This window comes from Myotis nattereri, assembly GCF_964212035.1.
Source record: "Myotis nattereri genome assembly, chromosome: 19".
NCBI lineage: Eukaryota > Metazoa > Chordata > Mammalia > Chiroptera > Vespertilionidae > Myotis > Myotis nattereri.
This window is the reverse complement of record NC_138095.1, coordinates 21,330,630-21,399,939: the sequence shown is the minus strand read 5'-3', so window position 1 is coordinate 21,399,939 and position 69,310 is coordinate 21,330,630. Positions and strand designations below refer to the sequence as shown.

General features: G+C 56.8%; 2 protein-coding genes across 5 annotated transcripts; one reads left to right on the top strand and one right to left on the bottom strand.

The window, feature by feature from the left end:
* The first annotated feature begins 21,139 nt into the window (after positions 1–21,139).
* B3GAT1 (beta-1,3-glucuronyltransferase 1) lies at positions 21,140–43,046 on the top strand. 4 transcript variants are annotated; one of them, XM_081113697.1, is made up of 7 exons: positions 21,140–21,524; positions 34,776–34,870; positions 35,041–35,187; positions 37,282–37,790; positions 38,365–38,661; positions 39,444–39,544; positions 40,674–43,046. In XM_081113697.1, the coding sequence occupies exons 2-6, from the start codon at positions 34,867–34,869 to the stop codon at positions 39,528–39,530; spliced, it is 1,044 nt and encodes a 347-aa protein (XP_080969823.1). In that variant the 5' UTR covers positions 21,140–21,524; positions 34,776–34,866; the 3' UTR covers positions 39,531–39,544; positions 40,674–43,046. The 4 variants fall into 4 exon arrangements, with proteins under 4 accessions (XP_080969823.1, XP_080969825.1, XP_080969824.1 ...); XM_081113699.1 differs by having other exon boundaries at positions 34,776–34,887; XM_081113698.1 differs by lacking the exon at positions 21,140–21,524 and adding an exon at positions 21,621–21,769.
* Positions 43,047–44,612: 1,566 nt separating this feature from the next.
* Positions 44,613–68,794, bottom strand: GLB1L2 (galactosidase beta 1 like 2). The gene is made up of 19 exons (XM_081113696.1): positions 68,659–68,794; positions 62,322–62,519; positions 61,365–61,433; positions 60,694–60,789; positions 58,594–58,702; positions 55,814–55,906; positions 54,050–54,131; positions 53,341–53,411; positions 51,623–51,707; positions 49,773–49,910; positions 49,162–49,242; positions 48,368–48,474; positions 47,724–47,864; positions 47,453–47,524; positions 47,138–47,216; positions 46,339–46,426; positions 45,935–46,046; positions 45,428–45,544; positions 44,613–45,145 (listed from the first exon to the last, which is right to left on the bottom strand). The coding sequence occupies exons 1-19, from the start codon at positions 68,742–68,744 to the stop codon at positions 45,059–45,061; spliced, it is 1,911 nt and encodes a 636-aa protein (XP_080969822.1). The 5' UTR covers positions 68,745–68,794; the 3' UTR covers positions 44,613–45,058.
* Between the last annotated feature and the right edge of the window lie 516 nt (positions 68,795–69,310).

The following is a 69,310-nucleotide window of genomic DNA, read 5'->3' as shown; positions in this document are numbered from 1 at the left end:
AAGGGGAGGGCCCAGCAAACCTCCCAGTGCCCTGCTGATTCCGGAGCTCCTCCAGGGCTTGGGAAGAAGCTAAGAGAACCAGTATCCTCAGCTCTGGCACCACCTGACCGCTGGGGTGGGGGGAGAGGTGGCTAACAAGGGGGTGGGTTCTCAACCACCAAGCAGCCTCCATGCCATGATGATCTATCTATCATCTATCATCTATCTATCTATCTATCATCTATCTATCTATCTATCATCTATCTATCTATCTATCTATCTATCTACCTACCTATCATCTATCTATCTATCTCTCCCCAGTGGTGAGGAGCCCTCTCAGACTCCCTCCAGAGAGCCGGCTGCGCTCTTCCTGTGAACTCCCAGCTCCACGAACTGCACCGATAGCTCACAGTCAGCCATCACGGGAGGATGGACACCCTGAACACAGCAGCACACATTGTGCCCGAGGCTGCCTTCCTGCTGGTTGCCTGACCAGCACCACCCCTCTCCTCAGTCTAAGTGCCAGAATGAAATGGACTCTGGTTGTCTCTAACCTGTTCTTCAATTTATTCTGACACCCACGGTCAGCAAAGGGGTGTGTGAAGTAATAAGGGGTCTAGAAACATGTCCATCCCACCACCTCCCAAGGCATGAGGGTAGGTTCCATTTCTACAAAGGATGCAGCTTCCTGCCTGTGTGGGGGGGACCAAGGATAAATGGGGCCCGGCCGGTGTGGCTCAGTGGTTGAGTGTCAAACCAAGAGGTCACAGTATGATTCCTGGTCAGGGCACATTCCCAGGTTGGGGGATAGGTCCCCAGTGTGGGGCATTCAAGAGGCAGCCGATCAATGATTCTCCCTCATCATTGATGTATCCATCCCTCTCTCCCTCTCTCCTCCCTTTCTCTCTCTGAAATCAATAAAAACATATTTAAGAAAAAATGAATAAATCTGAGTTATCACAGAAATGAACTCTCTCTCTCTCTTGCACACAGAGCACCTATGTATTGAGCACTTACATGGCGGGCCTGGGATGCGGGTGCACACAGAAAACCTGGGCGTACCCCCAGACAAGATCCCAGTGTGGCTGCCTTGGGCACTGGCGGGATCCCTTCTGCCCCTCCTGGAACTCCTGGATTAACTCCACCCCCTTTCCTGGGATTAAGCGCCCCCCCCCACGCCCCCGAAACCATGTGGCTGGCTTATTGGCCACTGGTGCTAAGGAGGCTTGGGGAGCTGCACCGTTGAGATATCCGGGTGACTGGAGACAACAGGCTGTCCGATCCGCTGTTCAGCAACGGATTGTAATTCTAAACACGATGTTCGTTATTCTGCCTGGTGGATTCTAATTAACTGTCAGAAAGGCATCGTTGAGGGGATGATGGATTATGCCGGGAAACTATTAATATCGCTCACTCCCTTCTGCCCATGTGCAGCCCAGGACCAGAGCCATGGACTCGAGGTGGACGGGGGCTGCTGGCTGGTGCAGCCGGGGGCCCAGGGCCCTCAAAAGTCTCTGAACTGGCCGACCTCACGGTGCACGCACAGTCGTTTTTATTTCAAAATACTGGATATGAAAAAGGCCAATGAGAAATCCATTCCAATTATTGTAAGAAATGCCAACATTACTTTTGCCAGTGATAGAAAAAGAGAACTATTTGAGCCTTTAGATATAATTTCAACTGTTGTAAATTTTGAATGGTTATAAAAAAAAAGAGAGAGAGAGAGGTTTTAAAACTTTTATCACCTACTTGGGTGAACAAAGTTTCTGGTCAATGGTGCCTGCGAAGAATTTGAACAAATCGTCACGAAGTCTCAGGCACCAATTGCGTCCTGGTTATTATAAGCATCAAAACTGACACATAAAAAAGTTATGCTCATGGAAGCATGGGGAGTGCTCTGGACCGCTCAACTTTCTCATTAGAACATTTTGTGGATTTCTATAACTGTCACACGAAGTTATTATTTAATATCTTTCTTAAAACTGTGCATTTTAGTCCTAGCCGGTTTTGCTCAGTGGATAGTGTCGGCCTGCGGCCTGAAGCGTCCCGGGTTTGATTCCGATCAAGGGCACAGGCCCGGGTTGTGGGCTCGATCCCCAGTGTGGGGCGTGCAGGAGGCAGCCGGTCAAAGACTCTCTCTTATCACTGATGTTTCTCTCTCTCTCCCTCTCCCTTTCTCTCTGAACTCAATAAAAATATATTTTGTAAAAAAAGATAGAAATGTCACTCCAGGTGCCACCCTGGCTCCCTTAGAACCAGAGGAGTCCGTGCCCACTAGCTGGGCAGCAGGGATGCGGGTGGCCAGCCAGCAGCCTCGGGGCTCTGGGTGGACAGTGTGCACCCCCTGGGGCCGGACGACCCATCAAGGAAAGAGGCTGAGAGCGCTTCACCCAACCCCTGACTGGACCCTCAAACTCTGCTCGCCTTTGAAAGGGAAGGAAACAGAGAGGTTGAGTGAATTAGCCAGGAAATAAGGGGCGAGCCCACGTTCTCCCCGGATCCGTGTGTCCCTGAAGGGTAAGTGGAAGGGGATGGTCCAGAAATAGAGAAAGGGGGAGCCCCTAGCCAAAGGGATCGGGGCATAAGCTTTGCCACAGAACCATGGCGGAGGCTGCAGGCCTGTCCTCCCAGGAACAGCCCTTCCCAGCCAGGCCCCCTTGGGGGTGAGGGGAGGGGGGCACCCCCTTACCATATACCTGGCTCAGGAATCAGCCCGGTACGCCCAGCATTCCTGGGAGCCACTTTCCATCAGATTTCCCAGAATCCTACCTGACCCAGATGCACGTGTGTGATTTATGTCTCTCTCCACCGTGGTGCGTTTGATAGAAGGGAGAAGTGTGTGGGTTGAGAAAGTCAATTCCATTTCCCTCACTCCCACCCGGTGTGCTCCCTGATGTCACCAGCGGCATCTCCATCCATCTCTCTCCTGCATCCTCCCCTCACCCGGCGACGCAGTTTCCTGCTTTCTCCTCGGCCCTGCAGCCCTGACCCCCTTTTCTGAGCGGCCCCGGACCTCCCCCGGGTCCTTTAGAACCCAGCCACCCAACAAAGCTGCCCGCCAGAACAGCACGATCCTAACCCGCACCTGAGGGCCTTCCCCAGACCCAGGACTGGCTCGGGGCTGGGACCACCCTGGGGGCACCTAAACCACCTCACCTTTGCCCATGACCAGGCACACAGCTAAGGGCCTGCATCGGGGCAGGGGGGTGGAGGGGGAGCCTGGGAGACCCCTCCCTGCAGTCTGCCTGATGCCTCAGCAACTTTAAAAGAGAATTATCTCTATGCCACCTTCCCTCTGAGAGTTGTTGGGATCAAAAGAACCGCTTTCCTAAGGGGGAAAAACAAGGGACAGAACTCGTCAGGGTAAACACAGCCAGTCGGACAGCCTGGCCCCGCTGAGCTGGAGTTTGGGGGTTTGGCTTTGTTTTTCCTTTCTCTTTATTAAGATGCTTAGTACAACCGCCGTGGGGCACAGACAGCTCCTCTGGCTAAGATGCCGGGCAGGAGAAGGGAGGGAAGAGCCACTGGCTTGTAAAGGGTCTGGATAAACCGTCCAGGCTGGTCCCAGGCCCACAGCTCAGGCCCTGTCTTAGGAGGCAAGTCAGAGCAGCAAAGACGGATTCCCAACTGGCGCCCCGTCCTACGCCCCCTCGAATTGGCCAGGCGTTCCGACCCCTCTTCTCGTCCTGTCCCCACCGTGCACAGATGAACGTGTCAGACAGGCAGGTGGGCAGCTGGCAGCAGACCAGGCATCCGCTCCTGCCACCCAGGGCCCGCGCAGGGCATGATGGCCCGGGTGGGGGGAGGTCCTGTTTCCTGCCACATTTCCAGGGGGGAACTTGGTAAGAGCACGTTGCCTGTGGACGGCCGCTGAACACGAGTCAGAGGACCCTCTCCCGGAGGCACAGGGGTTGGGCTTAAATCTGGCCCCTTACTTACTGATCTCTACGAATAGGGTCACCTCCGGAAGGACGTTTTCCTGCCACGGGAAGAGAGAGAAATGCATGCAGCACTTGCCTCTCTGACAGATTCTCTCTGGGCTGGCAGTATGGACCAATGAGGCTAACAATAAAGTTATCGATACACGTGCAACCGCGTGCGGCACAGCGACATTTCGGTCAACAGCAAACCACCCATACGACAGTAGTCCCGAGAGACGATGGAGCGGCGTTTCCAGTGAGACATGGGAGGACATGTGGAGCAGGAGGAATTTTTTCCTCGGGTGGGATGGGAGCACATCTGTGGAGCTGGGTGATAGGGTCCCTCTCGCTCAGCACCTTCTTGGTGCCCTGGCTTAGGCGCCTTTCTTCAGTGAAGATTTCTCTGACCACTCACCTCTCACAGTCCTTCTACCAGAGTCCTTATCAACAATTTCTGGGTAATATGAGGGTTATGAGGACAAGAAAAGTTACCTGTTTTGACAATTTTGTTTCCTTGATGCCTAGCATAGTTCCTGGTGCACAGTAGGTATTCAATAAATAGTTTTTTGGATGGATGGATAGATGTCCCTACGGTTAGACGTCACATTTAATGATACATAATATTTTATGGTAAGGATATACCATCATTATCCCAAATGGTTGAACAATTCTTTCTTCTTCTCCCAGTTTTATTGAGATAACTGACATATAACATTGTATTAGTCTTAGCTGTATAGTAGTATAGTGATGCGATATAAGTATATACTGTGAAATCATGACCAAATAAGTTTCGTCAACATCCATCACTTCAGTGTTTTTCCTTGTCATGATGCCCATTCTTAAATGTTAGCTCATCTGTTTCTTGCCTCCCCTGCCAAATTATAAGTTTCACGAAGTGCCTAAATCAAGTACTTCCTATTCATCAATGCGTCCCCCACATCTAATACAGTGTTCAGGAGATAACAGATCTTGGTATTTATTGACTCAATGATTTTTAAATGAATGGACTTCGGGGTTGCCATTCTAATAAACAGCACTCTGATGAACATCCGTGGGCGTGGACTCAAACACAGAGGAGAATTATTTAACCAAAATGTTCGGACGTCTAGAAAGACTCCTAATGCACGTGTCCACACTGTTTTAGGTAAAGGTAGTGCCAATTTTTCTCCCATCAGTGGTCAGCGTGTAAGAAGGCTGCTAGTATGTCCTCCCCCTCTCTGAAGCTTATCAAAAGTATGTCTTTTAAATCTTTGTTAATTTGGTAGATGAAAATAGTACCTCATTCCTATTCATTTGCATTTATTTGATTTTTAGGAAAAAGCTAGCATTTTTCTATGTTTTAGTTATTGGTATTTCAACCTGTCCCTTTATGATCCTTCTTTCCCTATAAGGGTTTTTAGTATTTTTCTTACAAAATTATCTGCATGAGCTCTGCAGATAATTTATTCCTTGTTTTCGATAGCCATGACTTTTCCCACTACATTTGCCTTTTTATTTTAGAATACTTCTGATGTACAAAATGTTTAATAGCATCAAATTCCTTGTTACTTAACTGATTACTTTTTGTGCCTAGAATACCTTTTTTTTCATTTAGAGGTAAGCACAGGCTTAAATTTTCTTCTAATTTCAATATGGCTTGATTTTCCCCTTTCAAATATATTCCTTTTCATATATGGCGTGAAGTGGGGTTCTAAGCAGGTTATTTTTCCTAAACAGCAAGCCCTTTTCTTTCACCACCCACCCTTTCTGCACCGAGCGGTCATGCCTCCTGTCTGATATGAAGGGCCCTTCTCGGGGTTAACCCATATTGTAAATTTCTCCTTAACTACTGTACTGTCTTGGTTAGTAATGGTTTATATACCCAAATATATGGTAAAACATGCCCCCCCCCCCTCCCCTGGACCGCCCTCTTAGCTATTTTCACTTGCATATTTTTTCAAACGAACTTAAAAATTATCTTGTCATGTCTTCTCCTCTCCCTGGGGGTGGGGGTGGGGGTGGGGGGGGAATCAGAGTTTGCCTGAGGAAACAATGGGCCGATGAGTGAATGCGGGAATAATTGATGGCTTTATAATATCGCCTTTTCTCATTATGTGCTGTGTTTTGTTCGGTGGGGCATGAGGGCTGGCGGGTGGGTGTGCCACGCTCGGCTGAGCACTCAGCCCCTGGCAGGACTCGCTGCCCCAGAGACAGGGGCGCAGGACAGAGCTCTGCCCGCAAAGCTGGCGTCCAGGGCTCGCTGTAGCCACGGGGCTTTCCGAATGACATCCACCCAGCAATTATTCAGCTAATTTTCAGCCCAAATGAACATTTTGATCTGAAATAATTTGGTAATTGGGCTAAAATGAAGATGAGGAATAGGATGAAAGTGGCAACATCATGGCATAATTTGGGGGGGGGAGAAAAACACACACCAGTAAATGTGAATCCAGTCTCAGCTCTGCTGCTCACCAGCTGCGTAACGAGAGACATTCATCACCCCCCAGCTCCCCCAAGCCTTGGCTTCTGCATCTGCGGAGTAAATAGGTTGGACTCCACAGTCCTGACATTCCTTTTGTTCTCTGAGATGCTTCTCGCCAATTTGCAAGTGACAGTGCCGCCTTTGCTGACCGATCAGCGAATTTGGAAATATCCCATTCACTGGCCCCCAGTCTATCTGCGATACAACTTAGCCCCGCACGGCTGTCTGCGACCCAGAGGGTCAAACCTAAGGCATCCACAGGGCACTGGGTCCTCCTCCCCGCAGGAGTAGGAGCCCCTGCCCTGACCGGTTTGGCTTGATGGATAGAGTGGCGGTCTGCGGACTGAAGCGTCCCAGGTTTGATTCTGGTCAAGGGCATGTACCTTGGTTGTGGGCACATCCCCAGTAGGGAGTGTGCAGGAGGCAGCTGAATTGATCTTTCTCTCTCATCAATGTTTCTAACTCTCTATCCCTCTCCCTTCCTCTCTGTAAAAAAGAATCAATAAAATATATTTTAAAAGATAAGTAAAAATAATAAAAAAAAGAAGTAGGAGCCCCTAAAGGGCGGACTGTGTCTGTCACATCTGCGTTTCCAGTGCCTGGCTCATCTCAGCCTCCTCCCCCCACCCCCCGCCCCCATGAAACGAAGTTCACACAGACCTCAACCCCACCGCAGGCCCAGGTGCTGCGGAGACTGGCTTTAGGGTGCAGAGCAGAGGGGAGTGCGGGAGCAAAGCTTGGGTTCACTGAGGAGAAGAGGGAGCAGGCACTGCAGAGAGGTGGGCGCCTGGGCCCTGAAACGCTCCCCTGACCCTGGACCGCCCTCCCATGGCGGGGGCAGGGGGTGGGGGGAGCCAGAGGCCCCTCTTTGGCTAAATTTCGACTTCTTCTACCTACAGCAACCATGTTTTCTAGAACAAAATCTGGAAAATGGGGTTAAAATGTTGAACAGTATGAAATATGATGGTCTACTAAAGAAATCTCTTTTATGAAGGTGAATACAATCAGGAGGAATCAACAGTTTTAAAAGCCAGCCCTCGCTTCCCTCAGGACGGGACCCCCGCTGTCTTCCCTGATCCCTTCCACAGACTCGGAGAGGGCGGCTCCGCCAGACCTTCCTGGCTCCTGCCGGCCAGCCTGACCCTCTGGGCCCCTCTGGGCCACGCTCCCCCCTCTGCCTGCCAAGCATCCATCCTGCCTCCATTCCTGTGGCCTCTGTGACCCAGGTGGCTGGCTTCCTGCTGCTAACACCTGCTCTGCTGGCTGCCCTCAGCTGCCCTGCTCCGCCCAGTCTCCTAACCCCAGCCTCCCCAGGTATACTTGCTGCCAAGTAGCTCTCCAGTCTAAGAGACCTCAGGTCCGGAGTCTGCCTCGTTCCCTGGGAATGTCACCAAGTCCATCACCTTTTCCTAATGTATCGGAGGACCAAGGTTCTTTATCACTATCTTGCTAAACTGAAAATGCTAAGTTAATCCACTGCAGCATTACTAAGAAGTAAAGTTTAGACATAGCCACACGTGCAAATCAAAGCCACTTAGCATTAACGAAACCATCTTAGACCTCCCTCATCTAGCCCAATCACCCCATTCTTTCATTTTTTTCCCCTTCCACAAGGCAGGGGTGTGGTCTGACACGTCTGGAACCTAGAATGGATGAGTTGGGGTCCTCACTCCCAACTCCCAGAGGAAAGAATCTGATTGGCTCAGCCTAGGCCCTGGTCCACCTGTTCAGACAGGAAGGTGGGGGGGTCACACTGTGAATGAGGCAGAGGGTGCTGTGTTCGTGGGGTGGAGGGTCAGGGCAATTCTCAGGAAAAGTCCATGGGCCGGGCAGACACCCCACATGGCCAACCACCCCCATTTAAGGGTTAAAAAGACTCAAGCTCAGAGAGGGGGAGTGGTTACTAGTGGTCGCACAGCAAAGCAACCACTTATAAAGGTGCTAACGGTTCCTCTGGACACAGCAGGGCGATGGGGACGGTCTAGGTGTGGCCGTGCTTGGAGACAGGAGCAGGCAGGAAAATGGAAAGGACACCTGGGCAATGGTGACCTTCCCTGACCCCTGCCAAGTCGGCGCTGACAGAAGGAAGGATCTGAAAACGTTTTTCCATGTCACTGTCTCCAGCTGCCTCTGTGTGCTCACAGTCCCCCTTGCAAACGTGTTTTCCTTCCCTTTCCCTTGCACTCAAGTCAGCGCATGGGGCCAACGGGCCCATCGACAAAGGCACCCAGATCCGGTTCCCGCCTTCCCGCCCCCTCACAGCATGTGGGCATCAGGACACGTGGGAGAGAGAACTGCTCCTCCCAGCCACCCCGGCTTCCTAGCTGCTCCTGGTCCTGAGCTGCACCCCCAGGGAGGGAAGGGGGTGGGGAACGTCAGGCATGGCCAAAGGAACGCCTGTGCTCTGGGCCTTTCCTGGCCGCGCTGGTGGCCGCGCTGGGATGAGTGGCTTGTGGAGCAGGAACGGGAAGGCCCACGTGAGGGACGGATCCCGCTCACGCTGCAGCTTGCGCTGAGAGCTAAATGACACGTAATTCAGTTAAAGGAGAAGGAGGCAAACCTCATCACAACAGTTGAAAACACGAGGACAACAAATAAACATCTGCTTAGAGCTGGCAACAAGGAGGCCAATTTCCTCTTTGCAGAAAGGAAAGCACCATCTTTCGTGCTGTGTGTGGGGGCCGCTCTCCGGGGAGCGGGGCTGAGGAAGGTTCAGAGCACAGCGCTAACCGAGTTCCTGGGCCAGCACCCAGGAGGGTCCCCGGACAGTAAGAACCAGCTGCACCCATGAGCATGCCCCCCCCCCCCCACACACACACACCCCCTGTCGAAGCTGGGCTGTAGGGGGAAAGTTTTGGACTCAGAGCCAAACATCCTGGACTTGAAAATGCGCTCTAACGCTCCCAGCCATCAGCCGCTGGGGACCTGAGGCAGGGCATGGCTTTCCCACCCCACATGTAATAGGCAAACCACCTGAACCACGAAGCACAGACTTAAAATGAAGGTTCCTGCCCCCCCCCCTCCCCCCCGAATTAGCAGCTCAGAATCTCCTGGGGCCCTTTATTAGGCGGTCCAGTTTTAGAGTTTGACTTCCTACTTTTAGTTATTTCTTCATGCATTTATGCATTCAAAAAAGTATCTCTCTCTATATAAAAGCCTAATATGCAAATTGTCCCCTCCAGAGTTCAATCACTCACTATGATGTGCACTGACCACCAGGGGGTAGCACGGAATGAAGGAAAACCCTGGCCGACAGCCGGGGAAGGGAGGCCCCAGCCTGCCAGCAGCTGGAAGGCCCCCATCGGCCCTGATCGCCGGCCAGGCCTAGGGACCCTATCTGTGCACAAATTTCATGCACTGGGCCTCTAGTATTAAATACTTACCTACTCGATGCCAGGCCCTGGGTTAGGTTTGAAAAGCAATGGTGAACAATTCGTGGTTCTGACCTTCAAGATGCTTGCTGTATACAGGTGAGGATATGAATACGCAAACAGGAAATGTTGCACAGAGGGCTGGGAGAAGAGATGAGTATTGTGGGAATGGGAAGGGAGGGTGCCCATGATCTCTGACACATGTTAAGGGATTCTATCCTTTCTTCCCTCCACCTGCAGCACCTCCTCCTATTCCACAGGAGTCCTCAGTAGCCTCAGATTCTTCCAGTCTTGTCTCTCCATGGGTACCTCCCCTCTCTCTTGACTATTGCCTGCTTCCTTGCACACATCTCTCCTCCCATTTTCCCCAGCAGGAGCAACCAACCCCCTACTCTTTGGAACCCTGTGGGCTATCACTCAGAGGACCACCTCTTCTGGGCTTCTGCTTCCCTTGAAGCTGGGGACCACATTTTATCGCCTTCTCTAATCTGTCCCTCCCACTTCCCATAGCTGAAGGCAGCAGAGTTTAAGAGAAAAGGATGCTGGCTCAGCAAACCTTCACTCTACTGCTCTCGGCTCTGCCAGCCTATGACGTTAGACAAATCTCCAGACCTGCTTGGGTCTCGGGTTCCTCATTTGTAAAATGAAGAAGAAAATGGGCACGATCTCTTTAGAAGGAGAAGGTCTCTTCTAGATTTGACGTCCTATGAATTTATAAAACATGTTTACTGTTAATTGCATGGAATGTGGCAGTTTCATCTCGGTGAAGAGAAACCAAAAGATGTATCTTACTGCTGCCTTCAAACCTTTATCCTGCTTTGTACCCATGAATCTTCACTACTCAAGGTGAGCTTAGCAGGCCCAGGGCATCCGCGTCACCTTAGAATAACTGGTTTTGAACTGCAGGATCTAGGGCCTCCTGAATCAGAATCTACATTTTTATCAGATTCTAATCGGAATCAGGAGGTCCCCAAGCACTTTTACAGTGTAAGAGGCTCTGCTCAAAGTTTGTGAGAACATAGCCCAAAGAATGAAAGGGAAGCCGTTTTCAGTGTCAACAGAAGGAACTTACTGGTTTAGGGAACAAACCGAAGATGGAATGGAATGTTTACAAGGCAAAGGGACTTCTGGCACTAGGTTAAAACAGAAATAGGATAGGCACCTCTCAGGATGTGCCAGGAGTGTCCTGTCGGGGTGGGGGGTTTGGATGGATGGCTTGTGTTCCAACTCTGAGCTGTGAGGTCATTAAAGTCTACTTCGGTCTATTTATTGCCTTGGTGCTATCCAGAGGGGCCCGTGGAGCCATAACACAAGCCCACTACTCAGCTGGTTCTGAGGGACCGTTACCAAATGTAGATGTGGTGGCGGGAGGGCACACAGGTGGGCAGCGGACAGTGACATGCCCACCTGAATGAGCATGACCTGTGCTCCTCACCTAGAGGACTTTTCTGGGAGAGCCTCTGAGCCTCCTGCAAGCCTACAGCCCTCCTTCCCTCCTCACTACACAAAGATTCTCTTCTCCCTTCCTGGTCCAGGGCTTGGCATCTCAATTTAGAAGCTAATTCTGGATCAAATTAGTCCATCTCACAGATAGAATTAGAAGCTGGGCGACGATTTGGAAAATACAATCAATTTAGTTCAATTGTTCTTGCATGTGGGCTCCATCCAATAATGGAGAATTTGCTCCGCGGGCTCTCGCGCTGACAGGGAGCTGTTATCCACGGGAGTGAGGTTAGTCTGGTAGAACACAAGAGCCCAATGGGTTAAGGGCTGTGTTCAGCCCCAAGCAAAGGCACCAGCCAGGGCCCAAAGTGGGGCAGGAGCAGGGAGGCTAGTGATCATATTCCAGCCAGGGAAGAAAACCTGACAAGCACAAGGCAGTCAGCTCTCTGACGTCTGAAAGGATTGAGTCCCACAAGACAGGACTAGGTCAAGACAAGGCACCCATCTGTGATTGTTTTCTTGTATATAATTGGGGGGTTGTGAGACCTACCCCACTCAGCCCATGGGGTTATAGCTCAGAACTACATAATGTATGTATATCCCATCTATTCATTCATTCGCTCATTCAGTTGTAATAAACATTGATACCATCTGCTATTTGTTAGGCATCTAGCATGTACCAAATGTTGTGGTAGGTGAGAGAGCTGATTTAATGACTAAGCCTGAACTCCCATGGAACTCATGTGACCAAAGATGGTGGTGATGATGATGATGATGTGGGATAATGGTGATGGTGATGGTGACGATGATGATGACGACAACGACAACGATGGTGATGGGTCTTCACCCCCAAAGACATCGCTGGCCAGTGCCTGATTTTAATGTGCAGTGAAAGATTGTTCCTCTTGTTGCTCATATTGGCGATGAGCTAAGAGAGATTAAAGTGCTTTGGTATGAAGCATGATACATATTTTATGAAATACCTTTCTCTGCCTGTTTAATTGTGGGATCTTCAAGAGAGGCAGTGAGTTTCGCTGTTTAACCCTGGGATAAATGGATAGAGTTTCAGCCTTCAGCTTCAGGAGGTCCCTGACCACTGCATGCCCTGGTTCTCCAGGCCTGCTGAGGAACAGAGCTTGCAGGAAGACCAGTGGCCATACCATGTGGCCTGCGCAGCTTTCTTTACTTTGTGGGCCTCAGTGGGCACAGCTATGGAGCTAAAATACCCACTTTTCCATTGCTAATGGTTCCTGAAGTCTTGGTTGTCACAAATATTCTGAGATTCCAAAGATGATGGTGATTTACCAAAGAACAAGGAAAGATCATTAGAATGGCCTATCTTAGCAACTCTGGTGGTCCCCCCAAGTCCTCCTCTCATTGCCAAGACACTTCCATCCTTCCTCTTCATCCTGAGTTCAGAATGTGGGCATTCTAGTATCTCCCGTCAAAAAAAATATATAGGTGCTTTACACATTGTCTCAAATTGGGACTATGCTGGGCCTTCCTTGTACAGCAACCGTGGAGTTCTACCAGAGGGTCTGTGTGTGACTATAGCCAGACCAGGCCTAGCACAGGGCTTAGTGGTCGCCCTCGCTACATCAATAGGCAAATGGCGCTTCACAAGGTGGCTTTACCAGCAAAGGGGTGATGCAGACTTTGGGACCTCTCTTTTGGACCTCAGATCTAAGTCTTGGAAAACCCACTTTCAAGTTCTTCTAGTGCCATCCGTGTGTCAGGACGTTGTAGTTTGAGTTGAGTGATCCATTTTGCCAAGACTTCATCAGACCTTCACTACACCAAGAACATGCCATCGGTCCCACAGAACACTGTCTTTATCCCACTACCTTGGGTCCTGTCATTGTCCCTGTTCTTCATTAGACTGTGCGTTCATTGAGGCAGAGTAGAATGTACTGCCCAGGACCAAGCACCTAGCAAGCACTCAATCAATGTCAGATGGCTGAGTAAACAAATACATTTATATATTTTTAAATAAAGAACTGAAAGAAGAGAACACGTGAAACCACTAATTTTTAAAGGCATAGAATCCTAAAAGTTAAAAGGATCTTGGGCTATCACCTAGTTAGCAGAAATGGGCATCACTATACCACCACCCACTCCAGGCAAACATCACTAACGGGTCATGGCTCTCTGTCCTCCTCACCACAGATGTGGCTCCAGAACACTTCACCCATCCAAAACCAATTTACTGAAATTGGCATGCAAAATAAAAATTGGTCTGCCACCCCTGACCTAGCTCAGTCCCCGCATTTTAAAACATGGGCCCTATTAACCTTCTTCAATTATCCCGTGACTATCTGCTTCTGTTCATATGCTTATTCTAGCTGTCACTTTACAAAGACACGGAGCTACAGGGCCTGGAAACAGAGCTCTATGTGGATGTCAGCCTGGCTCCCACAATAGGATGCCCTCCTGCCAAGCCCAAGCTGGGCTCCCAGAGTTCTGGATTGCTTATGCCCAGATGCGAGAACATATGCTGCTCATGAGTGGCGCTGGCCTTGGTGCTGAAACATAGATCTGCATGTATGAAACTAAAACCTACCTTATGGAGGACTTAGGGTGTGTGCTTTGCTGATGCGGGATGGAAGACCAGAGAGCCCCTAAATGGCCATCCATTTGCAGAAAACAGATCTGGAGATTTAAAATGTTCAGATGTGTGCTCTATCCCCTAGTAGAGCTCTCCTTCATGCCTTACCAGTGGTCGGCAAACTGCGGCTCGCAAGCCACATGCGGCTCTTTGGCCCCTTGAGTGTGGCTCTTCCACAAAATACCGACTTCTGCACATGGGCCATGAAGTTTCAATCGCACTGTACGTGTGCACCCGCACGTGGCATTTTGTGGAAGAGCCACACTCAAGGGGCCAAAGAGACGCATGTGGCTCGCGAGCTGCAGTTTGCCGACCACTGCCTTAGACCCTTTACCACTAGGAGACAGGAGGACAGGTGACCAGCTCCTCCACAGAGACCCGGAGTGCATACAGCCAGGAAGCAGCCCTCAGACAAAATGCAGTTTTCCCAGTTCCAGGCCTGGGTGCAGCCATCTGTAGGGCGTGACACCTGATCAGCCACCTCACTGGCCTGGTGGTCAATGATCGGAGCAAGAGATCAGGACGCCACCTTTGGGGTCTCGCCAGAGGGCCTGCTGCTGAGCGGTGTCCAGGCTTCCAGGGGCTTTGCCCCCTTCGTCTCTGCCCAGAGTCCGAGGAGAAGCTTGGTCCCTAGCACTCAACATCCTGCCCATTCATATTCCATACCTCCTTCTTCTTGCTTCCAAAAATCCTGACAGACCCTGCCTGTTTCATAGGCCGCAGGGCAATGTACCTGAGCCCCTTCGGCTTCCCACGAGCCACGAGGCTGTCAGCGAGTGTTCGGTGTGAGCTTCTCTTTTCCATTCTGCCAGGGCACATAGATCAGGCTGCATGCAGACGGTCGGTCCACTAATTTTGAGTATCCCCCTCACCAACTTGGCTCAGGAAAGAGAGAGAGAGAGAGAGAGAGAGAGAGAGAGAGAGAGAGAGAGAGAGAAAGGAAGAAAGGAAGGAAGGAAGGAAGGAAGGAAGGAAGGAAGGAAGGAAGGAAGAAAGAAAGAAAGAAAGAAAGAAAGAAAGAAAGAAAACAAATGGAAGGAAGGAAGGGAGAAAGGAAGGAAAAAAGAGAGTTATATTCTCCTCTTCTCCCCCCCCCCCCCCCACGCCAAGAAAGTCCCTATGCACAGCATCTTGGGTGACGAAAAAGGGCCCTTGGAGGCCACTGCCCACTGCCCACTGCTCCCCCTCACCCCGTCCTGCCTTTTCCCATCTGCAGCAGCCCTTGCCCAGATCTGTCTTCCCCACAGACCGCCCACCCCGCTGCCCACCCCTTCTTTCCTTCAGAAGGGTCCAGTAGGGAACACGGGGAAAGCAGATGGCGAGACTCAAACAGAACCTCTAGCTTGAGAGGACTACCGGACTGAAAGCAGGAACCTCGCCGTTCATTTCTCTGTCTCCTCCCCTAGCAGAGCCCCTGGCACAGAATAGATTCTCAGAAATAAGGTGGAATGAATGAATGAATGGATGACATCAAAGCGCCATTTAGGGAAGATTCCTAGCGTCTCCTTTATGTCTTCCAAACACCAAAAAGAAAGGGAGAGGGGCTCGGGGGCAGGCAGTAACTTCTGCAGAAGCTCTGCTAACATACAAAGGTCTCCAACGGTTCTCAACCTATGGGTCGCGGCCATTGGAAAACACATATAGCATATCAGATATTTACAGGACGATTCATAACAGTAGCAACATTACAGTCATGAAGTAGCAACGAAAATAATTTTATGGTTGGGGGTCACCACAACATGAGGAACTGTATTAAAGGGCCGCGGCATTAGGAAGGTTGAGAACCATACTACGTCTTCCTGTGCATTCACTAGTCTCAGGGCATCAGGTAGTACCTATCAGGCACCGTTTATGACAAGGTTCCATTCTATGGGTCAGGAATCTGGAGCGTAGTAGGTCGAGGACTGAATCAAGGTCACGTGGCTAGTACGTGACAAAGTTGGCATTTGCTGCAGACTGTCTCGTGCCAGGACTCGCATTCCTCAGGAGCTTATATGCTCGTGGGTGCAGTAGGCAAGCAAGCAACCAGCATAAACACAGATGGTGGATGAGATAGGGGAGGACATCCACAGGGTGAAGAGCTAGGAGAACCCCGGGAGGGGGTCTTCAAGGGCAGGTCCAGGGGAAGCCTCTGTCAAGAGGTCACGGTTGACCTGCAGTGTGAGAAGGGCCAGCTGTGTGCAGAGTGGGCGCACAGCGGCCCCGGCGAAGGGAACCGCAATAGGCAAAGCTGAGAACCAGCAAAGGGCTCAGTGTGTTTGAGAAACAGAAAGGAGGCAAGTGAGGCTGGAGTGTGGAGAGCACGGACAGAGCGGTGTGAAGGGAGAGGAACATTCTCCTTCAGAGTCTGAGGACCCGTGTGCGAGACTGACCTCCCCGCACGAGTGTCTGCAAGAGAGGAGCTGTTCGTAAACATGATGGATGGAGTCGCATCATTTCCTGCCTGGACTCCCCTCCACAGCCCGGGTGCTTGCTGGGCACACATCTTAGACCAGGGGTGGGGAACGTCCAGCCTGCGGGCCGTATAAGGCCCGCAAAATCATTCGGTCTGGCCCTGCCAAGGCAACCGCAGGCAGGACTCAAAATTCAATACATCTAGGAGCTTTTTTCATAGCAACGTAAATTGATATTAAGTGAATTATATTAAGTGAATGATGTTATAAATATCCAAATGGCTCTTGGCAGAAAAAAGGCTCCCCATCTCGACTTAGAACGCGAAGGACCTAATCAAAATGAACTTTCCTGATGGCTGTTCTTTATGGCTCTGTGTGTTCTTAGTGTTATCACTGCCCTATCTCTAGTGCCCAGCACCGTGCCTGGCATATAACAGGAGCTCCTATGACAGGCGTGGATGACAGGCACATACTAAATATTAGGGGACAAAGCAGGCACCCGTGGTGATTAGCCTGCGGAGAAACCCAGAGATGATGCGATGAGGAAGAGCAATGCCCTGCCCCAGGTGCCTGGGGACCGGCAGAGGCCGCAGGAGGAGGGCAGCAAGGCCAGAGCAGAGTCCAGCAGGAACTGAGGGAGCCCCCAGGGTTTGCTCTGAGACCGACCCTGGCCCAGATTATAAGGGGCTCTGGAGGGACTTGGGGGAAGGGGTTCTGGGAAGTGTTAGGGAGTCGTTGCGGAGGTCAAGGGCAATCTGGGTTGTTTTTCACCCCCTCAGAGGACAGAGGAGAGCCCCGAGCTTGCCTCAGACAGATATTCCCACAAGTCACCAGGCTCTGCTCCCATCACCTCTCATGCTTCTCTCGGCCACAGGAAACCAAAGCCACACAGGAATCCCATCCCTCACAGGGTGTAAAGCAGAGCCGCTGAGCCCTTCCCGGGGACACGGAGGTTGGAGAAGGGGGGTGAGCCTTCTGGCTGCTGCTCAGGAAGAAGTCTGGCCCCTGCTAAAGAGGGACCGAGGGAGACCAAGGGGAGATGGAGGGGAGACTGAAGGTCCTGGCAGCCAAAGGGCCATTTCCAATTTGTTTTGGAGAAACAAGAATGTATGAGATCCGAAGCTCTGACCAGAGACCTCCTAAGGAAGGGGCCACCCCACACAGCACGTGCGCACGCATCCAGGGGGAGCTCCGTGGGAGAATGTCCTGTGTGCCTCCAGACTCCAAGGCTGGGCCCCCGGGGGGGGGGGGGGCGCCCGCTGCCCTCCTTCCTCTCACCCCCCCCCCCCCCCCCCGCCACTCTCTGGTGAGAGCGGAGCCCGCCTGCTGAGTGTGCGGGGAGGAGTCTTCTTGAACCTTTGCACTCACTCACATCAGCAAAAGCACTGCTGTGCCTTCCAGGGGGGTAGCTCCCTAGAAATGCAAGCCCAACAATTAGTTCCAACAGGCGCCGGAGCCCAGGCAGGCAGGGAGCAGCCCGGCTGTGCGCAGGTGGCCTCTCTGGGGGTGCACGGAGGAGGAAGGTTGGTCAGGAAAGGAAGCATCCTTGCGAATCAGACAGCCGACCAACGCTGGTGCTGGAGAGGCAGGGCCCAGGGGACCCACAGGCGAGCCGTGAACGGATCAGAGGAAACCACTGGTTCTTCATAGTGAATTAGGGCATCGGTGGTGGGAAAAACGCTCCAGACCCTCCCAGATGCTTCGTGGGCTTTGCACGGCAGAGGACTGTTTAACGGGACCCTTCTGGGAATCAGATGGTAGGAGCTGGTCCAGGACCTGAGGCGGGGGCTGGGCTCCGTCCCGCTCCACTACACAATAAACACACATCAGCTTGTCTCAGAAGACAGGATCCTTTGCATACTAAACATTTTGGTCCTAGGCTTTGGGGGGGGGAGGAACCTCTGAGAAGAGGGGCTCAATTCTGGCAGGAGAAGAAAGATGAGGGGAGGTGCAGTCACTCAGAAACCCAGGCCTATTCCAGATGTTCGGGGCAGGGGCTAAGCCATGGGATGCACTCACTCCAGAAGGTGGAAGGACAGGATTCCCACGGGCCTGCAGGGGCCCACAGGGAGACCAAGAAAAGGGGTGGGAAGGCGGTAGTGAAGGCCACCACCTGTGGGGGCTGGTGTGTGTGTGTGTGCACATGTGTCTGTCTGTGTGCAGGTGGGCGCAGGTACGCCCATGTGCACGCATATGTACACGCAAGGCAGAGGAGGGTGTGACTGTGTGTGCTGAATGTGCGCCTGCCTCTGGGCGCATGCTTTGGGACTGCACACAGTTTGTGGATGTGCGTGTGCTCACACGCTTGGGGTGTTGCCAACACTTCCCGCTAAAACGAATGGCAGCTGTTGGCTCCTCACTGAGCCTTATCATGTTCATGCTAATCCCGCATTATTGCGTTAAGTTGCCTCTAAAAATTAACATTAAGAAATTGTGTAAACAGTCTGGGGCTAAATGGCAAGCCCGATCCTAGAAGGGGGTGTTATTAGCAATGTCGATTAGTCACCCTTCCTGTTCCACCTGGTGGGCCTCCCATCAGCTGCGGGGAGAGCCCCCGGGAACACCGGCAGAGGGACCAGCTGGCCACAGCCTGTCTGGGCCAGACAGGACCGGACTGTTTGGTCCAACCGCTGGTTTCACTGCTACCAGGAGGCCTGGGTTCCTGGCGGAAAGCAGTGCCTTCAGAATCCACCTGGAGTCCAGGCCTCCTCACTGGCTTCCTCCCTGAGCTGCACCTGGGGCTGTGCCGAGAGAGAGAAATGGGTGCGAGCCCCCCCTTTTTTCTCTCTCTCTCTCTGTCTCTCTCTCTCACACACACACACACTGCTGATGGTCCCTCTGAGGGCCCCGGTGTCCCTGTTTGTAAAAGGAGAAACTCCTTTTAGATGCAACTAGAAACTCTCCAAGGTCATGTCTGCCCCACCGTTTGGTGACTTTTGACCAGAACTGGATGCAGCGGAGAGAGAGGCCGTCTGTGCTCCATGCAAACTGGCAGCCAGGCCCTCCCTCTGAGCTGGGCTCCCAGGGTGCCCTTTCCCCGCCTGCACCTCCTCCTGCCCTCCCTCCAGGGGGTGGGGAGTCCTACTGGGAAGGGGAGTTTGGAGGCGAGGATAACATGATCTCAGGACAGGTTCTCTGAGCAGAGTCTAAAGCAGTGGTTCTCAACCTTCCTAACCGCGACCCTTTCATACAGTTCCTCATGTTGTGGTGACCCGCAATTTCATTGTTACAAATGGAACCTAATTAAAGCATAGTGATTCATCACAAAAACAATATGTAATTATATATGTGTTTTCCGATGGTCTTAGGCGACCCCTGTGAAAGGGTCGTTCGACCCCCAAAGGGGTCGCCACCCACAGGTTGAGAACCGCTGGTCTAAAGAAACAAGAATTACCCCAATAGGGGGAGGGGACACGCTTCATTGCGAGAGTGGAGGAAGGGTCCTGCACCTTAGCTGGAGGCACCGGGGTCAGATTCGGAAGAACTTCCTTACTGGGGCCATCAGGGCTATGAAACAGGAAACACAGAGCGGTGAGAGGGAAGGGCAGCTGTCCCTGGAGGCAGTCATCACTCACCATAGTGTCAGAGGTCCCTGGGATGGTGTGGGTGGTGGGGTCCTGTCTTACCTCAAGGTCTTCACCCAAATGGCAGGTTCTAAAGCCACTGCCCCTCCCTCTCCCCCATCCTTCACCCACCACACACACACACACACACACACACACGCAGCTGCTCACTGGAAAGAGCAGGGTCAACTTGGCCCTAGCCAGGCAGAGAAGATGAAGGGAAGGGGCCCCAGCCTTCAGGACAAAGAAACACATCGCCCGCTGGGACAGCCTTGGTTCAGCAATGCCTGATGGCGGGCCTAGAGTCCGTCACCCGGCAAGAGACGAAGCCTCAGACCTTGTGCGATAGTTTCAGCTGCTGAAAAGCACTTCCATCCCCAGGCGGCTGGGGCCAGAACCCAGCACAGGAGCTGGGAAATAAATTCCATATATTTGCACACCCAGGAGGGCCCGTCAGGGTGTGCAACTATATGAGCGTGGCTTCTGAGTCTCCGGCAACTTGACAAAAGAGCATTTGGAAGTGTCTTCAGAGACGGGTACACGCCATGGCTACATCTGCACCCCACACATACAGACATGCACACGCCTGTGCGTGCACACTGGCTCCCTGGTCACGCACCCCCAACCCACCCAGCACACACAGGCAGGAGAGTGCATGGAATTTGCCCCAGGCGCCCTGAGAAATTCCCGGACAGCCTGCGGGGCCCTGTGCTCCATCTCTGCTCCCTCCCACCCCACGCGCTGCCTCCCTGCCTTCTCTTTGAAATACTCAGGCTCCTGTGGGCTGAGCCTGGCACTCAGCAGGTTGGCATGTGTGTTTGGCAAGGCAGTGGTGCCTACAGGTGGGGCTACCATACAGGCCGGGCGCCTGTGGACCCCCATCTCCACCACACACAGGTACCCCTGCATCCACCTCCCCCTGCGGGGTGCCGGGAGGGAGCCGCACCCTCCCGCTCCGCTCCGCATCTCAGCTCCTCGGTCCCAGAGACCCGCCCCCCAACTAGCCGGCCCGGAAACAATCACCCTTTGAGAAGGGCTGCCAAGCTGGGCCCCAGGAACAGCCAGGATGGAGGCGGGGTGGGATGGGGGTGCAGGCAGCGGCCAGGCGCGCGTTAACTCTCGAGAGCCGAGGCCCGGCTGTGCTCGCCCCCGCCCGCAGCCCCGGCTTCCGCGCCCCAAGCTGGAGCCGCCTCCGCCGGGCAGGGAGTTGGGGTAGGAGGGGAGGTGATACCAATCCCGGGGGGAGGGTCCTCGCGGCCTCCTCCTAGCGCCCCCGCCCGAGCTGGCGAGGTTGGTACCGACCATCAGCGGTCCCGCCGGCAGCCTGAGCTGCTGGGGGGGGAAAGGGGGGAGGAGGAGCGGGGGCGGGGCGGGCGGGAGGCGCTGTCAGAGCCGTGACACCGGCGCAGCCGCACGGAGGGGACTCGGAGCCGGCCCGGTTGGCTGGGCGGCCGCGCATCCCGGCTCCCCGCGCCCCCTCCCCGCTCCCCTCCCCACCCCCTCCCGCCCCCCGCCCCCGGCCCTGCCCGCGCCCCCCGCGCTCGCGGCTCCATCCACCCATCCACCGCCTCGCCGAGCCCAGGAGCAGCCGGGCTGGGCGGCGGGGCGCAGGCTGGGACCCCGCGGCTATGAAGTGGCCCTCGGGGGCTGCAGCCCGAGATCCCCGGGGGAGGGAGGGGCGCGCGGCCCGGAGCAGCAGCCTGGGGGCCCCGGGGCCCGGGTTTAGGGGCCGCCACCGCCCGGAATGAATCGCGCTGGGGACGATCCGGACTTGGACTCGCCGCCTCAGGTCAGTGACCCCCGCGGGCCCCCCGCGGCGCCGCTGCAGCGCACAGAGCCCCTTTATGCGTCCCCATCAGTATCCACGCCATGTCCTCGCGGGTGCGCGCGCGCCGGCGTGTGTGTGTGTGTGTGTGTGTGTGTGTGTGTGTGTGTGTGTGTACACGCAATGGGGACAGCTGGAAAGGGGGCCTGAGAGGGGCCAGGGCTGGAGCCGCCGCCGAATGCCACCCAGGAGCTCCCAAACAAACCGGGGTGAGTCACGCCTGCCCTGCCCCTCAGTTCCTTCCAACAACTGGTCCAGGCTCTTAGCTCGCTGGTCCCTTCCCACCTCAGCAGGTGGTTCCTGGTGGCCCAGCTGAGCCGGACCCAGCCCCCCCTGCTGCACCTGCTCCCTGGGTCATCCCCAAGGGCTCTGAGGCTCAGGGACAGCTCTGCCAGGACAGCGGAGGGGCTGAGGGCTGGCGAGGGTGGCAAAGGGTCCGTGGGCCCTTCACTGTCGCAAGGCGGCCGGAGGCATGACCAAGTTCACCGCCCTCTCCTCTGCACCTGGGCTCCGGCCTGAGGTCTGATGCCTCCGAAATCAGAGCATGCAACTTGCGAAGGGGAAGCCGAGAGGCACGGCAGACAAGGAGAAGGAAGCCACCGGATCTCATGGGGACAGGAAAGGGGGTGACAGCCTGGTACCAAGCAGCTGAGATCGAGAACCACACACACACACACACACACACACACACACACACATACACACGGCCTTGACTGGCCTCCCCTTCCCCTTCCTCGCCTGGCCAGGCCTAGCCTCAGCTGCACACTGTGTGATGGATTCTTACAGAAGCTGGGGCTGAGGGCTCTGGCACCCCTAATGCCCAGGAGTTGAAGGTGGCCTTTGCTGACAGATGCCAGCCCTGTGCTGGTGGGAGCAACTCGATCTGCATGGGTACCAGTCTGGAGGGGTACCCGTTGGGACCCTCCATGGCCACACTGTGTAAAAGGATTGGTTGGGAGGGGATGACCACGGGCATGTAGCTCAGTGAAGTGACTGTGTGTGTGTGTGGAAATGGGAGGCATGAGGCTTCCTAAGTCACTGGGGTTGAGGGACCCGTGGCCTCACAGGACAGCTGTTCTCCGGTTTTCTGAGATTTGTCCGCTGTACCTCCCGTCTCCCTACCTCTGCCCAAAGCCACCACAGAGATGGAGACAGGTCCTCCCAGAACCTGCTGAGTGGTGAGCATGAGCCTTCCTGGGCTCACATCACGTCCTCCCTCTTCTTCATATGAAGACCCTTCCCCATGAGACCTTCAGGCTCTCCACTCTGCCCTGTCCATGCCCGGCACTCCCGGCGGCCTGGAGCTGTGTGCCACTCCCTCCACCCACTGTGGGGGGAGCAAGAGGCCTTACTAGGGCTAATGGAACAGGGAGGGTTCGTGGGATTGTGCCTCATTCAGCCCAGGGCCAAGTGGCTTGCTGGGCTCCATTCTGTACGGACCCGGGGAGGCCTGGGGCTCACTCCATGTTCAGGCATGTTGGACTCATAGGTACCGGGTCAGATATGTTCATATAGGTTTCTGGGTGAGCAGGCACAGGATGGCCTATTGTAGGGCAACCACCGATCTGGGACAGCTGCAGTGACAAGCCTGGAGCCTGGACCAGTGACCAGGGCTCCAGGGAAAGATGCCTGGGGGCGGGGGGCCTAGCCCGGGGCTGTCCTAGGGTCTCCCACAGTGGGTTACAAAGGACCAGGTGGGCTGCACTGCTTCTGGAGCACGGGGTGAGCAGGCGGGCTGGGGCTTTGCAAGTGGGAGAAATGCAGAAGGCTCAGCACATGGAGGGGCGGGGGGCGGGCTCTGGGAGAGGGGAGACTGTTGGTTTAGTCTGGCTGGAAAAGCAGGATGAGCTGGCACAGAGATGCCCAAGGGCTCCCCTCTGCTGAGACCTGGGGGAGAAGAGAGGCAGGACTGAGGAAGAGGAAGAATCTGAGAGTCCGAGGCAGGCAGAGGATCCCGCGTGAGGCAACCCACAAAAGACACAGAGGCACGCTCACGGAGCAACGCCACGGAGTGAGGTCCAGAGGCAGAAGTCAGGCTCACCCAGGGGTGCATCGGGGATCAGCCCACTGCCCTCCTTCCCCAGACCCCCAATATCAGCCGTCATCACCCAGGCAGGGAGCCCTCTGGGTGGAGCAGGCGGCTCGTAAGAGAAGCTCTCTCCGTGGCTCTGAGGAAGGCCGGAGTAGTTCAGAGGGAGGTCTGGAGGGAAAGCAGAGGGGGCCAGGCTGTGAGACCGGGAGTCTTTGGGGAAACCTTCTCTCCCAGGCTCCTCCTCACTGCTAAGGGCTCCCAACTCCTGGCCTTGACCCCCAAGCCCTCCCCGTCCTGAGACACAGCAGGATGAGGAAGACATAGCATCTGGGAAGAAGGAAAAAGAAAACCTTCCATCATGCACCCCCCACAGGCCTCCAGGCAGGAGGCGCTTCGGGGTCCCTGCCGAAGAGCATGGGGGTGCAGGGAAGTGGTTCTCGGCAGAACACAGGCTCCCGGCCAGGCCACGGCCCTGCCTCAGCTCCTTCCAGGGCGGGTGCGTAGACTTACTGAGACACTGAGCCTCTACTAATAAGCCCTGGTTCCCAAAGGCCTGGACATGGAGGAACCCTCCTCTCACCAGGCTGCGTTAGGTGAGTGCGGGAGGCATGCTAACTTAATGTATTTTTTATAGCCTTTCCCAGCTTCCTCCAAGATCGGGATGGCTCTAGAAGTTGGAGTAGCCATCCCCTGGCCAACACCAGAGGCCATCCCACCGGCCTCGTTTCAGGCTCTCCCATCTCTCCCGCCACCCCACCCACCTGACCTGCTCGCCACACCTCCAGACCCTGGGCCTTCTGGAGGCCCCCCGGGGCGCGCCTCTGTCACCGGGACCCTCTCCGTGTCCCCTTGCCGGACGACAGCAGCAACCATGGGCTCATGTCTAGCTAGTGGCGAGTGTCATTATTCCGACTGATTAGCCGACGCTTGTCTACAAACTTCATGCCACTTGCAAGGAGCCCAGGTCGGTGGCCCCTCATTATTTTGCTGAAGGACGTCAGGGTGGACAGAGATCACACACATTCCGCTCCCTCCCAGACACCGACTAAGCACCTACTGTGTCGCAGGCAGCGCCGGGAACATAGCATCAAAGAATCCAAAGTCAAGGTTTCCTATTTAGCTTGGGAAGGGCTGTGTGGGTTGCTTTTTTTTTTTTTTTTTTTTTGCAGCTCCAGCAAATTTACTTTTCTAATGAGGTTTCGCTCCAGCCAGTATTAAAATGAGCCTGCGCTCCCTGCACACACCAGCTGACAGCAGGGCCCGCAGCCTCCCAGCCAAGTGCCTGGCAGGGGTTAGGGCTCTGCCAGATAAGCCCAAACTGGAGACTCCCAGACGGAAGGAGTGGACTGCATTGCCCACAGGGCTGTGGGTCCCACGGCTCAGGATTAGAACAGGAGTGGGGTTTCTCTCTCCTTGTAGGTGGGAAACGTGAGCCCCTACTGTTGCTCCGGGAAGCAGAGAGGGATGGAGGGAGCCCAGGGCGCAGAGACAGAAGGCATGGCCTTGGTAGTAGAGGGGACCAGGCCCGAGTTTGGGGCCGGTTCTGAGACCCTCCCCGGCGGGCGCATTTCCTCACCGCCCTCCTTCACTTCTCTTCTTAATGAGGCCACTGAGCAGTCCGGCCTCTGAGTCATGAGCCTCTTCCGTCTCAAGATTCCGGGCTCTTCATTGGACCATTCATTATCCAGAACGTCAGAGCCCAACACGCGATGGAGGATGGGCCGCTCTGCCTCCCGGGGTGGCCGGTCCCTCAGCCCCATCAGCCACTTTTCAGGGCTCAGTAGCCACACGTGGCTCGTGGCGACCCTCTTGGGCAGCACAGGCTCAGAGCATCCCCGGCGCCACGGACAGTTCTAGTACGAGCGCTGGGCTAGACTCTCGGTGGGTGAGCAGGGTGGCTGCGAGCGTGGATTCCGGAGCCCACCGGGACTCAGACCCCAGCTCTGCCGCCTGCTACACTGTGGCCGGAGGCATCACTGAGCTTCTCCCGTATTTCTCATCTCTAAAATGGGGACACTAATAGGGTGTTTATGAGGAAGGAATGAGTCATGACGGTTAATCATGGTCATCACTCAGAGCCAGCAATAATTAGTAAAATGCTTTGCTTAGCAACTTTTTTATTCATTTATCTAACAGTTTCCTTCATAAACACTTTATGAAGTGTTTATGGCAGGCATGGCAGCGGAGGCTGGGGCCGACAGTAACCAATCACAATTAAGATCTGTGGTCCTGTTCCCATCCCTGGCCCTTCCTCCGTGTCGCCACCTGTGATGGGAATTCAGCCAGACAATAACCCCTGCGCCACTCACCCCCCCCCCCGACCCCCACCTCCTTTGTCGTGGATCCAATGGCAATTCTGACTTATTGGAACTGCTCACACCAGAAAGCGCCTCCCAAGTCCCCATACATTCAAAATAAAAGAAGCGAGTGAGGTCTGGCTACCACCAGCATCTTGTTGAAGGGGATGGAGCGGGACTTGAGGGGCTCTTGCCTGAGCTCACCCCATCCCTGGTTCTGAGGGAGGGAACGCCAGGGAGCCACTGCCCGGAGCTCAGCAGAGGGAAGCAGCGGGGAGGGAGAAGGCCCTCGCTTGGCCGGCGGGATTTCGGGATCCGCTGGCTGGTCCGGGTTCCAGGCTCAGCTGCGTCAGCAACGCACGGTGCGACGGAATCTTGCAGAATCTCAGTTTCCTCATCCCAAATATGAGGAGCGTAAATCATGTGAGCATTTCCCCACCCAAATCTTACCCCTTACCTTCGTGAGCTCTCCACAAAACGCCGCAGGAGCCGCAGGCAGGAGAAGGAAGGGCCCCACCAGCCACGTTGCTAGAAGGCAGAAGGGGAGAGGAGGTGGGTCTGAGGGGGAGAATGTGCCATCGGGAACCACACACTAATGAATGGGCACAGGTGACCGTCTGGCCCGCAAGGCTTGTCCCAGAATGAGGATCCTGTGCCTCAAGGCTGCTTCCTTCTCCTTAGAGGTAAGGAAACTGGTGCTCAGAGAGGCTCCACTCCTGTCTCAGGTCACACAGCACGTCAGTGCCGTTTTCTAGAATACGACCCACGTCTCCCCACTCCCTGCTCCTCCCTCTCGCCGGCCGTCTGTCCCCTTGGCAGGACACACAGGGGCATAGGGCAGCAGGAGCAGCTCCCCGGGGTCGGGGTGGGGGGGTAAGAGGCTGACAGCCCCAGGGCACTCTCACTGGGCTTGAGCAGGCCTTCCCTCTCTTCCTCCGACAACTGGCCCAGGGAAACCCACTTACAGGATCTCTGATGGCCCCATGGAAGGTCAGCCCTTTCAGGCCACAGGCCCGCGTTGAAAATACACACGGAGCCTAATTAACTCAGCGATCGTTAGCTGTAGAGTGTCCGTGCGCACTGCCCGGGGTCGCCTGGCAGCCTGCAGCCTGGTGGCGGTCGGTCGGGCCCTTGCTGGCTGGGGACTTGGGTTCTGCGGCCGCCTGGCCCCCGCTGAGGCCTGAAGTCCTCTAGGTCCTCATTAGTTGTTTGCGGATCCTCTCAAGGGTGCCCCCAGGACCAGCGTCCCAATGCCCTGGAGGTAAGTGCCTGCTCCCAGGTGTTCGAGCTGTGTCCCCGGGAGGCACAGTGATGGAGACACGCCTTCATGGGGCATTCTGGGCGTGGATTTTGTTCCCCCACCTCCGTCCCCCGTGCTGTTGCTGGCTTCCCCCTGCCCCTCATGGCCCTAGCACAGAGCAAGAGACAAACCCTGTTCCCGGGAAGCCTGGCCAGCGCTCCTGGGGCTGACCATCCCGGCCGGACCCGCGCTTGGGGCAGCCGGTGGCTCATGCCACCCGTCTGCTTACGTTGATGGACGGCCTCTGGGTGTGTGATTTTCCTTTTCCGTCAGCCTCTGAGTTTAAGCTGAAGTATTGCTCGCCTAACTCATCACTTGTCGATATGAACTTCTTCTCAGGCCCGTAAATCTCTCCCTCTGGGAGCACGTGTCTTGGCTGTTCTCAGCCTCCACCCTCCCAGGCTCGGGACTGGGAGACACACCAATGGCCCAGAGTGTGTGAGTGTGTGTGTGTGTGTGTGTGTGTGTGTGTGTGTGTGTGTGTTCCAGGCCTGGGGCTGGGAGACACAGCAGCAGGCTGAATATCTCACATCCCCCCCCCCTCACACACACACACACACACACACACACACACACACACTCACTCACTCTGGGCCTGGGACACACACACACACACACACACATGCTCCTCCACCCATGTCCTGCTCACGCCTAGCAGCATGCCTGGACCCTCGGGCGGTGCTCCCCTAGGCATGCCCTGCTCCTGTTTCCTCGTGGGGACAATCCCAAATGACAGCCCGCAGGAAAGGGCACCCAGCAGCCGCCCCCCCCCCCCGACACCACCCACAGGTGTCTACCCCAGCCCCACTGCAGAGAAACCTCTGACCCCCAATCCCGTGTCCTGGCCCTGAGGGGTGCGCCATTGTTGGGGGGATCTAACCAGACCTCTGGGTGGCAGTTCATTTTCATTGTGGTGAAAAAAAGAAATTACCATCTTAACCATCTTTAAGCGTCCAGAGGTATTAAGTAAAGTCACACTCCTATTGTCGGGCAGCCACCCCCGCCCAGAGCTCCCGTCTTGCCCACTGGACACCCGATGCTTGTTAAACAACGCCCCTTCCGCTGCCCGGCTCCAGGTCACCCCCATCTGCTCCGTCTCCCCGGGGCGACCGCTTCAGGCGCCGTCCATGCGTGCGCGGGCCATGCGTGTCCAGGCGGGCTGCGGGCCGCGTCGGGCTTGTCTCCCCTCCTCGGGCTGAGCGGTATCTGTTGGGACGCAGAAACCGCATTTCATGTATCCGCTTGGCAGGTTCACCCATGCCAGACCCAGAGCAAAAAGGTGCCAATAACAGTGGTTCCGCCCACTCGCCTTCCCACTCAAGGGCTATCTCAGGGTCGGGGCCCAGCAGCTCCCCGCGTGCTCAGAGTTCACGCCGGTGCCAGGCATCGGGGGCACAGAGAGGAAGGAGCCCCGTTTTATTGGAGGGGATGCTGTCAGGCGTGGGCCTCCGTTGCTTCCCTCGCCGTCCAGTGCTGGCTGGGCACCCTCAGCGCCTGGACCCTGGAGCCAGTCCCCGGATGAGCGCACCTCAAAGGCCCAGCAGGAACTCAGCTGGCGGAGGCTCAGTGAGGGCCGGAGCACCCCAGGTGCAGGTGACCCCTGCATTCTGCTCCACCTGCCTGAACCCTGAGAAAGAAATCTGTCCCCTACTCTCAGAGCACCCCCGGGGTCCGGAGCCCTGGGTGACCCCGAAAACCCTGTGATTGTGGCGAGGCTGCCTCAGCGTGTGCTTTTGTGTATTCAACTCCATCTCAGCGATCCACGGCCGCCCTGCTGTTGTCGTATATAATACACAGCCTATAAAACCGTGTCAGCATAACCTACCTTCTGGGGGATGGAGTGTGGGGAGCCTCCATTCATCGCCTTCACACCTGCGTGTTCGCAGGGGGGCGCACACTGCCCACCCTGGGCTCACAGGCCTCTTAAGCTGGGCTCTCCCCCCACCCCCGCCCCCTTCGACACCCTTCGTTAACTATGTCTCATCCAGGCAGTGGGGTCAGCTGATTGCACGTAACAGGGCTGATGGAGGAGCTGGGGAAAGGGCAGGAAATGATAGGCCCTAGGTCTGTTGCCCTAGCCCAGTGGTCGGCAAAATGCAGCTCGCGAGCCACATGAGGCTCTTTGGCCCCTTGAGTGTGGCTCTTCCACAAAATACCACGTGCGGGCCCGCATGTACAGTGCGATTGAAACTTTGTGGCCCATGCGCAGAAGTCGGTATTTTGTGGAAGAGCCACACTCAAGGGGCCAAAGAGCCGCAGTTTGCCGACCACTGCTAGGGCCTAGCCCCCTGCTGATGGCGGGCTCTCAGCCCCAAGGCCAGGAGAGGAGAAACTCCATGCTCTGACAGCTCTGGGGTCAGGAAAGATGACACCCGACCTTCGGAACCGCCCCCCCCCCGCCCCCGCCCTCCGCCCATTCCTTCTCTGAGCACCAGTCTCTGGGCCGAGACACAGGACTAATGGGCAGAAGCAGGGAGTGCAGGAGGTATCCCAACACCAGGGCAGGCCCAGGCTGTCTGCCTGGGGCAAAACCTTGCAGTCCCCAGCTGGTTTCCAGATCTGTAAAAAGGGGGAGACAGTCAGTGCCCCCCCAGGGGGCTGTGCTGTGGCCACAGTGGAGTGCCAGCCAGTGGGCAGCAGCTGGGCCTGAAGATCTGAGCTGAGCAGGGGGAGCGGGCAGGGGGAGCGGGCCAGAGTCCCCCTCTCAGGGCCTTGGCCTCCCCACATGCGGGAAATCTCCCTTCTCTGGTGCCTTGGCCACGGACACACACCCAGTTTAGCGCGCTGCCACGTGCCAACGTACCTGCTTTCCACGGAGTCCGACCTCGGCATAGCCTCGCCCTTGGAGAGAGGAACCTGCCCCGGAGCCCGTGGGTGCGGACCCACCAGGAAGGAGCCGCAGTGCCCTCCCGCCCCTCTCCTCCCGGCGCTTGGACTCAGCTGAATTGTAAAGCCAGGTGGAGGTTGTTGGAACCGCTGTCCTATTTTACATTAGCGAGCGTGTTTCGTGCTAATTGGGTGCCAGGCCTCAAGCTAGATGTTTCCCTCATTTGATCCCCAAAATAGCCGGTAAGAGTTACAGATAAGGAAACTGAGCCGTGTTGACTTCAAGGTCATCCTGGAGTTTGCCAGACAGTAAATGAGTCCTAACAGCTCCACACTGGCTATGGGGAAACGGAGGCCGAATAGGGCCAACATGAGTCCCTGAGACAGGAAGGGGTCCCTTCTGAGTATCCCGCCACCCTTCCTCACTGCCTCTCCTTTTGGGAGTGAAATGGGACTCTGGGGGGTCTTTGGCTTCCGTCCTGCCTTCTGGAAGGCAGCCAAAGCTCAGCCGGGGACGTAGAGGGCACCAGGCCAGGCAGGTCCCTCCAGGCCCTTTCCACGTTGGTAATCACAGCAGCTTCTGGCGCAGTACTGACGCCCATGAACAGAAGCTGCCGCCCTTCCCATCAGAAGTAGCCGGGAGTGAGAGCCGGCAGTGGCCAGGCCAAGAGGCGGGATGTGGACCTCGCCAGGGCCTGGCCTTTCTCTCCATCCGTGCTGCACCCTGAGAGCAGGTGGGAGCCCCTCCCTGGAGCCCTCTGCCTGGCACCAGCTGGCAGAGCGCACAGGCCCAACAGGCTCAGGGAGCCCGGACCTGAGGGTGGCCCCGGGAGCCCACGTGCTGGCTCTGCAGTGGGGGAGGCAGCGTGAGGTGGGGTTGCACCAATTCAGAGTCCAAAGGCCGAGCCTGAGCGGCCCCGGCGGAGATGGCCTCCAGACCTGGAGCTGGTCACGCAGCCCTTCTAAGCCTCAGCTTCCCCAGCTGTAAAAGGAGACCGCCTGCTTGCCTCACCGGGCTGTCGTGAAGACGAAAGGACCAGGCGGTGTGGAGAAAATGAACCCTGCTGGCCCAGCACCGGGATGTCACGGAGAAGGCCCACCATTCCGACTAAGCATCCCTCGCAGACCTCACTTCCCTTCTTGGAGGGGAGGGAGCTATTGGATCCCTGTCCCCTGCTCTCCCTGCCCCTCCAGCTGATGGGGTGGGGGAAGAGGAATTGAGCAGGAGGCTGGGGGATTGGTGAGTGGAGAGAGGCCAAGCCCCCAAGCCCGTGCCCTGCAGGCCCAGCAGGAGCTCCTGGCTGAAGCCAGGGCCAGGCCCGGGTGCAGGGACAGTGGCCGGGTTGCGGGAGGACAGGGCCGGGTTAATGAAGTATGGATTGACTGGCCCGGGAGCTGATTAGCTCTGGCACGGGGCTTTTCCTGAGCAGAGGCAGAAGAATCAATACTAATCCCTTGATCCATGTAGGAGTTCCTGCGGATCTCCGGGACAAATCCACACCTCCCTTCGCCCGGACTACTGTCCGGAGCTGGAGCTGGAGCCTTGACTCCGCCCGGCATCTTCTTTTAAAATGTCCCCTCCTTCTGCCGCCTGTTATCACCTCCCTGACCCCATGCCCAGAAGGCTGGTGCCTGGCCCAGCCCCCTCCCCATCCTCACCCCTCCTGGGCTGAACAGTGGAGCCATGGGCCTGGCTTGCGCCTGCGCGAGGAGGCTTCAGTGTCTGTCCCATCCACCCCAGGATGTGGGCGCTCAGATGAGGGAGCTTTCTTCCTTCACAGGCACAGCATAAGCTCCCCCAACCAGCTGGACCCAGGGCAGCACACAGACCGGATCCATTTCATCCTCTGGGCCCCTGTAATGCTGCCTCTCCCCTCTAGGGGCCGCCCCTGCTCACACCAGCTGAGTCCCAGGCTGGCCTGGGGTCCCAGGGTCCCTCATGTGAGTTCCCAACCCGTTTTTAAAGCCCATGCTTGTGATCCTCACCACAGAATAGTATCAAACCACGAAACGTGGGCTGGAAAGAGAGAAATGTGTTGTTTCTATGAAAACTAAGTTGAGTGTTCTCAAAAGACTCCCATAAGGTGAGTCTGGGAAAAAAATTCTTCTAAGTAGGTGGAGATGGGTGGGAAAAGTCATAAAAATGCTAAAGGATAGTGCATGCAGATGGCACACCAAGTGTCCTGCAGGTCCTGGGTCACTTTCACGAAATCAACAAAGAGGTCGTAGGGTGCACTGTGGGGGGTAAGGCCAGGAACACCCGAAACTCCCCCCCAAATTACCCCCCTCGGGAGTGCTGAGAGCGGCCAGCAAGGAGTGGTGAGGATTCCAGGGAAAATGGCCTCATGTTGTGCAACATGGGGAAACTCTTGCCTCTTGAAAGACTGTGTAAGTTGAAACAAGCAACACTGGGGTGCATCATTTGGAGGGACTCTTCACTTTATAGCAGACTCCTTCAACCAACTTACTACTGCTCCCAACGTGTTTGCTAGCACGGCTTTATCATGTCAGAGACATGTGTCTGGATGGTTTCGGAGCCTGTTTGTTACTGACCATCACACACACACACACACACACACACACACACGTGTGCCTGAATACATGCCCAAAAGGGTCTATGTGGGTGCAGTCTGCAGGGCTGAGCCTGTGGCCACAGGCAAGCTGCCGCCCTTCCTCCAAGGCCCGGGGAGGAAAAGGCTGTGATGCCCCAGCTCAGTGGTCGGCAAGCTGCGGCTTGCAAGCCACATGCGGCTCTTTGGCCCCTTGAGTGTGGCTCTTCCACAAAGTACCACGTGCAGGCATGTACATACAGTGCGATTGAAACTTCGTGGCCCATGCGCAGAAGTCGGTATTTTGTGGAAGAGCCAGTATTTTGTGGAAGAGCCACACTCAAGGGGCCAAAGAGCCGCATGTGGATCCCAAGCCGCAGTTTGCCGACCACTGACCTAGGCATCCTCGCAGCCTCATCTCAGAGCTGAGGTCCGGGTAGGTGCAGCCTCCCCCCTGCCCCAGGCCCTCCCACAGGTCCCCTTGCCCCTGCCCCAGTGCCCCTCCCCCCTCTCCAACTTCCCATCCCCCAGGTCACGCCCTCCCAGAGCCCCCACAGCCCTAGGCTCCCCCAGGACCTACCCCTGCACCCCGCCGCCAGGCTCAGGCCCCATTTCCCATAAACTCACCCCTGCTGGCCAGCTGGCTTTCTCTGAGACTGGGGCTCCGGCTGTTCTGCTGAATAACCACCTGGTAATTAGCTCCACGATTTTGCTACGATGCTTATAATCGCCTCCATTAAAGTTATGGGATTTTCAGGCCGTAATGGCTTCCAGAGTAATTAATGCACAACTGGGTTTATTGCTAAGTTTATTTTTAGAGTTTCCCTCCCTCATCCCCCCTCCCTTTCCTTGCATAGATGTCTTGACCAGAACAGCCCCCTGCATCCTTGCCTCCCCCTGGCTCCCTCCCCCCTTCTGGAAGGTGCTGGGACAGCAGCAGGGGCGGCTTTCCTAGGGGAGGGTGGCTCTATGCCAGGGCTCACCCCATCTACGCCTGATCAGGTTTGGGGGTTCAGGGGCCTGGACGCTGCCTTCCCATGCCCCAGGAGACCGAAGGGCCTGGGTTTACGTCTGCATGTCCTGGCATTTGCCTTGGGCAAGCCACTGGTGCATTTCCCACGTGAAATAGCTGTAAGGACAGCGCAGAGCACCCGGAGTTGTTGTGATGCTGAACAGGAACTGCCCAGCATCACCTTCGGACACCATAGGTGCCATCTCACAGCTGTTGTTACTAACAACAGCCCAGCAGACGAGCGGGAGGTTGAGCGAGTGCCAGAGGTAGAGGCGTGGAATGAGGAGGCTGCCCAGAGGAAGCGTGCGGGCGGCTATGTGAGTGCCACAGAAGCTGGGCGTGCAGGCCGAATTCGCCGAATCGCACACAGCTCGCCTTGCCTGGCTTTCTCCACCCAGAACTTAGGGCTCTCCCCAAGATAGAGGGCATTTGAAAAAGCTTCATTGGAGCCACGGAGGACCCAGAGGCAATCTCCCAGCCAGGCCTTTTAGAAACTCCCTTGCCGTCCATCAAATGGCCTGAGCTCAGCCAGCCAAACGGAGACCCTGACCAGTCCATTTACAGCCCCTTCAGTGGTCCTGGAGTTGGGGACTGCGGCTAGGGGTGTGGCATAAGGTCACTGCTTCATTACACCCCAGGGCTGCCCCCCTTTATCCAGGCACCGTCCTCAGGACTCTAGGGGCGCTGACTTGTTTAATTCTCAGAACCACCTTGTAAAGTACCCATTTCACAGGTGAGAAAACTGGCACGGACTGTTGCCGTGACTTGGCAAAGGAACAACAGCTTGTTGGTGGCAGAGTTCAGTGTTTAAACCAGGGGTGGGCAAACTTTGTGACTCGAGGGCCACAATGGGTTCTTAAACTGGACCGGAGGGCCCGAACAAAAGCATGGATGGAGTGTTTGTGTGAACTAATATAAATTCAAAGTAAACATCATTACATAAAAGGGTACGGTCTTTTTTTTTTTTAGTTTTATTCATTTCAAACGGGCCGGATCCGGCCCGCGGGCCGTAGTTTGCCCACGGCTGGTTTAAACCAATGCAGGTGTGTCTGAAGTCTGTGCTCTTAACCTCTGCTCCCTGCTGAGCACCCGGGAGAAGGCAGTCCAGGCTCCACATGACAAGCCAGGGCCGGGCCTGGCCCTCCTGGATGCCGTCCCCGCCCAGGTCTCTGGCCATCCTCTTCTGCTCTCTCTTGCAGGTATGCACTTGGCAGGGTTCCTGACTGTGCCCTGAGCCGCCACCCCTTCTGAAACTCTGGCCGAGCTGGACTCTGCAAACCTGCTTTCGCAATGGGTGGGTTGTGAGCGCTGGTAAGACCCGCTAGCCAGCATCGGCTTCTCTGCCGTCCCCGTGCCTGACCTGTCCGGCCCATTCCTGTTCTCTTCTCCCCTGTGCTCATCCCTGCGTGCTGCCCCCGCCCCTGGCGCCGTCATCTGTCACCTCCGGACCTTGCCGCCGCTCAGGTAATGAGGAGCTGTGGGCCCAGCCAGCCTTGGAGATGCCGAAGAGACGGGACATCCTTGCCATCATCCTCATCGTGCTGCCCTGGACGCTGCTCGTCACCGTGTGGCACCAGAGCACCATCGCGCCCCTGCTCACCGCGCACAAGGGTGAGTCCCCGCCCCCCCCCCCCCCCCCCCCCCGCCCCGGCCTGGTGTCAGTAACGAGAGTGAGCACAGCCCATGCTGGGGGAGTTCTCATTTCCACTTACCAGGCAGCTGGGAGGAGCCATAAGGAGGATGCAGGCCAACGACCTGACCCTTGTAGGAGTCTTGGCCCCTTTGCGAATCAGGTGAATGCTCACACACACACACACACACACACACACACACACACACACTCAGGTGCGCAGAACTTGGTGTCTGATTCCAGGATGGCAAGGATTGGGAGCACTCGGCCTCAGTGGGGGAGAGGGATGGATGAAGAGGGTCCCCGGCCTGTGTTGTGTTTTAAAAACTCACGAGTATAGTCTTCACCCCTCTTTTCCTAGTTATGTTATCTGTGCAAGTGAGGGGGGGTCCCTTTCCCCACTGAGTGCTGGGGATGGGGTCCTTAATGATACTTTCCGAGACTGGCCCAAGAGGAGAAGTCATTTTTATTTGCATGGAATTCCCCATCGCTGGGTTTCCAAAGTCCCATCCCCCTTCGCCCAGTCCTGGAAGGCGTGCCGGTGGGGGGTCGGCAGCGCTAGAAGCAGAGCCAGTGTCCAGAGCTTCCGCTGCAGGCTGGCTGCAGTCCATCCGTCCACTGCGGGTGGGGTGCACAGGGCGGAGGGCCGTGTGGGTGAATGTGGGGAGCCAGGAGAGCACGCCCCCTGCAACGACACTCCCCCAACACAGAGGAGGAGACCAAGAGAGCGCGCTTCTTTGTTCAGGGAATTAAGTACACAAAATCTTCCTGCTGGCAGTGGCCACGCCCATTCTGGCCAATGACCTCTGCTCCCAGGTGTGACTGACAGTCAGCACTTTCCCTAGTGCCCCCAGCTTTACTGGGCATGCGTCTACCTCCCCTTTGTGGGGCCTGGGGGCATGTAAACCTGCAACTTCCTGGGGAAGCTGCCCAGATGCCATGCCTATACTGGTTGGCCTTCCGTTTGCTCCTTTCCTGTTACGAATAACTAGCTAATTACAAGGGCATCAGGTGGGCAGCCCTGACCTCGCCTGACCTAGTCACCCCGCCCGAGGAAAAGTCCCAGGAAGCACCCGCAGGAGAACTGGGCTCTTGAGTCCCCAGCTTCCCCCTCCACGGGCTGCCTTTCCCTCTGACACTGGGGGTTCCTACACCTCAAACCTTCCATGTGTCCCACATCTGACCTGCCCCCCCCCATGCCTTCAGTCTGCTGTCAAGCTTTCCCGGTGCACTCTGTGCACCCACAGACTCACACTCAAGGGCAGCAGTTCTCCCACCGACGTGCGCACAGTATGACACGGGGAGCGAGATAAACCCGGAGGCACCCGCCCCATCTCGGTGTGAAGGAGGACGAGGGCCCAGGTGGGGCCTGGGAATCCACATGTAGCCATCGCCCCAAGTGCCTGGGACGCAGGCCATAGCCAGGAGCCACAGGCTGAAGCCACTGCTCCACACAGTTACACTCTGGCCCTGCTGGGTCCCAGCGGTTCTGGATGCTTCCGGCCAGGTGAGGAGGGAGCCAGCATGGTGAGGGTCGGACACGTGGTCACATAAAACCCAACAAATAGCCCTAGCCAGTTTGGCTCAGTGGATAGAGCGTCGGCCTGGGGACTGAAGAGTCCCGGGTTCGATTCCGGTCAAGGGCATGTACCTTGGTTGCAGGCACATCCCCAGGAGGGGGTGTGCAGGAGGCGGCTGATCAATGTTTCTCTCTCATCGATGTTTCTAACTCTCTATCCCTCTCCCTTCCTCTCTGTAAAAAATCAATAAAATATATTTAAAAAAAAACAAAAACCAACAAATATAGGAACTGGAGGTGCAGCCTTGGACCTGGCCGGCGGCATCCAAAGAACCACAGCGCTGCCCCGTGAAGAACGGAGCCGAGGTCCCCTCTGCTGTGTGGGGAGTCGGGGCTAGGAAAGTGGGGAGACAGACAGCGCCAGGCAGGGGTCTGATGGCTCTCCTGGGAGCAGAGGGCAGGTTTGACCAGGCAGATGGGCGCATTCCGCCCAGTGCCCGAGGCCAGGGCCCGTTCGGTCCCCACACTGCCTGTCCCCACCCCCCCTCCCCTGCAGATGACGGCGGAGACCCCCGGCGCCCCGCCCCGCCCGGCGCGGACCCCAGGGAGTACTGCATGTCCGACCGCGACATCGTGGAGGTGGTGCGCACCGAGTACGTGTACACGCGGCCGCCGCCGTGGTCCGACACGCTGCCCACCATCCACGTGGTGACGCCCACCTACAGCCGCCCGGTGCAGAAGGCCGAGCTCACGCGCCTGGCCAACACGCTGCTGCACGTGCCCAACCTGCACTGGCTGCTGGTGGAGGACGCGCCGCACCGCACGCCGCTGGCCACGCGCCTGCTGCGCGACTCCGGCCTCAACTACACGCACCTGCACGTGGAGACGCCCCGCAACTACAAGCTGCGCGGCGACGCCCGCGACCCGCGCATCCCGCGCGGCACCATGCAGCGCAACCTGGCCCTGCGCTGGCTGCGGGAGACCTTCCCGCGCAACGCCAGCCAGCCGGGCGTGGTGTACTTCGCGGACGACGACAACACCTACAGCCTGGAGCTCTTCGAGGAGGTCAGGGCCGCCGGGCGGAGGCGGGGGAGGGGTGGGAGGACGCGGGGGAGGGGGGGAGGACGCGGGGTGGCGTGGGAAATGGGGGATGCTCCCACCGCGGCCCTTTGGGGAGGGGCGCAGAGAGGTCACAGGCGGGGCCAGGCTGGAGGCGGTGCAGCCTGCAGGGGCCGGACAAGGGACGGAGAGCCGACCCTCAGCGGTCCCCTGGTTAAAGGCGAGGGGTGCTTGGAGCCGCAGGACCACAGCCCTGCCTCAGCGGCTCGCCTGCATGAGGTGTGGGCCAGGGTCCTGTCCTGGGGGTTTGCGAGTCACGGTAGTTTGGGGGGGAGGAGGGTCAGACTCTGAATTGGAAAGAGAGGTTTCTTCGCAAGAAAGTGGCAGCCGGTGGGTGAAGGGGAGGGAGGGTCGTCCGGTGGGGGGGGGGGGGTGAGGGTCCCTGCAGGTGCCCAGCTGCGCCCCGACGCGGCCTCTGATGACCCGTGAGCCCAGCGTGCGTGGGTGACGTCGCCTCCCGCGGGGACGGGCATCGCTCCCGTCGTGGGCACTCGGGGGCCTGACTCTGCGTCCCCTGCAGATGCGCAGCACGCGGAGGGTGTCCGTGTGGCCCGTGGCCTTCGTCGGGGGCCTGCGGTACGAGGCCCCGCGGGTCAACGCGGCCGGGAAGGTGGTCGGCTGGAAGACGGTGTTCGACCCCCACCGGCCCTTTGCCATAGACATGGCCGGGTTCGCGGTCAACCTGCGGCTCATCCTGCAGCGCAGCCAGGCCTACTTCAAGCTGCGCGGCGTGAAGGGGGGCTACCAGGAGAGCAGCCTCCTCCGGGAGCTGGTCACGCTCAGCGACCTGGAGCCCAAGGCCGCCAACTGCACCAAGGTACGCCCCGGGAACCACGGCCCTGAAGGCAGTTTGTCACCCATGCGGCAGCCACCCTGAAGTCCAGCAGGAGATGGGGAGGGTGGTGACCAGTGAGGCCGAGCCAGGTGTGTCCCCTCCCGCGCCGCAGAAGAGCTGGCCTTCACGGCCTCCCTGCGATTACATGGTCATGTGTGCACACACGGACAAACGCATGTGCGCACAGGCACAGGCACACGCACACGCACTTCCTAGTTTGAGCTTCTGCAGGGAGCGCCTGGGCGGTCCCCTGGCTGAGCTGAAGGCTCCTGAACAACCTTCCCCCTCTCCAGGGAGCCCTGGGCTGTGGGGCTCAGTGGGTTGAAGGTCGTCCCGTGCACTGAAAGGTCGCCGGTTTGATTCCCGGTCAGGGCACATGCCCAGGTTGCAGCTCAGTCCCTGGTCAGGGTGCGTGCAGGAGGCAGCCGATCGATGATTTTCTCTAAAATCAATAAAGACAGTATATATTTAAAAAAAAGAAAATGCAGGAGAGCGTAAGAAGCAAGAGGAGTCTTCAGGTTTATCTGTATTTTTTCTGTAGTTGTGCACACTCTGTTCCCAACAGCTATTCTGAATGCACCCTATGTACAAACAGCAAGAGGGAGGCGTCGGCAGAAATAAAGGACATTGGAGAGCGTCCTGATGGAACGGGGGCAGAACGGGAGGGGCAGGGGCTATACTTGCAGGGTCTGGGCGGGAGCAGGAGGTGGCAGGGGGAGGCCTGGGGGCCTGTTCCATGCTGTCTCCCGTCTCTGGACACGCAGATCCTGGTCTGGCACACGCGGACGGAGAAGCCCGTGCTGGTGAACGAAGGCAAAAAGGGCTTCACGGACCCCACGGTGGAGATCTGAGCCCCGGGACGCAGGTACGGCCGGCCGAGGGCCGCGGCGCACGGGGCAGGCCCACACCCGGTGTGGACCCAGAATCCATCTGCCAAGACTTCCTCTCGGTCTTCCACTGTGGGAGGACAGGGAAATGCCAGCATGAGGGGAAGAGGCCGAGCTGGCGTCCCCTGGCCCTCCCCTTCCCCTCCCCCTTGCCCTGTCTGGAAATTAGCGAGAGCCAGCCTCTCTCCCACACAGCTGGGCCCTCTCGCCTCCCTTGGGGGGCCCCTCCTTCCAGACGTTGCCTGGTCACCACCATTATTCTGGCCATGACACCTGTCCCATAGCAGGCACTGCCGTGTGCTCGCTCCAGGCTCTTTCTGTGGATTCCTCTTTGCCGCCGTGACGAGGACCCTCACTCATTGCCTTCCCCTCATCGCGCATGCCCATGTGTCCCCCAGTCGTAACCGTGGGGGGGAGGGGGCGTGCCTTGGTGAAACTGTGGGCGCAGAGCCTGGTTCAGCGCCTGGCCTACCACTTTCACGGTTTCACCTTCCTTGCTCTAGGCTTCCGTTTCTGCGTCTGTAAAATGGGTTGTTGGGGGCCCCGAGAACAGACTCCGGCACGTTCTACGTCCTCTGTAGGCGTTGCTGTTGCTATTTCAGTCTTTAACGTCCTCTATGGATGTGGGCCTCGGGGTCTGCCTACATTTTAGAGGCAAAGGGATGATGTTCAGGAAAAGCTCCATGAGATGAATTGGGCCGGGTGACTGGTCACGCCAGGAACTTCCTCTGGGCGTGTGTTTCTAGGATGTCATCCCGGAGGTGGGAGCTGACAATGGACACAGCTGGACGCCAGCCCGGAGTTCAGTGTCAGCTTCTGTGTCACGTTTGCAAGTCCCCTGTGCATCGGGGACCCCAGGGTGTCAGCCTGTTTTGTCCCCCGAACTTAAGACATCATCTGGGCCAGTGCCACCGAGAGCCATTAGTACAGAGCCCAGCTCCCTGCCTCCTGCCCTCACACGCCTCACCGCAAGGGTGCCACGGAGGACCTGGCCACTGGGCCAGGCGGCTCCTCAGTGAGGCCTGTTGGGGGCTAAGGGTTGAGTAGCTTGGCCACATTGGCCACTCTGATACCCGCCTCACTCATGGATCCTCCCCACCTTCACAGGAGCTTCTTCTCACACCCTGATCCTGCCTTCCATCCTCTCCCCGTGGCTGACGGTCCTCCAAGGCAAACTCCGCACGAATGGCCATCAGCCTCCTTTCTATCCTGGGGCTTCAGAGAGCCCAGCCTGAGGCCAGGACAAGGGACGGAGAGCCTAAAGCACAGAAACCCCAGACATGTTGTTCTCTTCCACCCAGCGCGGCAGGGCCCCGCTGCCAGCCCGGCCCCCGCCCTCCTCCCCGGAGGTTCCCGCACCCCAGGCCCGAGTGATGCCGGACAGCGGGGCGTCGGAAAAGACTCGGCGGTCACGTGGAGGTGGCCCTCCTGGCTCCCTGCTCCTGGGTCCAGCATGGCCACACCGGCCAGCGGGGCAGAGGATTCTGGACACCATCCAGCAGGCCCTGCCCGGGCACCTCGGAGAGTTGCTCCCAAGTACACGTGTCTCTGTGGCTGTTCTCTAGTCCCTGTCTCCAGAGCATAAGTCCGTCTTTGATCCCAGCAGCGGTCAGCCCTGCAGGAGGGAGCAGGCCTAGCCCCCAGGCTCCCCCGTGCCCCGGGCTGTGGTGGGAGAGGAGCTCCTTCCTCCCCCCAGGCCCCTCAACCCTGCAGCACAGAGAAGCAGATGGGCCTCAAGCCAGCACAGGCCACGGGTTAGCCTGGACCACGACCACGTGGGCCCGTCCCCCACGCTGCCACCCCCACGCCCACTGGGCGCCAGGGACCTTTGCCTGGGCCAGGACGGGGAGGGCAGGAGCCCTCTCCCTGAAGCCCTTGAGAGCCACAGACCTCAGGGGCAGAGAGGTGGGGGCAATTCCAAGCCTCCTTCCTGCCCCTGGTTTGGGGGCCGGGGGGGGACTGCGTTAGCAGAGATATTTATGGGCAAGAGACCGAGATCATTTGGACACAGAGGGGAAAGGATACCCGAGCACACACGACGTTGGAAATAATTCTATTTTAAACACAACGTGGGAAAGAAAAATCTCCCTTCTCTCCTGGTGGGGAGCCTGCAGAGCGAGCCGCCCGAGAACAGTGCATGCGCTGGCAGCTCCCTCCGCCAGGGGGCGTGTGTCCGGCTCTCCCGCCGCCGGACAGGCCCCTGGCTTTGTGGCTGGGGACAGCGCCCTCTGGTGGCGATCCCACTCCTCATGCTCCTGAAAGTCGGAAGCACAATTTTCCTCTCGCGTGGAGGAAAAGGAAAGGCTTGAGCCTACGGAAGGGGTGTTTATTTTTTAACCGCTAACACTTCATTTAAACTCGCAGGACCAGTCTGAGGACCACAGAGAACCCACTCCTGGAGGAGAGGGTCATTGGGGGGGGAGGGAGGGGATTGGACTTAGTCCAGCAACCTACACATTCAAAAAAAATAGCATCGGTTGCCTGTTTTGAAACAGACGCAATTTTCCACGTAGTCACGAGCCCACCCAATGGGATCTTATCCCTGGGAACCCTGAGCCACCTTGTAGGACAGCCCCCCAACCTCTTACATAGTCAATGGTTGCTTTGGAAATCAAGCTCTCGGCATCACGTGGCGTGGTGTGGGAGAGAAGGGACGAGGTGGGCACAGGCGGCCATCAAATGTGTGAATCCAGGCCCAGGCATTCCACTGCCCCCCAGCCCTGTGCTCAGGTGAGCTTGGCTGGTCTATGGCTACCTTCTCGGCCAAAAACAAAACAAACAAAAGAAAACACCAAAAATCCCCAGAAACAACCCAGGGCTCATCTTCAGGAAATTGATACGGAACAGAGCGAGGCATTTTCTCTTGCTGCCTCTCCTGTATTACTTTGTTTGGCAGGACATGTTTCCGCCCTATGTCCTCCAGTACAGTGGGGCCTTGACTTACGTGTTTGATTCGTTCCGTGACGGAGCTCGTAACTCAAATCACTCGTATGTCAAATCAAAAAGTGAACGAGTGAGACACGTGATGCTGGGCTGATGTGGTGTTCACTGTGATGTTCGCTGTGCCAACTAGCGGTGGGGTATCTGAAGCTGGCTCGTGACCCGAATTTTAGCTCGCAACTCAAAGCAAAAAATCGGCCGAGAGAGAGACGGCTCGTATCTCGAAAAACTCGTTAGTCGGGACACTCGTAAGTCAAGGCCCCACTGTAGCTGCATGTGGGTTTATTTATCACTGTAGTCCTGGAGGACTGCAGCTTCCTTCTTTGCTGGGGACGAGTTTGTGATGAATCAGAATGTGGTCCAGGACTATACCGTTTGCTTTCCACACTTCCCACCACAGAGGCGTGACGCTGGGGGCTGGGCGTCCCCATCAGAGATGGTGGAGGGCGGAGCCCGGGGCAGCCGCACCCTCGGGTCTGTTTTCATTAACTGTCTGTCATCTGTTTTTAAAATTAAAAGTCAGACACGGTTTTTAACATCCCTAATCCTCCTCGGCCCGGCTTGATTGTGTTCCCCTGGATTGCTTGAACCCTCCACCGAATGAGTGTCTGCCAGGTGCCTACGATGAGCTGCATTATTCCAGGAGCCAGCACGTCTTCATGGAGGTCCCCTCCTCACGAGGGGACGCGGGTGGACAGCATTTCAGATGCGATCTGGTCTGAGGACAAGCATGAGGCCGGGTGGGGGGCACAGAGGGCCGCTGTGGGGGAGACCTGAGCCCCACACAGGCCCCCCAGATAAGGTGACATCTGAGAAGAGCAGCATGCAGACGAGACGTGCCATTGTCTGGCCAGAGCCTTCCAGAACAGAGACCTCTGTCCCTGGTAGGAGAGGGCTTAGCAAGTTTAAAAACCAGCAACAAAGCCAACGTGACTGAAACCGACTGGGAAGGTGGGAGGGATCGGTGGTGGGAGATGGGACGGGCAGGACGTGTTGGTTGGTCCTGGGGACCTGGGTGATGTTGAAGCAGAGAAGTGAGGGCGGGCTGGGGGAGGCTCGGCAATGAGCCAGGTCCAGGCGCTGGTGAGCTGGAGGGAAGTGCCAGCGGTGGGGGGGAGGGTAGTTCGGTTCTGGGGGTGTTTGCGAGGCACAGCCAATCAGGAGGTGGTGGTGGAGTCAGTGCGGATGCCGAGTGGCGGCCGGGGTGCACGCACCTGTGCCCCGCTGCTCGCTGCCTTTGCCTCCGGCTGACAGCAGCACAGACGGGTCAGAGAACTACCACCACCGAGGGTTCAACTCTACGGCTTTATTGCAACTCATGACAGCGAGCCCGGCCCCAGAGCAAGTGCCTGCATTGCGGACAGACAGACAACTGCGAGGAAGCCTGCCTCTCCTCCCTGCAGCTTCGTCACAGGAGGCGGGGGGGGGGGGGGGGGGGGGGTGGGGGGGGGGGGTGGGGGGGGGGGACTGAGCTGGCGGCGGCAAGGTCTGCGCAAGGCCTGGTACCCAACGTTCCCCAGAGGCGACCCTCATTCCCCCGCCCCCCCCACCCCCCCACCCCCGCACCCCTCGCCACGCCCTGGAGCTGGGCCCTCTGCCCTTTCCCCCTGTGCCTCCGAGAGGGGTGGGTTCCTGCTGGGACCCACAGTCCCCCCATCACTGAGTGAAACGGGACCTGCTCCCCGTTTCAGGAGAACAAGGGGCTGAGATGTCGGTTTCTCTTCAGCCCGGCCTGCCATCCTGTCGGATGCGCTTACAGTGGGAAGGAAGGCAGGAAACGTGTGTCTCTCAAACGGGGTTCCTTCCAGGACCCCAGGGAAGGCGTGGGGAGGCTGCGAAGAGACAACCGCCGCCCCGGCTGGTTTGGCTCCATGGATAGAGCGTCGGCCTGCGGACTGAAGGGTCCCGGGTTCGATTCTGGTCAAGGGCACATGCCCGGGATGCAGGCTCGATCCCCAGTAGGGGGTGTGCAGGAGGCAGCCGATCAATGATTCTCTCATCATTGATATTTATCTCTCTCTGAAATCAATAAAAATATTTTTTAAGAAAAAAGAAACAATAATCGACTCAGGAGACACCTCTTCACTACCCTCTACCGATGGGGCCAAGGCCTCTATTTCAGAAACAGAAAGGGGCCCCGAGGGATGGGCCAGGCCGGCGAGAACGTTCGCAGGGCACAGCTGGGTGCAGCAGCCACACCCAGCAGCCAGGCCTCCCCCAGGCCCAGGTGTCACCACATGGAGACCCGACCAGACACTCTCACCCCAGACATCCATCCCTCTGCCCTCTCCCCGGAAAGAGGGAGGAGGACAGTGCCATCCACAGAGCCCAGCCAAGAACCCCCTCAGGTGAGAAGGGCGTCCTCCCCTAAACAGCCCCCGCTCTTCTTAAGCAGGTTCGGGGTCTTGAACCACAGCAGTGGGCAGAGGTACAGCCCTCGGCTCCCGGAGGGAACGCTTCCGATGGGCTCCCCCCGCATGGGCCTGGGGGGCAGCCCATCAGACCTCCAGGCAGCCGTGAGGACAGGCGCCCCCCGCTTCCCACCACACGGCTCAGTGAATGTACTGGTTCCTGCCCAGGTGGGGTGTCTCGGTGAACTGTATCACAGGGCCTGCCGCCCTCTCCTCGAAAACAATGACCTGGGGAGAGACGCGCAGGGGTGGCAGCAGCCGGGGTGTCTGGAGCCGGAGAGGGCGCCTTAGGGAAGGGGCTGGGAACTGGGCGGAAGGAACAGGGGCCCACAACGCCCCAGAGCCAGGAGGAGCCGAGAGGGAGCTGGCCAGAACTCTCCCTCTCCAGCCCTAACAGACTGTGGCAAGGGCCTCCCTCCCTCCCTCCCTCCCTGGGGAGCACGGTGATACCAGGAGGGCGGGAGTGGGAAAGGGCCTGGGAAGAAGGGAAGGGGCTGCAAGTGCTCCCACCTGGTTGATGCCTTGGTCCAACCAGGCGCCTGGGAGGTAGAGTGTCTCCTGGGGTCCGATGTTCCAGTAGCGCCCCAGGTTTTGGCCGTTGATGAAGACAACCCCCTTCTCCCAGCCCTTTGAGCGGAGTGAGTGTGAGTCGGCCGCAGAGCCGGCACAGGGAAACCCGCTCCGGGCTCCTCTCGGCTTCCGAACGGCCAATGTGACAGCCAGGAGATGGCCGGGCGGGGTGCCCCATCTCTCTGTCCCAACAGCCCTGACTTCCCACCCTGGACGGAGGAACCTGGGCCCTGAGAAGTCCCACAGGGTGGCCCCTCTGCTGGGGGCCCACTCGCTCCCTCCCCGGGGAGGCCAGGCCTTTGCAGAGGGGGCAGCCCAAAGCCGGACGGTCCAGGCCCAGGCGCAGGGGAGAGAGGGCGAGGCCTTGTGGGGAGCAGTCCCTCCTCCGGGCTCGGGCTCAGAGCAGCTGAGGACGGACCAGAACCTGTGCCGGGGGCGGCTACGAACCTCCAGCTTCATGAAGGTGTCCAAGGGGGAAAGGGCCACAGGCAAGGCGCCCAGGAAGAAAGCGGGGAACACAGGTGTTTCGGGGACCAGGTTCCACGTGCTGGAGCTGAATCTATGGACAGAACAGAAGACAAGGAAGGGAGGGGGTACCTTCTCAGATCCGGGCCCCACCCCGCATCCCATGGCAAAGGCGCCGGTCCACGGGGCCCAGGAATGGCAGCGGGTGGTGCCGTGGAAACAATCGCGTCTCCAGGGCGGGCACTGCCCCACCTGGGCACATGGCAGGGCCCTGGTCTGCTCACAGCTGAGTGAGAGGAGGGGTGAGGCCGGGGCAGCTCCCGGGCCCGCCGGCTCTCTCTGCACGTCCCCTGGGAGCCCACACTCGGCCCTCGGCTGGGACCTACCTCTGAAAGAAGCTCTTTTTCATGTCCAGGCTGTAGATTCTGAAGTTTTTCAGGGGAGAATTATTCAGGTAGATATTTCCAATTAAGCCTGTGGGACGGAGGCAGGGAGGGTGAGACACACCCGGCCTGGCCTCTGCCAGCCTCACCCAGGGGCAGTGTCTGGGAAGTTCAAGGTTTCTCCTGAAGTGCATGCCCCCAACGGGGCAGCAAACCTCCCCCATAAAGCGCTGAGGGGCTGAGAATGAGTAACCCCGTGCCTGCCAGGCCCCAGGACGTGCGTGAGAGAACAGGCCGAGGGCAGACAGAGCTCAGAGGATCCAGCTCAGTGCTCACTGTGCATTCACCACGGGCATGTGGACGGCACACACAGGGAAGGCTAACAGGGAAGAGGTCAGGACCCAGGGGGGCCTTTCAGAACCTCCTCCACCTCACTGCAGGGGCCTCCCTGGCCCCCTCCAATGGCTCCCCATGACCCGCTCCCTCCAATGGCTCCCCATGACCCCCTCCCTCCAATGGCTCCCCATGACCCCCTCCCTCCAATGGCTCCCCATGACCCGCTCCCTCCAATGGCTCCCCATGACCCCCTCCCTCCAATGGCTCCCCATGACCCGCTCCCTCCAATGGCTCCCCATGACCCCTCCCTCCAATGGCTCCCCATGACCCCCTCCCTCCAATGGCTCCCCATGACCCCCCTCCCTGCAGCCAGCCTGGAGGCCTGCTGAGGAGCTGGGGTGGAGAAAGGACAGCCAGCCCACGCTGAGTGTCAGCAGCTCCTCGCCCAGCGTGCGCCGTGACCCACCTTTGCGCTGCTCATCGATATTATGCCCGTAGTTGACGCGCCCGCAGTTCTCCACCAGGATCCTCAGCAGGGTGTAGCCCTGCCGGAACAGGGCAGCCGATGACTGTCCCTCCCTTGCAGCACTCCAGCCCCTCCCTGAGCGGCCGGGATGGGAGGGGAAGCGCCCCTGCGATCAGAAAGCGAGGCTCTGCCCGCTCCCCACGCACAGCTCTGGTTAAGGAGCTCCTGGTTCCCAGGTCCTCCTCTCTGATTCCCGCCAAACCTGCTGAGGAAGAGGCTGGCGCTACCCACCGCCCAGCTCCCCAGGACACAGACCTGGATTAAGGGGATGACGATGTCCTTCCGCTCATAGTCCAAGAAGCCAATGAACACTGTGTTCACAAACACCTGCCGGACAAACGGACAGACAGCATCGCGGGCTGACGGGAGGGAGGAGAGAGAGGAACCTCTGCCAAGAGAGGAGAGAGCCGCACTGCGAGGCCCACCTGTACACACTGGTACCAGAGGGGCACGCGAGCGCGAAGGGGAGGGATGCTGCCAGCTCGGTCCCTGCCAGGGCACAGGACGTCAGAGGAGACGCTCCTACCTGTCCCCGGTCACGCACGAGACCCCTGAGGACGCCAGGTGAGCCGATGGTTGTCTCGTACAGGGTGTACCCGAAGGACTGGCCATTCCCATTGTTCACTGGCAGGTTCTCCATGTTGACAGGCTTTTCAGAGATGGTTGGCTGCATAGAGGGCAGACAGGAGGGGGCACAGGGCTAGCCGGGGTGGGGGGAAAGGCAGCGACCTCCTCTGGATCCACTGGGGAAGGGCAGGGTAAGCAGACAGCCCCCACCTGGGGGCTGGTGCCCTGGGGGCAGTGGCGGGCAGGGGCCTTTACCAACGTTTTCTATTTTGATTTCTCATGGCTCTCCAGAGCCGCAGGGAAGGGGGATGTGAAAGAGGAAGAAGATGTGGGAGAAAAGAAAAAGAATAGCGCCCTGCTATGCGGGGCCTTGGAGCTTTTCAATCCACCATCATTTCAGACCACACAACCCTCTCTCCGCATCAGCGACGGGAGGTGCACCCTCCTCTCTCCCGCGGAGCCTGCGGAAACGGAACCCCTCGCGTTGCCCAGCGTCCCTTCAGGTTCCTTTTGTGCTTTCCCACTTCCTGCTCCCGTTTTCTCTTCCTCCCGGACAGCTGCAGGGAGGGCTCCCTGGCCCGGCCCCCCTGCGGCAGCGCTCACCGGCTCCATGTACTGGAGGGCATCCCACAGCGACAGGTACAGCGCCGGCCGCAGGGACTCGTACGCCGTCTTGGGAAGAAGCTCGGGTGGGGGAGGCAGAGGGCTGCCTGCAACACAGACCACAGGGCCCCCCCAAAAGGACCAAACAGTCACTACCTCCTCCAGCGGCCCCCCTTCGCCCCCCCAAACCCCCCCCCCCCCCGCATTCCTATCCATGGCCCCATGGGCTCCTTAGTCTGAGCACCGCCCGGGACAGGCCGACCCGCTGACACGACTAGACCCACTGGGAAGGGGATGCCGAGGGAGGGGTGTGCGTGGGGGGGCACACAGGGGGCTTTCTCAAACCCTCAGAAGTCAGCACCTGCAAACGGGCAACCCGGGCAAGACACAGCCACATGCAAACAGCCTCCCAAGCCTGCCTGTCCCTGCCTTGAGGCGTTCTCGCACACAGACCGCCTGGGGGGAGGCGGGCAGGGAAGAGAGAACACTGTAGGGCAGTGATGGCGAACCTTTTGAGCTCGGCGTGTCCGCATTTTGAAAAACCCTAACTTAACTCTGGTGCCGTGTCACATATAGAGATTTTTTGGTATTTGCAACCATAGTAAAACAAAGACTTATATTTCTGATATTTATTTTATATATTTAAATGCCATTTAACAAAGAAAAATCAACCCAAAAAATGAGTTCGCGTGTCACCTCTGACACGCGTGTCATAGGTTCGCCATCACTGCTGTAGGGGCTCTTCGACCAGAGCAAGGGCCCAAGCTGGTGCTTGGCTGCTGTTCGCCAGGTACCTGAGATGGAGCCAAAGAACTCTCGGAGCTTGACGTACTTGGCTGTGTAGTCCCCGGCCTCGGTCAGCACCGCGTCATAGTCTGCAAGACACGGGGCCCTGTCACTGCTCACTCGGCAAAAAGAGAGAAGGGAGACGCTGGGGTCGGCAGCATGGTCCTCGTCCCAGCAAGTGGGAGGCAGAACACTTCGGGGGTGAGCTGTCAGCAGGAAGACTCTAAATACAACTAACTACTGCAAAATGCCGCCAAACTGCCCATGGCCACAGCACAGCCCCACATGTCCCTGCGTCTTTCCTGCCTTCTGGAGGGCATGGGGGTCACAGCACCTCCAGGGCCTGAGCGGGACCTCCCCGCCTGGGGAAGGGGGGTCCTCTCTCACGTCCTCCGGCCGACTCCCTAATGCTCGCGGCCTGCCAGTGGGCTCCCGCCTCCCACTGCTCTGCAGGTTGAAAAGTGACCGTCCACGCCAAACCTCCCCCCCCTCCCCCTCCCAGACACTCGAGCCAAATGCATTCAAGGTGCCAGGGCTGTCCCTGAGGGACTCTCGGTAAAAACCCGTGCACACCGATGATGGGGCGTTCCGGGAAGGGTCGGCCCTGGGGGACACTTGCCGTAGCTGGTGACGTCGGACTTATAGTCATGGAAATGCATGGCTCCGCTGATGAAGCCGAAGTTGGTGCCTCCGTGGAACATGTAGAGGTTGATGGAAGAGCCGGCGTCGATGATGGCTGACACGGTTTTTAAAACCTCTACGGGGAGAGGGGAGGGGCATGCGCAGTGAGCCCGAGTCTGAGACAAGCCAGATGTCCCCGGGCACGCTCGCCTCTCCCCGTCCCCCCGCAATTCAACCCCCTGGCTGTCCTTCCGCTTCCCTGACGCCCCTGTCATCGGAGGAGGAAGAGGAGTCACTGGGACCCCAGCTCCAGAGCTTGGGCCTTGCAGTTGTTTTAAAAATCACAGACAAGCCCTAACCGGACTGAAGGGTCCCAGGTTCGATTCCAATCAAGGGCGTGTACCTTGGTTGCAGGCACATCCCCAGTAGGGGGTGTGCAGGAGGCAGCTGATCGATGTTTCTCTCTCACCGACGTTTCTAACTCTCTATCCCTCTCCCTTCCTCTCTGTAAAAAAATCAATAAAAATATATTTAAAAAAAATAAAATCACAGACAAGCCTTCATTGACTATGACCCAGGGCAGCTTCCGCTGGCCCCCAACATGCTTCGCAACGTTACGCCCCCTCACTGAGACACAAGCAGGGGGGCTCATAGGTAGGGATATGGTGCTGACTTCCTCCCCAGTCCTCCCCTTATTAGAGAATGGACCAATGACATGAAGACAGTATCAAAGGAGAAATATAAATGGTTAATAAATAGACACACACACACACACACACACACACACAACAGCATTGGTAAAAGAAACGCGAAATAAGAACGACATATCAGACTGGCAAACATTACAATTATTTTCATACTCAGTGTTATGAATCTGTGGGAAACTGGTATTCTCCTTGAATAACGGAGAGTTAAGAATTGCTGCAATCCTTCTGGGCAGCAGTTTAGTAAATAGATTTATCAAAATTGCATTCGTGTAGTCAGGGTATTGCTAAGAACTTGTCATTGGGAAAAACAGGCCAAGTGTGCAAAACTGGATGTTCCAGCACACTCAGTGCCATGGTGTGCGATTCACAGGACGCACTGGAAACCACCCCAGTGCACGTCTACAAGAGACTGGGCACGTAGCTGACTGAGACGCAACACAACCGGCTTCTTGGAAACAGCGATGGAATGTATACCGACAGGACAGAAAGCTGCCCATTTGTGTCACTCGCCGGCACCAGCAGGCGACAGGTCCTGCGCAGAAACAGACGTGCCGGCATCTGTCCGCACCCGTCTGTACGTGCACGCAGGGCTGCAGACAGGGGCAGAGCGACAGCTGCCTAGACAGTGCGTATCACAGTGCTGTCTGGGCTCTAGGATTTTTATTTCTTCTTTAGACGTTTTCTATATTTGCTGGATGTTTGCCACGAGCATGTGTTCCTCATCTCATTACAAAAACATAATAAAGCCATTTAGAAATCTTACTGTTGCCCAGCGGGCGTGGCTCAGTGGTTGAGCGTTGACCTGTGAACCAGGAGGTCACCGGTTCAATTCCCAGTCAGGGCACATGCCCAGGTTGTGGGCTCCATCCCCAGGAGAGGGCGTGCAAGGGACAGCTGATCAATGATTCTCTCTCATCCTTGATGTTTCTCTCTCTCTCTCTCCCTCCCCCCTCCCTTCCTCTCTGAAATCAATAAAAATGTGTTTTTTAATAAAAATCTTACTGTTCACTTCAAATGTCAAGACACATGATTCTGGAGTATCAAGAGCTAACTCTGACATGCAAATAAACTGCAGACTCAGTGAGGGGGAAGTCGGAACTTATTCCCACCCCCATTAGACGTAGGGATTGCAAGCACTTACCAGAAGCATCCAGGATGTTGTGGGGGCCCCCCCAGGAGTCAAACCACCCCGTCCAGTACTCCATCACCATCTTGGGCTGAACCCCCTGGCACCACAAAATGAGAAGTTAGCTGGTCAAGATTGGGGAACGGAGGAAAGCCCCTTGCAGGGCGAGGCCACGCCCTCAGTCCTGCCAGCTGCCCCCCTGGGCCCCGAGGCCCCTGAGGGCAGAGCACGGAGGCTGCCAGAGGCACCTGCCCCAGCTTAGCCTCCAGGCGTGGCCTCCGCCTTGCAGGTGGAGAGCGAACGCGCTCCCAGAGGTGGCACAGTAGACCCCGCTGCACGCGGTGCTGGTGAGAAAACCTTCCAAGTTAAGGCTTCATCCTAGAACCCAGCCTTTGGCCTGGGAGTCTCCTCCTGCACCGACTGACCCTCAAGCCTTGCCTAGCCTCTCCGGGAAGGGAGAATGGTGTCAGGGTGACCGCTCTGTGGCTGCAGAACCCCCCGCGACTGCTCCCTTTCAGCTGGAAGAGTCCAAGGGCAGAGCGTGGGCCATCTTCAAGGCCCAGGGACATTTCAGTCAAGTTTACGAAATCGGAGCCGAGGGGCAGGACGCCCTAGCACAGCTACTCGCAGAGCAGCTCTGCAGCCACGCTGCCCGCCTCATCGCGTGGGGAGGATATTCAGCAAGTCTCAGGCACGACTTCAGAGCCTGCCTCTGGCACAGGTGGTCCCAGGGATGCCGACATCGGTCCCAGGGCCCTGCTCCAGCCTGCACGTTTGCAGAAGCACCAGAGGATTGGGGGGGTGGGGAGGGGGTTTGCAGGGAGGAGGACGGATACGCTGGTATTTCAGGTTGCACACCGAGCCTTCCTCATTCATCACGTACCTCCGCGGTCAGGGACAGCAATACATTTAGAGGCGGCTGAATACACAATCTGATCCCAGGTGACGGGCAGGCTTACAGGCCACTCGGTAGAAGGCACCAACCACGCCAGGGGAAAGGCCAGACTAAGAAAGTGGCTGGGTTTTCCTTAGTGTTGGCTGTCTACCTCCCGAAGGGGAGATACTGTATGACATTGAAGTCCAGGAAAGGAGAAGCCGTTCTAAGTCCCGCACGTCACTGGTCTCCGGGCCAGGAGGGGACTCTGACTTGAGGGTGCTGGGGCCAAGCTGGGGGGCTCTCCAAAAGCCCAGGTCACTGCCCTGCACAGTGTGATTCCAGCTGGAGCCGTGCACCCACTCGGGCTGTGCTGCACACCCCAGCCTGCCCCTTACTGCTGGGTGCTTGCTCTGTCCTACAAAGCTGTCTCCTTAACTGGAAAATGGTAACAGCGGTGGCCAGCTCCCAGGGGTCCTGGGAAGGTTAACTGACACGATGCACAGAGAGCCCTTAGCACACGGCTGAGTCCACACAACTCCCGTCAAGAGGCCTCAGTGCGTGCACCCAGCCCAGAGCTTAGAACATGACTCCAGGCCCAACTGCAACGCCTCAGGGCACACGGCTCCCCTGGCCGGGGCGTGGCAGCCCGGTGCACGGGGTCAGGGTTTGCAGCGTGCAAGGCGGGCTGTGAACTGAAAAGCTGGCAGGGCCAGAGTCCCCCTCCCCAAGAGGCACCGAGACGCCGCTGGAGGGCGAAGAGCGGGGAATGGAATTCCTGACCAAGAGGCCCCACCGAACTCACTTCAGAGCCCCACACGCACGCGGAGCAGCAGCCAGCTCCCCCGGCCGGGCTCACCTGGACACTTAGGAGGAAGATGGTCAGTAACTGCAGGTCGTGTTGCGACTGTAAGTTGATGGTGGCCAGCACTGGGGGCGGAAAGGAGAGAAGAGAAGGTGAAGTGTTGTCGCGAAGCCAGGAGGACTTGCCGAACTGCCCCAGACCTTTCTCAATTCACCAGCCAAACAAGCGAACTGATCTGGACATCGTTTCCCACCCCGGAGCAGAGTCCGGTTCCTCTGATGCCAGATGGTCTTGTTCACCTGGACCCTCAGCTCTCAGCACAGACCTCACCACGCTTCTGATCAATGTCACTTTCCCAGCCGGAGTGCATTTCTGCTCATCGCCCTCTTAAAGGAGCCTGCAGTCAGATCTTGACTTTGCACCTCAAGCACCAGGACAGGCTGACGGCTGAAATACAGACTCCCCGTGCATTTCTCAGACGAGGGCTGATTTTCTATTCTACCCAATCATGTGTTATAGTTTTTAAATTGAAGGTGGTGTTTCTTAACATTTTTAATTGACGTTTAGAGAGAGAGAGAGAGAGGAAGGGAGAAAGACAGAGAGCTAGATACATCAATGAGAGAGAAACATCATCAAACGACAGAGCTGGCGACAGCAAGTCCGCCGCGGACACGGACGCCCCAGTGCCACGCAGAAGGGAGAAGGATCGGCGGCTGCCCCGGCAGCGTGCACAGCCAGGCCGGGCGCGCCCGCCTCCACGCACCTCCGTCGATGACCCCGTTGCTCAGGCCGTCCTTGTTGTCTGAAGTCAAGAGCAGCTCCACAATCCCTCGGTCCTCCAAGGCCTAGGGGAGGGAAATGAGGGGGTCACCGTCCACCCCTCCTCAGAGCTCCTGCCGGCCACGCCGCTGGGAAGGAGGCGGCAGGAAGGGAAGGAGGAGCTTCCAATAAAGCATGTTATTTCCCTGCAGAAGACAGACACCCGCTCTGTGCATGTGCGCGATGGTGGGCAGAGCTCCGTCGGCTGGAGGTCAGCGCGGCAGGGGCAGGGCTGCCCGGCTCAGGCACCCTCGGCTGCTCCCGGTCCCGCAAGGTGCCCAGAATGGCTACTGTGCGTCCCTAGACAGGACTACGCAGGGGCCGGCTCAGCGAGGCCAGACGCCGTACTGCCACCGGGCAAGAGACCGCAGGGACCCCAGAGGGGGCCAGGACCTCAGGGACAGCCCACGCCTCCCCGTCACCCTCGCCAGAGCAAGCAGCCCACCCCTTCCCCACCCCCAGCAGGGTGGGCTCCGGCACCAGCCGTGCCCCTGGCACGTGCCCGTGGCGTGCTGCACATGCCCAGAACAGTCAGCGCTCCCCGAAGGCTGTGAATCAAATGGTGAAGATAAGCGGAAGGGGCACACGCCGTGCTGAGGGACAGTAACCGTCTCCCCATCAGAACAACTGCTGACACGGGGAGCCGGGGCGAGCCCCAGGCCTCCCTGGGCGCGTCAGGTCCATGCTGTCCTCCGTACACAGCGGCCTCTGGGCTGTGCAGACGCAGAGCCTCGGAGAAGCGGGGTCAAGTGTCGGCTAAAGACAAGGCTGCTTATTGCAACCCAATTCTTTTGGAAGCAGAGGGGCAGAGGGATGCCCGGTGGGTGAGTGACGCTCAGGTCTGACCCCAGACACTGGTGAGGAAGGAGCAGAGGGGCCCTAATTCTCGGGACCACAGAAGCTGCGGGCGCTGAATCCATCAGGCCAGGCGCGGTTTTGATCCGAGCCTGAACACCCACCACCTCACAGCTCCAACCCGTCGCTCACTGATACATAGTGAAGTCTGCGCACGTGCACCACATGCTAATAGCATCCCGGGCCTGGGAGGCGGAACACGTGGACGGTAACTGTCTTCTAAAGCTGTTCCCTTCACAGGTTCCCTTCCCGGCCACGGCGTGGCTGACTGTCCCATCAGGGATGGACGACTGCCACTTCCGGCACAGCCATCTGCCCAGGGCAGCTCAGGGCCAGTCAGTCCGTACAAGTCCTTCACTCTCGGCCCTGCAGCACCAGGAGGCACTGCCGTCCCCAATTAAACTTGATCGATAAAGGGCAAATGTGCGACAACCCTATTGAGATAAAAGTATGGCGAAAGAAAGCCCTAGCTGGTTTGGCTCAGTGGACCGAGCATCGGCCTGCAGACTGAAGGGTCCCGGGTTCGATTCTGGTCTAGGGCACATGCCTGGGTTGTGGGCTCGATCCCCAGTTGGGGATGTGCAGGAGGCAGCCAATCAATGATTCTCTCTTACTCTCTTATCATTGATGTTTCTATCTCTCTCTCCCTTCCTCTCTGAAATCAATATATATATATATATATATATATATATATATTTATATTAAAAAGCATGGAGAAAAAAAATGTGCTAGTTAAGAATTGGCACTGAGGGATGCGGTGTTACTATGAGAAAAGCATCAGACCCCCTGTGACACCACAGCCTGTCAGACTCGAGAGGAAGGAGCGTGAGGAAAGAATCGCGAGGACACTTACTTTCTTGATGTACGGCAGGTAGGCGGGGTCTTTGTTGTAGGAGCCATACTCATTCTCCACCTGCACAGCGATGATGGGTCCCCCGTGCTTGTACTGGGGAGAGAGAAACAGTCCGACGCCCAGCGTGTAGCGGGACCTGGATGGTCTCATTTCACTACACGTCTCACCAGGTACTGGCGTAACGTCCCATTGGGAAGCGAAAGTCTCAAAGGTCTGGCGTATGATCGAGAGGGACGGCAGCAAGACACAGAGCGGAGAGCCCCAGGCCTGTGACCCCCCACGGGAACATCCCATAAACCATCGCATACTGACCGAAGCAACTGTACAGGACAGCGGTTCTCAACCTGTGGGTCGCGACCTCTTTGGGGGTCGAACAACCCTTTCACAGGGGTCGCCTAACATCATCGGAAAACATATATATAATTACATATTGTTTTTGTGATTCATCACTATGCTTTAACGATGTTCAATTTGTAACAATGAAAATACATCCTGCATATCAGATATTTACATGACGATTCATAACAGTAGCAACATTACAGTGATGAAGTAGCCACGAAAATAATTTTATGGTTGGGGGTCACCACAACACGAGGAACTGTATTAAAGGGTCACGGCATTAGGAAGGTTGAGAACCACTGGTATAGGAGCTCTGGCAGCCAATCCAATGTTTAAACAGATACATCAATGCCCAATCAAGAAAAAGACACTCCGCCCTTGCCGGTATGGCTCAGTGGACAGAGCGTCAGCCTGCGGACTGAAGGGTCGTCCCAGGTTCGATTCCGGTCTAGGGAACATGCCTGGGTTGCGGGCTCGATCCCCAGTGTGGGGCGTGCAGGAGGCAGCCGATCCATGATTCTCTCTCATTGTTGATGTTTCCATCTCTCTCGCCCTCTCCCTTCCTCTGAAATCAATAGAAAATACTTAAGCAAAAGACATTCAAAAGGGTATGAAATTGCATGTTTTGCTTGCCCTTGCCCCACCCTTCTGTGGTGCAGCATGGCACAGTCAGGGAAAAAAAAATATCCTAATTCTGCATTCCTTCCCTCAAGGTAGAAGAAACACCATGGGACGGGTTTGCAGTGCTCTGGGCTGTCCGTGGTCTGTCCAGCGGACTAGTGTCTGTCTCCTCTGACTCGGAGCTGAAACAGGGTGGTATGTTGGCAACGTCTGGACCTCAGGTGTGTGTGTCTTTCTTTACAAACTGTTTCTATAGATTTCTGTTCCTTTGAGTGAGACGTGTTTCCATGTTTCTTGTTCATCTTGTGTGGGGTTTTTTCTGAAAATTGGGTTTTTAAAAAGCTGTCATGTCTCCCAGTCTTTACAGATTTGGAGGGAATGTCTTCACTTATTTAATGGGCTCCTAAGCCTTGAGATCAGCCAGGATGAAGGCTTAAGACCTTCTCAGACATTTCTGGGGCATCTGTCCTGTCTAAACTATGTGTGTGTGTGTGTGTGTGTGTGTGTGTGTGTGTGTGTGTTTCTCCTGCTGCTTTTACATGTCTTACTTCCCCAGAGTCTCACCCAGCTGCTTCTTGTGGCCTTACGTGTTCTATCGGATCCCTCTGCCTCCACACTCTTGCCCCCAGGCTTCCAGGAGCCTGTAGTCCCCCTGACGTTTTCATATACTTTACCTGCTAGTCTTTAAAGAAACACACACACACTGGACTTACTAGACAAAAATGTTTAAACTGTGATAAACACGTACTGCTGATAGGAATGCAGATTGGTGTGGAAAGCTGTATGGAATTACCTCAAAAAATTAATTAATGGAACTGCCTTAGGATCCAGCGATTCCACTTCAGGGAATTTATCCCAAGAAACTAACTCAAAAGAATAGATGCAGCCCCTATATTCACTGCAGGCGTCAGTCACCATAGCCAAGATGTGGAAGCTGCCCCAGTGTCCATCAGGACGTGAGTGGATGAAACAGCTACAGTACGTTCACACAACGGAGTATTACTCGGCCGGAAAAAAAGCAAGAACATTTTACCCTTTTCAGCACCGTGGACGGACTTGGGAGAGCATTATGCTACATGAGAAATTTCTCTTAGAAATAAGCCCATGAGAGAAAGACAAGTACCCTATGATTTCACTGATATGTAAGGATCTAAATCAGTGATGGCGAACCTATGACACACGTGTCAGAGGTGACATGGGCACTCATTTTTTGGGTTGATTTTTCTTTGTTAAATGGCATTTAAATATATAAAATAAATATCAAAAATATACATCTTTCTTTTACTATGGTTGCAAATATCAAAAAATTTCTGTATGTGACACGGCACCAGAGTTAAGTTAGGGTTTTTCAAAATGCTGACACGCCGAGCTCAAAAGGTTCGCCGTCACTGATCTAAATGAACAAACTAAACTGCCAAGCAAAATGGAGACAGACTCACAGACAGAGAGCAGCTGACTATGCACTCTGGTGGGAGGGTGGGGGCTTGTGGGGGTGGAGGGACTGAGCAAAAGAGATTTTAAAAAGAGAAAGACCTCCTGGACCGGGACATGCGGTGACTGTAGGGGGGAGGGGATGGGGAGAGGTGGAGGAGGGTATAGGCTGATGGAATAAAATAAAATAAAATAAAGAAAAATAATAAAATAAAATAAAAATAAATAAAATAAAATAAATAAATAAAATAATCAACCAATGAGTACATCGATTACAGGTCTCAGGCAGCGGGGAGGCATGAGCTCCTGTGTTGGAAGGAACGGGGAGCCCCTGGTCTGAGAGCTGCCCGAGGGCTGTCTACTCCCCGTAGGAAGGCAGGTGCTTTTACCTGGAGCGGCACCACCCTGGACATCAGGTGGTCGAAATAAAGGTCCACTGCTTCGGTGAAGCCCTTGTACGTTGTTCTCAGCCTCATGCCAGAGTCTCGGAGCAGCCAGCTTGAACAGAAAAGGGGGGGGGGTATTAGTTCCACTGTTTGTGGGTCGCCCTGGGCAGGGCGATGGTGGCGTGAAAGGAAAGCCGTGTCCGAGTGCTCAGGAATGAGACCCGAGACGTTCCCACACCACACCCTCCACCCGTTGGACAGGAGCACGTGTGGCCCAGCCCAGCCCCGAACTCAGCCCTGCTCCCCGACAGGGGACACCAGCCTGGTGGCAACTTATGTCCAGCTTCATGGCTCTAGGTCTGGCTGCCAGTCAGAGTGAGAAAAGCTTTTCATTGGCTGCAAGGCCCGATCTTCAAGCATTTACTCTGCAATCTCTTTATCGAGGGTGAAGCCAAAGGCGTCAGGCTGGGACTGCAGAATAGGGGCAGCCTCCAGCGTCACCCAGAAAAGCAGGCGGGAGGCAGGCTGTGCTGTGCGAGGCTAAGCTGCCTCCCGCTGCTTGGCCCCTGCTCTGGCCTGGCTGCAGTTCCCGCTGACCCGGCTCATCTGCATCATCAGATCAGCTATTCAGAGCTCAGCTCGGGGGAGAAGCAGGGAAGCAAGATTCATTCTTCCTATAACTTGTCGGGGGGGGGGGTCCCCATTCCCCAAGGAACACAGAATATTGTTCCAGAGCTGAAGTCAAAGTACTTTCCATCTCATCGGAAATTCTGAGAAAACTCTTCTATTTTCTTACAAAAGGCCCCGATTTAGAAGTCCTGAAGAGGGTCAGAAATTATCCCTTTATGTGAGGTCACGGTGGATGAGGGAGAGCAATCTCCGCGGGACTGACGGCTCCCCGCCATCTCCAGGAGACAGGTCTGGCTGGGCATCCCCACGGGCACACGTCCGTTTCCCAGAGGAGCACGCCGCCTGCCGGGGTTGTCCATGGGCCCACCGCCTCTGCCACCCGGGCCTGGATGGCCAGGCGCTGCACAGGAGGGCGGAGTGCTGGAGTCCTCACTGCTTCTGAGCTGAGACTTAAACCCTGTCCTTCTGTGCCCGCTCTGGCTCAGCCAGAGGCTTCTCGCGGACAGATTTCTAATCCCCAGGGGTGGGGGAGGCCACTCTGGCTGGGGTCACAGCCTGGCTGAGGGCACTCTTGCCGAGATGAATGGCACAGGGACACAGAGGTGGTCCTGGGTAGTGAAGGAGATGGAGACAGAGGCTGCCTGTGCCCCTGGGGCCGGGCTGGGTAGCGCTGGAAACCAGAGGAAAAACAAAACAAAACAAGGCGGAGGGGGGTGGCTGCAGCCTGGGGAGAAGCCAGTCCCGCAGGAGACAGCCTGGCAAACAGGCTCGGCCTCCCGCCCCAGGGGCAGCGCGGGGTAGGGGAGGAGCAGACCTGACCATCCGGAACACAGTGAGGATGGGAACGATGACCCCTCTTAAAAAAACGTATCTTTTTTTGAGAATTAAAGGCAATAATGAGGAGGAGGAGGCATGCACGTGGTGGCAGGTGATCCAGTTTAGAAACTGGATCACACAGCCCTCCGCTGGCCCCGGTGGGGACTGCACATCCTAAGAGTAACTCCTGAGGGCTGAAATGCAAAGATGAGAGAGCACGCGAAAGCAATCATGTGTTTCTCTGACACTTTAACAAACAAATGCTGGTCACATCCCCTAGACACAGGCAGGCGGGTTTGATTCTCCCTATTTTGCAGACAGGAAGGTGAGGTCCAGGGCGGACAAATGGCCCAACTGAGGCTGACTCACAGCGGAGCCCTGGCGGAGCGCACGCCTCGGGGAGCGCACCCCTGGGGGTGGCCAGCCCTGGGACGTGCTCGCCACGTGGAAACCACATCTGATTAGACACGGACGGTGAGGGTGACATCGTTTACTAGTAAAATGACCCCCTTTGGGTGCTACTTATTCTAAAAAGGAATTTCAGTACAAAACAGAAGAATATACATTCTTTAAACGCAAAATTAAACCTATATTTGTGATTCACATGAGCACACAGACAACTCGGGCTGTGGCCAGAGGCCTCACAGCCCCGCTCACCTGGGCAGGCCGCCGAGGTCGATCTCGCTGCAGATGTAGGGGCCTGGACGCAGGATCACCCACAGCCCAACCTCCTCGGCCATCCGGACAAAGGCCCTGGGAAGGTCAATGGTGGCCACTCTGAGGACATTCAAGCCGGGGGGGTGGGGACGAGCCAGCACACGCCACAGGCGGCAGAGCTGCCCGGATCCTCTGCTGGCCCGCCCTCCTCTCAACCAGAGACAGGCAGAGTGAAGGGAAGGCCGAGCCCCCATCCCTGCAGCTGGCTTCTCACCAGCTCCCAGCCCAGGACCATCTGCACAGCCCACCGGGTCATGAGGGGGGAGGTGTCAGACAGGGGATGGGGTCCTCACATGAACCTGACCCCAACCACCTTGCTGCCTCCAGGGGCAGCCCCCTCCCAGCAGGGGGGAGGGACCCCACTGCAGAGCAGGGCTGACAGGAGACCAGGCTCCTCTGGGCTGCAGTGAGGAGGGTGGGCTCAGGGGAGGCCTGGACACCTGGGAGCAGCAGGTCCCAGCTGGAGAGCACCTGGCCCCGGTGCAGAGCTGGCACAGGGCCGAGAACAGCTTCCAAGCAGAGCTGAGAGGCCACAGTGGTCCCTCATCAACCCCCAGCCCCTCCCTGCCCCCAGGCCCAGGCCAGATCACAGGAGCAGCAGCAGCACGTACTCCAGATCCAGGTTCCCGGAGAAGTCAAATGTGCCTCTCTGTGGCTCGTGGAGGTTCCAGGGGACGTAGCTGTAACGGGAAAGAGTACAGGCATGGATGGCCTCTTCATTTATTCCACTTCATCCCCCAGGTTCCCTCTTTATCCCTAAACCCCCTGAGATGCCCTAGCTCAGTGGTCGGGAAACCGCGGCCCACGAGCCACACGCGGCTCTTTGGCCCCTTGAGTGTGTCTCTTCCACAAAATACCACGTGTGGGAGCGCACGTACAGTGCGATTGAAACTTCGTGGCCCATGCGCAGAAGTCGATATTTTGTGGAAGAGCCACACCCAAGGGGCCAAAGAGCCGCATATGGCTTGCGAGCCGTAGTTTGCCGACCACTGCCCTAGCTGGTTTGGCTCAGTGTACAGAGCATCGACCTGCGGACTGAAGGGTCCTGGGTTCGATTCCGTTCAAGGGCACAAGCCCAGGTTGCAGGCTCAACCCTCAGTAGGGGGAGTGCAGGAGGCAGCCAATCAATGATTCTCACCATTGATGTTTCTCTCTCTCTCTCCTTTCCTCTCTGAAATCAATAAAAATATACTTTTTTAAAAAACTCTCTGATGGTGCACTGTCTCCATGGTGCGCTGTCTCAGTGACTCAGGACTAGAACAAGAACTAAGTGCAGAGACGGAAGGTCTTAGAGAACCCAGGGCCAGTCCAGGGGGACAGAGAGCTCACCTACCTCCTGGGGGGGGGGGGGCGAGAAGGCCAACAAGGTGTGAAGATGTGGGTGAAGCATAAGACAGGACCACAGGGCAGCGTGGGCTGCTCAGAGTAGGATCCGCCAGGGCTCACTCATCCTGGCACCCTGGAGCCCCCCAGGCTGGGCTCCCACATAGAAGCCTGGACATGGACCCCAGGAGCCCCTTGGGGGACGAGGCATGGGGGGGGGTTGGGGGGGGCAGGGCAGCACTCACGTGGTGAGGGTGTTCAAGCCACAGGCTTTCATCTTCAGCAAGCGGTCCCTCCAGTACGCCTTGGGCACACGGAAATAGTGCACGGAGCCCCCGAAGATCCAGAAGGTGGAGTCCTCCAGCATGAAGTTCTGGCCCTTGGTGTGCAGCCCGGACTGCCGGTGTCTCAGCCAGGGAGAGAGCAGGCGGGGCCAGTGCAGCCTGCGGGGAGGAAAAGCGGTCGGGAAGCCTGGAGGCGCCCAGCGGTAGCGGCAGGGGCACCGGCAGAGATGGGCTTCCTCTCGGCTTCCGCTGGCTCACCTGGCCCGGCTGCCAGGCAAGAGCGAGCTGAGCTGCACTGAGGACCGAGGCAAACACAACCCTGGACGTGGAGACAATGCAGAGCAGCGGTAGCCAACTGGTGGTCTGTGAGGTCCGAAAGGTTGGCGACCGCTGGTGCAGAGGACACGCGGGGACACAGCTGTGGGAAGGGAGTGCTAGTGGGCTAAGAGGCTGTCTTCAGGGTTAGGGCTTGGGGGGACTTGGGAGGACCGGAGAGCAGGCCTCCTAAGCCATCTGACTAAACATCAAAGCAGCCACTACTTCAAATAGTACCTCGGAGCCACCTCCTGGCCACAGCTGCCTGGCTCGAGGTGCAAATACCTGTGAAGAGGCATCTGGGTTAGAAACGGCATCTATTCACGAACCAAATTTCCAGGTCTTGGTTGTCATCTAAAGGTCAAGTGTCGTGCTGGCCAAGATCACCCGCCTGACAGACAGCCCCACCTGGGAGGCGACTGAGAAGTTTTAGTCCCTGAAAAGGCACCTCCTGACATCTCTGGGGTTGGCCACGGGGAGCCCTGCGGTTCCGTGCTCCGGTCTCCTGGGGGCTGCGAGAGGAGGCCGACAAGAGGAGCTTCGGCCAGCGTTCCCCGCCAGGAAGTTTAGGAAACGGGGAGACAGACAACAGCCGGGCGCGAATCTGGTGCAAAAGCAAATTTGCGTGGCTGCCTCTTCGGCACCCACTTCTCATGACAGTTCCTGGCACTTGAGGGCATCTTGCCCAGCAGGGCTCCTCTGCATAAAAAAGCGCCCTGAGCTGCTCTGCTCTTTCCATTCGTTCTGTAACACTGGCTAATGTGGTACCGCCGCGACACATGTCTGGCTTAAGGCCCGGCTTCACCCATTCAATCAGCGCTGATACACACTGACTGGGGACTGTCGTCTGAGAAGAAACAGACGTGTGGGAACCCCAAGGGGGGGTTCCCCACAAACTGCCTGTGGCTGGTCTGTGCTGAGATCGGTACAGACACGGACTCTGTTAGAGCAACGAGAGGAATTGTATGTCTATTAAAGCGAATCCTAAGAAGCCAGGTATGCATATCTTTTCATTTCCCTTTTCTTGTAATTTTTTTTTATTGCGTCTCCTAAAGTAACGGATTGGAATTTTAAGGAGAAAAGGAAAATGATTCTTCCCCACAGAGGGTGAGAAGTACTGCTCTAGGCCAGAAGCAATGGCCTGGTGTTTGCCCCTGGGTATTATCTGAATAGCTCATCCTTTTCATACATGACCTGCTCACAAAAGCAACTTCGCAGGAAAAGCACATGTGCTCTTGAAAGGGGCAACCCCACTGTCTTGCTGGGTGTGGGAGTGCAGAAGCAGTGAGTATCACCCCCCATTAAAAATACAACCCTCCCCCCCCCCCCCCCCCCCCCCCGTCTATCCCAGGAGAAGTCCTACACAAGGGGGCCTCTTTTGCAATACGGCCTTTACTACCCAGAGCTATCAATCTAAGCCAGTGGTTCTCAGCCTTCTGGCCCTTCAAATACAGTTCCTCATGTTGTGACCCAACCATAAAATTATTTTCGTTGCTACTTCATCACTGTCATGTTGCTACTGTGATGAATCGTCATGTAAACATCTGATATGCAGGATAGTCTTAGGCGACCCCTGTGAAAGGGTCCTTCAACCGCCAAGGGGGTCGCGACCCACAGGTTGAGAACCGCTGATCTAAGCCCCAGATACAGCTGAGTGGAGAGGAAGCAGCAGATATCCCCACACCAAAGGAGCTCGCTGAGTAACCGGGGAGGGGGGAAGGGGGACTGGACTCCAGAGCCCTTTTCAGATACTAAATGTTCTACAAAGGCCTCTCTAAGCTCCAGCATCTCCCGAATCTTCATCAGAGAGCACTCAAGACAATATGACAGAGTTCTGAGTCACTTCAAAGTCGAGGTGTTTATTTCACTTGCTACTTTTCCTTGACCTCAGATGGAGAGAATTCTTTGGCCAACTTTCTGATACCCCTGCTGTCAAGGCTGTGGCTCTTTGCTGCAAAGCTCCTGCGTATCCCAAACCCTGTAACCACAAATAATACCCCAATAATGGCCATGCTCTGCTCCCTGGTCCCTTTCAGACCCTGGCCAGCATGCACTGTGAGACTCCCAGAGCCAGGGTGGCTCAGACACGCCTCTCCCCCTCCCCGACTGAGCTGCGCCCAGCGAGCCACGCTTCCCCACTTGTGTCAGAGAGGACTCCTGCCGAAAAGGACACTTCCCAGGTGCTGAAAAAAAAGTCACTCCTGTAAGATGAAAGGGACAGCATGCAAAGCGCTCAAACATGCCAGGGATGTGACTCAGGCCTCAAGCCCAGCAGAGTTCTACGAGCAAAGCTCATAAAATCACTGACCTCACAGAATCTCCGGAAGTGAGGCACAATTTGTCCACTGTACCCTGGGAAGTCAGGACTAGCCCGTGATTTGGATCAAAGCAAGCGACCTGGTCCCATTGTTAAGTCATCCACCTTCAGGGAGGAGAAGTCTGACGGGTTCTGCCGCTGAAATCCAGAGCCAGCGAGGCCGCTCAGGGAAGCTGAGAACTTGCCCTTGAGGGGCGCCATGAGGGCTGCTTCCTGGTGGCTCTCCTCTCTCCTGACCTTCACTCACCACCTGACGTCTCAGGTATGAGAGATGCAGAATGAATTCCATTACTGCTCAGGGGTGCATTTATATTAAGGAAAAAGTCCTGAGTAGGAACCATGCCTTGATACTATCAAGCAGGCATTCTTGTGGCGTGTGAGAAGGAAAGGGAATGAGAGGTGACTGGCTATAAGACACGGGTCACATGACTACATGCATCACAGCCCTCGAAGGAAAATGCCCAGTGGAGGAAGCCCAACCAAGGCAGAGCGCAGACTGCAGGATCACATTTCTATAAAACACTAAAACGTTGTAACTGACAGAAGGTGGTGGCGAGCAACAGATCGGTGTGCTTGGGGAGAGGGGAGCAGCAGCGTAGGAGAGAGGCGCAAAGGGGCACATGGAAATCTCTGGGGTTGATGGATATCTTCACAATCTTCATGACGGTGGTAATTTCATAGGTGGGTACATATGTCAAAACTTACCAAACTGTACATGTTAAACGTGCAGTTTATCTCATGGCGATTACACGACAATAAAGGTAATTTTTTTTTTTTATTGATTTCAGAGAAGAAGGGAGAGGGAGGGAGAGATAGAAACATCAACGATGAGAGAGAATCATTGATCGGCTGCCTCCTGCACGCCTCCTACTGGGAATCGAGCCCACAACCCGAGCATGTGCCCTTGACTGGAATCGAACCTGGGACCCTTCAGTCCACAGGCCGATGCTCTATCCACTGAGCCAAACCAGGTCCAGCAAGTTCATTTTTTTTAAAGACCCTTGTTCAAGCTAAGATACTGAAGGTTGAAATCTTGCTCAAAAGTCACCTTGAACCTCGTTCTTGGATATGGTGTAATCAAACAGCTCTGACCGAGCATGAACCCGCCCAAGGTGAAATTCATGGAGAAAGGAAAAGCTGCAGCCACGCAGCCCCTCCTCCACCCAAATCCCTGCCTTCTGGGGTACAGAAAAGGGGCGGATCCTGACAGCTCAGCTCCCCAAAGCTGCCAGCGGAGTAGCCAGGTCCCAGGTGACCTATATACCACTGGCCACCACCACGTTCCCAAGGACAGCTGGGAGAGGCCACTCCCCGCCGCCCCCCCCCCACCCCCCACCCCCACCCCCACACACACACTCAGTTTATGACCCAGTCAAAGCCAGAGTTAAAGCAGGAAGAGGATGTGACAATGAGTATGTTCTCCTCTGGCCTCCAGAGACCATCCTTGGTGGCCACGAGGGTGATACAACCAAAAAGATGCCCGAAAGACACATATTCTAAAGGACCCTGAGAGCTGGCCCTGGAGCTTCTCTGGCCTCTATCTTGTCTGCTGAGAAAGAAGAGATGGCCCTAGCTGATTTGGCTCAGTGGATAGAGTATCAGTCTGCAGAGTGAAGGTCCTGGGTTCGATTCCGGTCAAGGGCACATGCCCAGGTTGCGGGCTCGATCCCCAAGTTGGGGACGTGCAGGAGGCAGCTGATCCATGATTCTCTCTCATCATTGATGTTTCTCTCTCTCCCCCCTCTCTCCCTTCATCTCTGAAATCAATAAAAAAAAAAATTTTAAATAAATGCAAATAATAAAAAGAAGAGATGGCAGGAAAAACAGTGACTGTCCTAAGCATTTCGAACTATTTCCGCAGCTATTCATTCTCCACTGCTCCTCCCTGGCAACTCCAGAAGCCTTCCACTGACTCCTCCTGCAGTCACCACACCCAGGTAGGAACACAATTAATTCATCTGTCTGACAGCTCATCTCCTGTCCCTCCAGACACCAACAAACACCCAGCCTCCTTCCCACACCTTTTCCCGTGGACTCCTAGGGTGTCCTTGCCTGGCCCATCTCAAGCCCCTGCGTGCTGGCCCTCAGAATGACCTGTCTGGATCCCCTGCATGGTCTGCTATATCCTTGACCTCCAACAACGAGCAAACTACTTGCTACCTGAACAAACACCCCTGGCCTTTCTCTCTGGGGTCTGGGCTCCTCGATGCCCTGCTGTACTGTATGCCAGAGGCTCCTGCTGCCTCTGCTTTGAGTTAATTCTTCTGGGGTCTGCGTCAGGCTTGTACTGGGAGGAGGACTGAGCATCCTACCAAAGCCAGGACCAGTCGCCTCCAAAGAGGAAAGGGTTAGATATCATCACAAGATTGGGGGGCGGGGGTGGGGTGTGGGGAGGGGGGGGGTTAAGTCTTGAAAAACTGTGGAAATGCTTCTTAAGTTTTCTGGGCCCCAGAATGAGGAGAGCACCATTTTCTTCTCCCACACGATAAAGGTCATCCTCACCATCTCCCAAGCAAAGACAGGTTCCGTCTTGAAAAGGTGCAAGTGGAAAGCATTTCTGATTGGGATGCTGTGGTGGCCAAAAACGTTCCAATATTTAACTCCATCCAAAACTTCCCTCTACCTCCCCAGGAGGTTCAGCGAAACCAGGAAGGGTGATGGGGAAGAAGGAAAGATCAAGCTGCCCCAGTTCCAATGGCTCAGCCTCCGGCCTCTCCAACACCCAGTTCAGTGCCCAGGCATTTGTTCAGGGCGGGCGGCCTGCTCTCCCAGCCACACCTGAAGTTTTGAATATGGAAAGTGCCAGGCATCCACCTGAAGTTTTGAATATGGAAAGTGCCAGGCATCGACCTGAAAGATGTGGTCAGTGCTGCAGCATCCTATATATAGACTCAGATGGGAAAACGCCGGGCAGGGGCACCCACACAGGCCGCGGATAAAGCATTCCATCACTAAACGCCATCACTGGCCAGACATTGTGTAAGGGGAGCTGGCCGCGGGTGAGTGGTGGGAACGTGGAGAGAGAAGACAAACTGGTACCAATCCGGGAAAGGGGCAAATCAATCCCGGGCGGGGGAGCTGGGAGGGCCCCTGGGGCAGTGTTCTCGGACTGTGCTGAGCAGGCTAAGTCGGCCATGGCTGTGGTCACTGGCGCTCTGGCCTCTGCTGAACAGATAAGCCTCCCAGCAGAACTGGTGGGGAATGTGGGGAGCTGGGAAAACAGCAGAAGGGGGTTCCCCAAGGCGGGGCAGTGATAAGGGACGTAAGAGAGGGATCTGAAGGCTGGTCCTGCCGACCTTCCAGAGGGCTGGGAGTTCCCACGAGAAAAGTAGAGCCCGCAACACGGACGCAGAGGAGTGGGGAGGCTCTAGGGCCCAGGCGCCTGGGGACTGGGAGGGCAGCGCCTAGTGGCTCCCAGAGGTCTGGGTCTCGAAGCAGAACCAGAGCTCCCGGCGGCGAACCGGGGCGCAGGGATATTGGGGAGCTACAAAAAGGAAAAGGCCCGCGGGCTGTTCCCGGTGGGAACTCGGGATTCGCGGGTCGAGGTAACGTGACCCGCAGGGTCTGCCTCCCTCCGGCCAGACGGGAGCTTAGACGGGAGAGAGAACGCGAGGTGTGGAGGGTTGGGGTGCCTGCAGACCGGCGGCGCCGGGCGGATTCCCTCACCTGCGGAGCACCAGGAAACCCAGGACCACCAGCAGCAGGAGTCCGAGCGCGCGGCAGGGCCTCCGCGGGGCACTCCACGTGGTCATCGCGCGTTCGCGCCGCGCGCAGGGACCAGGTTCCCACTCCAGCCGGCACTCGCCGCGCGCCCGGGCTCAGCGCGGGGGGCGGGGCCGCTCGCTGGTCGCCTGGGCAACCGCGCCGCCGCCCAAGGCCACGCCCCCCCGCCCGCGCGCCGGGGCGCTTGGAGAGGCAGGGGGCGGGGCCTCCGCCGGCTTGCGGCGGCGGGATTCCCAGCTCAGCGGGGTCCTCCCTGGCTCTGGTCTGCCTTCCCCGGTCTCAGAGAGGTGCTCCAAGTTTCGGAAACTCTTTTACATGCACCTGATTTGCAAACACACGTAGAAATACTGAGCACGTGTTGTGCAGTCCTGTACGTGGCTGAACCCCGGGCCACCCCCCACCCCCGCGCAAGCATGCATGGAAGGCTCCTCCTGCAAAGCCCACACCATCTTTTAAAACCATTTCCATTGTGGAGAGAGAAGAATGTGCAGCAGTGACTTATCATGTGAAAAGCCAGGACATTGTAGAATTTCCTCGGGACATTTTTTATGGCTTAGTGTAATTCACATTTGAATTTCATGGGGGAGAGGAGGTG

Excerpts from the sequence above, each read along its gene's own strand:
- B3GAT1 (XM_081113697.1), top strand. Across the intron at positions 35,188-37,281 it reads CCTGCTCACCGCGCACAAGG|ATGACGGCGGAGACCCCCGG; the intron begins GTGAGTCCCCGC and ends CCTCCCCTGCAG. Across the intron at positions 37,791-38,364 it reads GCCTGGAGCTCTTCGAGGAG|ATGCGCAGCACGCGGAGGGT; the intron begins GTCAGGGCCGCC and ends CGTCCCCTGCAG.
- GLB1L2 (XM_081113696.1), bottom strand. The coding sequence starts at position 68,744 with ATGACCACGTGGAGTGCCCCGCGGAGGCCCTGCCGCGCGCTCGGACTC. Across the intron at positions 55,907-58,593 it reads CCAGGGTGGTGCCGCTCCAG|TACAAGCACGGGGGACCCAT; the intron begins GTAAAAGCACCT and ends CTCTCTCCCCAG. Across the intron at positions 45,146-45,427 it reads TGGACCAAGGCATCAACCAG|GTCATTGTTTTCGAGGAGAG; the intron begins GTGGGAGCACTT and ends GTCTCTCCCCAG.